Source organism: Myotis yumanensis, unplaced genomic scaffold (genome assembly GCF_028538775.1).
Source record: "Myotis yumanensis isolate MYYU_CA2020_CCGP unplaced genomic scaffold, mMyoYum1.0.hap1 SCAF_16, whole genome shotgun sequence".
Classification (NCBI taxonomy): domain Eukaryota; kingdom Metazoa; phylum Chordata; class Mammalia; order Chiroptera; family Vespertilionidae; genus Myotis; species Myotis yumanensis.
The window spans coordinates 51,806,687-51,873,899 of NW_027223767.1; the positions used below are offsets into that span (position 1 = coordinate 51,806,687).

General features: G+C 63.5%; 5 protein-coding genes across 9 annotated transcripts in view; all 5 read right to left on the minus strand.

The window, feature by feature from the left end:
• The window catches only part of USP36 (ubiquitin specific peptidase 36), a 24,683-nt gene extending 23,416 nt beyond the window's left edge, over positions 1 to 1,267 (minus strand). For both annotated transcript variants that reach the window (XM_070393085.1, XM_070393084.1), the window contains exon 1: positions 1,209 to 1,267. The gene's annotated coding sequence lies outside the window, so the exon portion shown is untranslated. The remainder of the gene's footprint in view (positions 1 to 1,208) is intronic.
• Positions 1,268 to 6,397: 5,130 nt separating this feature from the next.
• On the minus strand, positions 6,398 to 38,779 carry TIMP2 (TIMP metallopeptidase inhibitor 2). The gene is made up of 5 exons (XM_070395093.1): positions 38,357 to 38,779; positions 14,909 to 15,009; positions 14,537 to 14,645; positions 10,770 to 10,894; positions 6,398 to 9,107 (listed from the first exon to the last, which is right to left on the minus strand). The coding sequence occupies exons 1-5, from the start codon at positions 38,484 to 38,486 to the stop codon at positions 8,910 to 8,912; spliced, it is 663 nt and encodes a 220-aa protein (XP_070251194.1). The 5' UTR covers positions 38,487 to 38,779; the 3' UTR covers positions 6,398 to 8,909.
• Positions 22,492 to 24,230, minus strand: CEP295NL (CEP295 N-terminal like). The gene has a single exon (XM_070395092.1). The coding sequence runs from the start codon at positions 24,228 to 24,230 to the stop codon at positions 22,527 to 22,529; it is 1,704 nt and encodes a 567-aa protein (XP_070251193.1). The 3' UTR covers positions 22,492 to 22,526.
• A 15,643-nt stretch (positions 38,780 to 54,422) lies between the features above and the next one.
• Positions 54,423 to 61,442, minus strand: LGALS3BP (galectin 3 binding protein). Of its 2 annotated transcripts, none has more exons than XM_070394142.1 (6): positions 61,309 to 61,442; positions 60,498 to 60,569; positions 59,644 to 59,835; positions 59,000 to 59,131; positions 57,011 to 57,263; positions 54,423 to 55,834 (listed from the first exon to the last, which is right to left on the minus strand). In XM_070394142.1, exons 2-6 carry the CDS (start codon positions 60,547 to 60,549, stop codon positions 54,727 to 54,729), a joined length of 1,737 nt encoding a protein of 578 aa, XP_070250243.1. In that variant the 5' UTR covers positions 60,550 to 60,569; positions 61,309 to 61,442; the 3' UTR covers positions 54,423 to 54,726. The 2 variants fall into 2 exon arrangements, with proteins under 2 accessions (XP_070250243.1, XP_070250244.1); XM_070394143.1 differs by having other exon boundaries at positions 61,313 to 61,396.
• A 2,437-nt stretch (positions 61,443 to 63,879) lies between these two features.
• The window catches only part of CANT1 (calcium activated nucleotidase 1), an 8,378-nt gene continuing 5,044 nt past the window's right edge, over positions 63,880 to 67,213 (minus strand). For all 3 annotated transcript variants that reach the window (XM_070393833.1, XM_070393834.1, XM_070393832.1), the window contains 3 exons: positions 66,935 to 67,213; positions 66,462 to 66,665; positions 63,880 to 65,764 (listed from right to left, as the gene is read on the minus strand). The exon at positions 66,935 to 67,213 is cut by the window's right edge. In XM_070393833.1, coding sequence (XP_070249934.1) covers positions 65,394 to 65,764; positions 66,462 to 66,665; positions 66,935 to 67,213 — 854 coding nt within the window. In that variant the 3' untranslated portion in view covers positions 63,880 to 65,393. The remainder of the gene's footprint in view (positions 65,765 to 66,461; positions 66,666 to 66,934) is intronic.

A 67,213-nucleotide genomic window follows, 5' to 3' on the forward strand; every position in this document is an offset into this window, starting at 1 on the left:
ACTCACCCTGCACACGGACAGGTGGGCCTGGGGGCAGGTGGGCCTGGGGGCAGGTGAGCCTGGGGGCAGGTGGGCCTGGGGGCAGGTGGGCCTGGGGGCAGGTGGGCCTGCGGGCAGGTGAGGCCTGGTCTTGGGCCAGGGTGGGTCCAGCTTGGGAGAGTGAACCCAACTGAACGGGTGATGAGGACCCGACACAGCACCTGCCCGGAGCCCACTCCTCCACGTGGAGCTAAGTGCTGACAGCGAGGCCGGCCTCTCTGTCTCCGCCCCCCGCCCCCCCCCCCCCCCACCAGGAAGTGGCACCTCGAGATGACTTCCCTGGAGGTGCGGGCCCGCAGAGCACGCGCCTACGAGGCCGGCATCCCCGCCAGGCCACGGTTCCTGCCCAGGAGGGACCCTCCTCCCGGTGCCTCTACCTCGGAGAGCGCTCAGCGCCGCTCCGCCAACGGGCACCCCTCCGCTCCGACACCACCCCGACCCAGTCACCCGCGCGCGGGCGGGAGGAGCGGGGGGCAGCGCGGGGCCTCCGGGCTCCCTGCCCAGCCAGCACCGCCCCCGGGAGCTGAGCGCCTCTCCGAGAGCCCCCCCCCCCCCCCGCACCCGCACCCGCACAGGAAGTCCTGCTCAGGTGCCACGCTAGCTCCGCCGACCCGGGGGACCCGACAGCACCGGCCGAGGCCACGGCGCTTGACACCCACACCCAGGACCGCAAGGACCACCTGGGGGGCGGGGGGTTCCCAACGCGCTTGCCGCGAGGAAGCAAACACGACCCGCTCCTCCCGACCTGACCGAGCACCCAGGCCCGGCCAGGCCCGCGGGAAGGACGCTCCCTGCGCGACACGGGGCCCAGCGCGGGCACAGGCCGCGCCTCCCCGCCCGGCTCCTCGGGCTGCTCTCCGGCCGGGTTCGCGGGGACAGCAACGGGCCCCAGGGCCTCCCCGCGGGCCCCGAGCCCCTCTCCCACCACGCAGCCCGGGCCTCCCGGTGGACCCGGAGCCATCACGGACACGCGCCCCCCGTTTCCCCGCAGACCCCAGCCCGTCCCGTGGACCCTCGGACACGCGCCCCCTTTTCCCCGCAGGGTCCCCGGGTGCGCCGGTGTCGGGCCGCAGCTTCCCGCGCAGCAGGCCCGGCGGAGGCCTTCCCCGCCCCGGTCGGACAGCAGCCTTGCCCCGGCTCACGCGCCGACCAAACTCGGCCCAACTCACCCGGCCCGCGGCCCGCCCGCTGCAGCAGCCCTAGCGCAGGCGTCTGCTCGGCCCGGGCCCCCGCACGCTCACCATCCGGGCCCTCGGCGCTGCACACACGTGTCACCGCGACACTTAAAGGCGCCGCGGCCCGCGGCCAGTGCGGCGGAAGACGGAAATACCCGGGCGGCTTTAAGAGGCGGGGCTGGCCTCGGCCCCGCCCCCTGAGCCCGCCCACAGCCCCCTTACGCACCGGAAACGTCACCTCCCCATCCGCGGCCCCGCCAGCCTACGCAATGACGCAAGCACGCCGAGCGAAGGCGCCCCGCCCCCTTGGCTCGCGCTCGCCGAGTTCCCGCAGAGCACGTGAGGGGCCCACTTCCGGGTCCCCAGCGGGCGGCGAGCACACCTGGCGCTGCGTGCTGGCCGCGCCCCTTCCCACCTGCTGTTACGCAGCATGCGGAGGCCGGGTCTCACCCTCGGGGCCTCTAGTGACCCAGGCGGAGGCCCGCGGTTCCGGCAGCCGGCCCAGGAAAGTGGGGGGAGGCGGGGGGCGAGCCCTGCGCAACTCCCCGACCCTCCCTCCAAAAGCATCATCCCGTGAAGACTACGTCAAGGCTTTGGTGGAATGTTTGCAAATAGGCACTGCTTTTGCAATATTTTTTTAAATATATGCTTTACATTTTTAGAGAGGAAGGGAGAGGGATGAAGAGATAGAAACGGCGATGAGGGCGGCGCCCCCTACTGGGGATGGAGCCCAAAACCCGGGCATGTCAGGGAATTGAACCCGAGACCGCTGGGTTCATGGGTCAACCGCCGAGCCACACCACCAGGCTGCTTTATTTATTTATTTATTTATTGTTTATTTATTTATTATTTATTTATTTATTTATTTATCTATCATCCCTTTCCCTTGAAGCAGCTTCGTGGCCTCCGGCTGGTGGAGAAGCCGTTCCTAGCCTGACCTCTGGTGGTGTTCTCACATTCGGCAAAGGATGCGAATAAAAGGTTTTCCCAAAAGGCAAAACCTGCGCACGCAGCCCTATCTGCTGTGTCTTGTCTCAGGCCCCCCTGCCAGTTCCACGGCAGGGAAGTGGGGTGTAACTGGAACAAGTTCACCCCGTAGTTAACACGTGGGCTTGCTGAGTTGTTTGTTTGTTTTTTAAAGCGAATGAAAAACAAAACCTTAGGAGCCTATTCCTTACCTGAGAATCCTCTACCAAGCTGCAGATTGAGATTTGTCCCCGCGCGAGTCTGCTCTGTGCCCTGAGAATGATTCAAAAACAGTTCTCACTGTGCCAGGCCTGATACAGTATATGTGAGTGATTACAAGGGGGCCAGGTGCGGGCGGGGGCAGCTGGCAGGGGAATGAGGAGGCTTTATTCCAGCTCTGTCTCTAATTAGCAGGGGTTTGGGGACACTTCTCTTAACTAACTCTGAGCCTCAGTTTCCTTATCCTATATAATAAAAGGCTAATAGGCAAATTGTTCCCTATGGCAGGGGTTCGACTGTCCGGAGCTCGAGACCAACAGCTCGCTATGACATGTGGCCGGCAGCCTCTAGGGGCCCTACCTGTGCATGAATTTCGTGCACTGGGCCTCTAGTCTGAAATAAAGATGTTCGCCAGCTTCTCTTTAATCCTTCCAATAACAAAACGAACGACATTTACTTCCATTGCTGAGCTGGCCACTTGGCCAACATTGTCTGCTTTAATCCTCAGGGCAACCCACAAAAAGATATGGTCCCCGTCTTACAGACGGAAAAGCCTGCGTGTGTGCGGGCTCCCAGCAAGCAAGGGGGGAGGACCCGAGGGTCAAAACCCAGGTATTGGTTAGGCTCTCCAAGTTCACACCTTTGGGTAACCCAGAAATCCTTATGAGATGACAAAGAAATAGCCTGCGTCCTGCTCACTGCTTGGGAATGTAATCGGAGCCTGGGGCCACCCACACTCCAGCTCTGCTCCCCCTTCACCTTCCCTCCTGAGGCCTTCGGAGTGGAACCTTCTGGAGGTATGTTCACGGGACTCACATAAAGCCCCTTCCGAGGGTGCTCGACCTCAGAGGTCAGCTGAACAATGCAAGTGATGACCACGGGGAGGCACATTTCACGCCCCCCAGACGAGCTGGAGTAAAGACTAGATGCTGGAGGGAATGGGGAGCTTGTAGACATAACCCGAAGCAACCGATTTGGAAATGAATTTGAGTGTTTCTTGTAACAGGAGCACTGACCCTGGGAGCACATCCATTGCTCCCGCCTCTGCAGGGCTGCGGGCTGGCAGACTCCCGCTGTGCAGAGGCAGCCCTCTCTCCCCCTCTTTGGGATCGTGGGTCCAGACAGAGCCTCCTGGACAACTCCCCTGGAGGCCCCAGGGGCCCCTCACACTCACCATGCCCGGAAACCGCCCCCTCCCTCCCTCCCCTAGGCCGCCTCTCCGTTTCTGCCCTGTCGCCCACTTGGGCTGCTGTGTTGGCACTCCCACCAAATCCTCGCCCTTGCCCACTCTTCCCAGGCTGCCCTGGGAACTGTTTTTGGGGTGGGGGTGGGGGTGGGGGGGGAGCCTGGCCACTTGGTGACTCTTGCAAGACCAGAGGGTGCAGGGAAGGAGAGGCAGAGCCATCCCTCCTGCTCCGTTTTGAGTGGAGTTTCTGGCTGTGGCTCTGGCTCCATCCAGAGCCCCCGCCTCCCACGTGTGCACCCCGGGCTCCCACCGAGGCCCTGCCACCCAGAGGTGCTGACAGCTTCCTGTGGGCCATCGCTGGCTTCTCGGGGAATTGCTTCTGTTCAACAAAACTTTGAACTTCCAGGGTGAAACTCTTAAGAAAGGTTTTATTGAGCCAAAAATGCTAGCCCTAAAGAAGACTGGTCGCCCAGCTGGCGTGGCTCAGGGGTTGACCATCGACCTATGAACCAGGAGGTCAGGGTTCCATTTCCCGGTCAGGGCACATGCCTGGGTTGTGGGCTCGATTCCCCAGTGTGGGGCGTGCAGGAGGCAGCCGATCCATGATTCTTTCTCATCATTGATGTATCTCTCTCCCTCCCTCTTCCTTCCTCTCTGAAATCAATAAGAACATGAGGAAGATGAGAGTTGGCAAATGTTCGACGAGATAATGTACGTGGAGCCCTGAGCCTAAGTCCCGGCGTGGCCAGCGTCAGCTGGCTGAGCTGCTGGGTAGGTGGTTTCCTAAGCAGTCGTCCACGGGAGTTCTGGCGGGGAGTGTCCTGAGCTGGGGGACAGGCCATGAAAGGAAACAGACAGCGCTTGTACCTGCAAAAGGGTCACCCCAGCGGGCCCGGGCCTGCTCACAGGCTGGCGGTGTGTGGGAACCTGGATCACAGAAGGGCTCCCCCATTCGCTGCTCACAAGTCTGTTTGTTGAGCTGCACACCTGCTCCCTCTGGGAGCCCGGAGGGTGCCACGTGCTGGGCAGAGGGTGCCCCATGACCAGCGCCCCATCACAACCCCGGGGCGTCTCTAACCAGCTCCCCTGGTTGGAATGTTGCCCCTGCTCCTCCCCCCACCCCAGACCCCGCCTGAAGGGGCAAAGCTCCCACCACAAGTAAAAGGTCCAGCTTCCTTCTTCTCGGGGTGACACAAGCAGCCCTGCCTCTGCACCCCATCTTCGGTCCCTTCCTCAAATGCTCCTCACACGCGCCCTCTCCGTCAGGCTGGCGTCAGACCGTCCCATGGTCTCCTGGGAACGACTTCTCCCGGCCGCCACAGCACGAGCGTGTGCAGCATTAGCTCCTGGTTCTGAATGGCTCCCCCACCATCGGTTGGGTTCTTGGAGGGGAAATCTGCGATCACAGCTCAGTGATTGACCAGATCAAAGCACCGCCTCTCCCTCGCGCTGCAAGATGGGCGGGGCGCTGCGGGGACCAGGTGTTGCGGGGACCAGGTGCTGCGGGGACCAGGTGCAGGGGCACGGGGGGGGGGTGGGGGGGGGGGGGCGGCTCCGAGCCCGGACCCCAGGCTGGAGGTGGGCCTGCCCATGGACTTCAACTCTTAACGCAAAACCCACGGTGACAGCAAATTGCCCGGAATAAAAATGACCCCAGCAAAGCACGTGTCTGGGGGCCCACTGTTTCGGCTGGATTTTTTTAAAAAGTTAGGTCAGGTAAACATATCCATTAGGAGTTAGGAGGGAAAAGACAGGGCCACCCAACTTTTAAAGTACTTGGACCGTCCTGGCGGCTCTTGCCTCCCTTCCCCTCTCTCAGCCCCCCTGCTCCGCTGTGTCCCCTACCACCACCACCACCACCACCACCACCCCCACCCCCGTGTCTGCTGCGTGCTCTGACCCCAGAGCCAGGCTGTCCTCCGTTGGCCCAGCCACTGTTCTGTCGCAGAATGAGCAAAACTGAGGGGAAATAATGGTGTCTGGTCGGCTCCCTGACAATCTGGCCCCCCATCTGTGGGCCTGCAGACGGCTTTCAAATTGTTTGCAAAGATCAAGGAAACTTGGCTCATGGTCGGAAGCCGAGCATGGGGCCCCGGCGGAAAGCCCCGCTCTCACTCCTGTCTGTTCTGTGGAAGCTCCCACCACAAGAAGTGTTTCTAAGAAGCCACGTGTGTCCTGAACACAGGAGCGGAGGGGCGGCCAGCAGCGGTCGGCGCGCTGTTTGCCGAGCCCCCGGCCAGGCTGGGCGCCGACGCCAGGTCAGGGCACGGAGGACACAGAGGGTTTTGGCCTTATTTTTCCCGGATGCTGCCACACACCATTTCCCCCACCGATGTCACCGACAGAAAACACAACCTGAACTGTTTCTGCAGTCGGTGACACGAAATGGATGGCATTTAATGCTCCGTGACAGAGCTCTGCGAGAGTGTGTGTGTGTGTGTGTGTGTGAGTGTGTGTGTGTGTGTGTGTGTGAGTGTGTGTGAGTGAGTGTGTGAGTGTGAGAGTGTGAACAGAAAGGCCTGTGCTCAGTGAATGAAGGGGCCCCTTCCTCCGCTCCTATCATTTGCCAATTTAAGGAAATCCTGCCTGGGGTGTTTGCCTGGCTCCAGGGTGTCTGCCCGGCTCGGGGGTGTCTGCCCGATTCGGGGGTGTCTGCCCGGCTCGGGGGTGTCTGCCCGATTCGGGGGTGTCTGCCCGGCTCGGGGGTGTCTGCCCGATTCGGGGGTGTCTGCCCAGCTCGGGGGTGTCTGCCCGGCTTGGGGGTGTCTGCCCGGCTCTGAACATGAGACACACCACACGCAGGGACACGCTCTCTGTGATAATACTGTTTATTGTCCATTGGCCGAGCGCTCACTCAGGAATGATACAAAGCATCGGAGACATGCGCGGGCTGCCCGTCCACTCGCCACGGCTCTCGTGTGTTCCCAGCACAGGAAGGTCCTATCCCAGCAAACACACATTGCCCCCCAAAAGTTTTTTAAAAAAAACACACAAAGAAATCCAACAAAATCCACAAAGCTTTAAATTATGGCAGCAAGTCCGATATTATCATCAAGCAAAGGCTGGAGGAGAACTACCACGTAAACGTTATTTAAATAGTGTGAGTCGCTGCGTGAAGACGCGGAGGGAGGAGTATAACAAACGAACAACGCCGAGCGGGAGCCTCTGACCCCGTACACGCTGCGAAGATTGATGTGAGGCTACCTGAGCCGCGTTGTTGGTCGGCTGCCCCCCGGCCTTCCTTTCGTTTTTTTTGGTGTTTTCCTGCTGGGCACGGCTCACAGGCCAACGTGCATGGATTAAACAGGAAGGCCACCCTTTCGATCCTTTTCTTGGTAATAATTTGAACCAGAGAGAAGACGGGAGGCGGAAATAGCAACGATACTCAAAGAAGGCAGGCTGCGCGCCGAGGGAGCCACCGCCCTGCGAGGGCCACGCCCCGCTCACACTGGGCCAAATGCTTCCAATGCTTCCGAGATGCAGAGACTTGAAAAAAAAAAAAGTGCCCGCCTACCACCTACCGAGGGTCATAGACACACAGCACAGGAATGGTCACGGCCGATGTCAGAGACAAACCCAACACGGAGTCAGCAGGAACGGGAGTCAGGGTTACACATGGGGACACCGGGCGGGAAGCAAACGGGCGGGCGTTCTGGTCTACACTGCGATCACAGGGACGGGTCCACCCCGACATCTCACAGACGTCCCCCCTGCACGGCACCAACGCCCTGGGCGGGGCCGATGCCTGGACCTCCTAATCTGTGCCCAAAAGGGAAGTCATCCAAGTCTATGCCGACCAGGCCCCAGGCAGCCACGAGGCCGCGTGCCGCTGGGGAGACGGGGTCTGACAGGGGCACAGGGGCACCGCCGAGCAGAGCGGGCTCGGAAGACGGTGACGGCTCGCGGGCCAGCGGACCTGCCTCGTGGTGCGCGCGTGCGTGCCCCTGTGCTTCTGTGGGTGTATGTTTGCCTCACGTGCACGATAAACTCAGAAGAGGCTGTCTTTACAAAACAAGCAGGAGCAGAAGGATTCTCTTCATTCTGCTGAGCAGGGCCTGCCCGTGGCCACCCCCATGTGCCGGCATCGGAAAGCCATTCTCAGGGAGCACACAGGTCCCCCGGCTCCCTCTGAATGAGGTTCCTGAATGGAGGCATCTTGGGAATATAAGGACCATCAGCAGAGGGGGGTGCGCTGCACCTTGGTTCGCCTGCGATCTAAGAACTCATCTTAAGAAAAACGAGAGCCTCGCAAAGCCGCAACAGGCCCCGGGGGCCCAGAAAGACAGGAGTTTCCCGAAGCCGCCTGCGCCTCCCTAGGGACTTCATCAGACACTTAGCTGGCTTCCCCCGCAGAAATCCAGGCACAGCAGCGGCACTGTCAGTCTCGGGGGAGGGGGGGGGGGGGGCATACTAAACCTCCACAGGTGGGGGGCCCAGCGGGACCCAGCTTTCCGTCCCCAGGGAGTGACACAGACAGCACAGCTAGCTCTGGCCACTGGCCCCACGCAACGCCCCTCAAAGCCAATCTGTGCAACTCCCCCTAGACACGGATGCCAGGAGGAGGAGGAGGAGGCTGGAGGGACCTCAGAAGCTCAAGAATAAGCCAAGGGCAGCCAAGTGTCCCCTGACCTCTGTCCTCAGGGCAGAGCGTCTCACGCCCCCTAAGGGCTGGAGGAGGAGTGCAGGGAAGATGCCATGACCCACCTGTCACTCTCACATCGCCCCGGCCCGGGGAGGCCCCCTGGAATCTGTGGGTGCAGAAGAGTAATCAGGGCTCCTTCCAGACCAAGCTGCTCCCCACACAGGAGCCGCTGGTGTGGGAGCCCGAGGTCAGCTCGGGGAGCCTGGGGGCGGGGGGACTTGCAAGGGGTGGGGATGACACCCTAGGGCCAGAGGTGTGGAAGCTGCAAGAAACGAGGGACATGCCCCTGTCAGGAGGGAGGGACCTGGTAGACCTGCTACACGGTCTTGCTACGACCCTCAAGTTTCTGCAAAATGCACATATCCAGGCTCTGCCCTGACCAGGCCAGGGGGAGGGGGACCCCTAGGTGCTGCCCGCTCAGCGTCTGTGACAGCCCAGGCTGGGCCTGGGAGGGAAGCCGGGTCCCACCCCTGCCCGCACAGAGCCCAGGCTGGGGGCGCAGGGTGGGACCCGCCTCTCCCTCCGGGACCACAGCTGTACGTAAGGGGCTACACGGGGGAGAATGACACTATTTAGACCCACTTGGATGACGGTTTTATTCATGCTATTTCCAGGAAGGGATGTCGGAGCTGGACCAGTCTACGCTCTTGGAGGCTTCCCATTGGCCGAGGGGCCGCGGCCTCTAGGGGTCCTGGATGTCGAGAAACTCCTGCTTGGGGGGCGCCGCCCCGCGGTACCAGGCGCAGGAGCCGTCGTTCCTCTTGATGCAGGCGAAGAACTTGGCCTGGTGCCCGTTGATGCTCTTCTCGGTGACCCAGTCCATCCACAGGCACTCGTCCACGGAGGAGATGTAGCAGGGGATCATGGGGCAGCGCGTGATCTGGGGGGGCAGGGAGGAGGACTCAGTCGGGACCCGGGCCGCGGGGCGGCTCCAGGACCCAGCAAGGCGCCTGGCGAAGGCGGCCGAGGGCAGTTTGTTGAATGAGTGACCGGGGGAGGGCAGCAGGGGGCTGGGGCTGGAGGGGAGGCAGCTGTCAGCAGCCTTTCCTGAGTGCCAGGCGATCCCCACAGCGGCAGGCGGCTGCCCAGGGGGAGATGAAGCCGGTGAGGCGTGCACCCCCCCTGCAGCCCCAGCCACTGCAGGCCGCCTCCACGTTGGGCCGGCTGGTCTACCTTCTCTGAGCCCAGCAAAGCAGCTCTACCTCAGCCCCGCCCCCTGGGAGTAGGTGAGTAATGGCAACAACAAAGGGCCGGCAGGCGTGGCCCAGTGGTTGAGCGCTGACCTATGAACCAGGAGGTCACGGTTTGATTCCCCGTCAGGGCACATGCCTGGGTTGTGGCCTCAATACCCAGTACGGGGCGTGCAGGAGGCAGCCAATCAATGAATCTCTCTCATCACTGATGTTTCTCTCTTCCTCTCCCTCTCCCTTCCTCTCTGAGATCAATAAAAATATATTAAAAACAAAGGGGCGGTACCCCGCTCTCAAGCACAGGGGCTCCGAGGGGATCAGCACACAGCACGGGGGCTGAGGAAGCCGAGTCCAGAGGGTGAAACCTTCACGTGGAGGCACGTGGCTTTGGCTTTGTGTTGGGCTCAGAGTGCGCTCAGCACACGTGGACTGTGGGTCGGAACCCTCGCTCCAAAGGAGCTAAGGGCTGGGCAGGAGGCCAGCTACCAGGACGAGGATGGGCAGGAGGGCTACACGCAGCGCCAGCCCCACGGCCACTCCCAGCAGCCTCCGCGGGACGGGCTGGTGCTGGGCCCAGCCCCCCGGACTGAGGCTCACTCACTGGGGTGAGCCTGGTGCCAGGGGGCTTCCTGCGATGGGCTGCGGGGCGGGAGGCCTGACGATGGCTCACCATCTGCGACTGCAAGAGCATCAGTGACGCGCTCTGGCTGGTGTTGCTCAGTGGGTAGAGCGTCGGCCTACAGACTGAAGGGTCCCGGGTTTGATTCCAGTCAGGGGCACATGCCTGGGCTGCTTGCTCGATCCCCAGTAGGGGGCGTGCAGGAGGCAGCTGATCAATGATTCTCTCTCATCATCGATGTTTCTCTCTCTCCCTCTCCCTTCCTCTCTGAAACCAATAAAATCTATTTTTAAAAAATTTAAAAAGAGTCTTAGTGACGCTCTCGCTGTACAGCACAACCTCTGGCCACTTTGTAAGAAGGGGGGCTGGGGTGTCTGGTGCGAAGGACACACAGACCCCACGTTCACAAGGGCCCACGCGTGGAAATGGCTGCAACTCTGGCAAAACTGCAACCCCTGGAGCCTGTCACAGAGCAAGTATTGACACTTTTCTTTGTAGAAAATACTCATGGGACCATATTCTCCCCACAAAACTCCTCCTCCCAGGAGCTACGGTCACATGGCCAGGTTCCCACCGACAGCCTCACCCGTGGGGAGGCCACACCTCCCAGAGTCCTGCGCTAAGTCAGGGCCCTATGCATAGAGAGGCCCGGGAAAGCCAGGGGTGAAACCCTGGCATCCACCTGGAGGCGGTGGCAGTGATGAGGTGAAGCCCGGAGGAGGCGGCGGCTTACCTTGCACTCACAGCCCATCTGGTACCTGTGGTTCAGGCTCTTCTTCTGGGTGGTGCTCAGGGTGTCCCAGGGCACAATGAAGTCACAGAGGGTGATGTGCATCTTGCCGCTCCCATCGGCCTTTCCTGGGGAGAGAAGGGGCCACCGAGCTCAGCGCAGGGCACGCTGCCTGCTTCCTCCGCCCACGCCTGCATCCGGGGCGGCCCGGGCATGGGGGAGTGTCATTCTAACAGCACCACGTGTTAAGGGCAGACTTGTGCCCTAGCCAGTTTGGTTCAGAGTATAAAGAATTGGGCTTCAGACTTAAGGGTTCCGGGTTCGATTCCGGTCCAGGGCACGTACCTCAGGTGCAGGCTCCTCCCTGGCCCGGGCCCTGGTCAGGGCTGGTGCAGGAGGCAACCAATTGATGTGTTTCTCTCACATCGATATTTCTGTCTTTCCCTCTTCCACTCCCTCCAAAAATCAATGGGAAAAATATCCTCGGGTGAGGATTTAAAAAAAAAAAAAAAAAGCAGCAGCAGCAGCAGCAGCAGGGTGACTACTCCAGCACTTATTCTGAATCCTAATAACTAACAAGAGAAGGGTTCAGGCAGCCTTCGACACTTCAAAAAAAGAGGTATTTTTTCCGCCTGCACCCCCTCTCTGTGAGCTCAGTGCTTCAAGGAAGGGTCAGCACCGGCCGAGGGCACGTGCCTCAGCCCCATCCCTGGATTCTGTGGCCTTCACCCCGCACGCACTGGTGCACGCAGCGCCTCCCGCCCCGCCGCCCGCTCCTCCGTCACCGGCAGGCTGAGCTCTCCCTCCGGCTCGCCCCCCGTGCCCGGGCATGGCTCCTGCATCCTCGCTTGGCGTCGATGTCCCCTGTCCCTGTTCCTTGCCTTTCTTTTGCATCTTGCTCCCTCACCAGGTCATCAGCATATGCCGAAAGGCTGGGTCTTACACCTCTTAGTGTAGCCGCAGCGCCCTGCACGCAGCAACTGCTCAATAGGAGTCCCCTGGGGAAGCCGTGGGGGTCCCAGCAATCTGCCGCTTACCTGCTTTTGTGGCGGCTTTCCCCTTCGACCTTTCCACCACTAACTCAAGCCTTCGCGGCAGCGGGCAAAGGCCGGCGAGGGTACGAAACGCCAATGGAATCTTTTCAACAGCCCTCGTGGCTGGGCCAGCGGGCGCTTCGGAGGTCGTGGGTACATGGGGCAGCATCTCAGGACGTTAAAAGGAGACCCCTTTCGGAATAGATAATCCAGATCTGATTGGAACCGGCTGGTGTGGCCCAGTGGTTGCGCATCGGCCTATGACCCAGGAGGTCACAGTTGGATTCCTGGTCAGGGCACAGGCCCGGGTTGTGGGCTCCATCCCCAGTGTGGGGCGTGCAGGAGGCAACCGATCCATGATTCTCTCTCATCATTGATGTTTCTATCTCTCCCTCTCCCTTCCTCTCTGAAGTCAATAAAAATATATTTTAAAAAAATAAAAAAGACTCGCGTGGGCATGCCTGGCTCGAGCATCTGCTACAACAGTCTACGTGTGTCTGCCTCGGAGGAAAGCAGTCTTTCTTGGATACAGAAAAACAGGAATTAATTAAAATTTGTCGCTGAGGGTTGCATGTTTATTTTTCCTTGTGGGGCTCGAGAGGACTGTGGGAGGAAATTCCGGGGCAGAGTCTGAGAACCCCCAAACATGCGTGTCCAACTCGACACGTGAAGGTGAGTCACCGCCCCAAAGGGGGCGGGCTGCCCGGGCCATGCGGTCACTCCCAGGGCGGCAGCCAGTGCCAGCGGAGTGGCTCGCTGCGCCCATCCGGACTCCAGGAGAGAAAGATCTAGAATCCGTGGTTTCACCCGGAGCTGCCGCTGAGCCCGGGGAGGAGGTCGGGTTGCAAAAGGGCACACAGGTTCCTAGAACAGGGAGGGGTGGGGCCTGCAGAAGCCAGACCAAGGTCCCCACACCCCTGGGAGCCAAGGGGAAGGAGCCCAGCCCTGCCTCCTTCACAAGTGCCTGGCAGCCCTGCAGTTTGGACAGACAGCCCCTAGAGGGCGGTGTGTCCCTCGCGGGCTCTCATTCTATTTTTATTTTTGTTAATCCTCACCCAAGGATATTTTCCCATTATTTTTTTTAATGTTTTTATTGATGTTTCAGAGAGAGAGGAAGGGAGAAGGAGAGCGAGAAACATCGATGAGCTGCCTCCTGGGGATGGAGCCTGCAACCCGGGCATGTGCCCTGACCAGGAATTGAACTGGGGACGTCTCGTGCAGGGGACTGTGTTCAACCAACTGAGCCACTCTGGCCAGGGCTCCATCCGTTTCTAGAGACAGTGGAAGGCAGGGGGAGTGACAGAGAGGAACATCCACGTGAGAGGGTCACGCCGACGTTGCCTCCTGCCCACGCCCCGACCAGGGCCGGAGATCGAGCCCGCACCGAGGTCCGTGCCCCCCACTTCCTCCTGTGGGTCCTTAGGTGCAGCACAAAGAGAGGACACCGCAAACCAGCAGCTGCTGGTTTGCTACGGCAAGTTCCCTGCTCATGGGGGATTCTGTCTCCTTTCTCTTCTCTCCAGATCGCATTTTTCTGATCATAAAAATAATCGCTGTCATAATTTGCTAAATGGAGCCCATCCAGGGAAGTAGGAAAAGGAGACATAAGCGATGATGAGGCTGCCTCCCGCTGTTCCGGGCACAGGGGGCCGCTGGGGACGCGCGCACCTGTGCCGGGTGCGCTAGCAGCGTCGCCGCCTCCCTGCCTCTGGGGCAGCAGTCGGGTCTCCGATCTCTGCATCCTGATTCCGTCCCCACCCCCTCTCTCCGTTGGATGGCACTTTCCCTATAAAAATCGCAGGCGCGGGAAGGGAAGCCGGTGGGGCTGCCTTGGAGAGCCGTCTGGCGGTTCCTCGAATGATGAAACAGTCACCATATGTCTCGCGATTCCACTCCTGGTACCCACCCCAGAGCAATGAAAACACACGTCCACGCAAAAGCGCGTGCGCGGCTGTTCTAGCAGCACTTCCACAATAACCCCGAGGTGGGAGCCACCCCCGTGCCCATGGAATGATGAATGGGGAGGCGGGTGGGGTGTATCCATTCAGTGGAGCATGACTGGGCCACAGAAAGGCGTGGAGGGCTGACACCCGCTACAACCCGCGTGATGCTGAGAGACAGGAGCCAGACGCGAGGGACCACGGGGTACATGGTCCCATAACACAGAAGTCTGGAGCAGGGAAATCGCAAGTCAGAAGCGGCTCAGTGGTTGCTGAGAGCCGGGGGGGTGGGGGTGGAGAAGGGGGGTGGGGAGGTAAGAGCTGGGGTACACTTCTGGACTAGGGTGACGGCTGCACAGCCCTGTCAACACCAAAGCCACTGAGTCACACTCTGTCTGTGGGTGCACTGAACGGAGTGTGAATCATATCGCAACGAAACTGCCAGCAGAGAACGGATGCTCTTAAAGCAGCGAGAGGCTCAGAAGGGCCCAAAAGCGGGGGGAACCTCCCATCGTCCCCGAGGGCAGGAGCCAAAGTCTTGATGTAGCAGCAAAGAAACCAGGGGCAGGGGCTGGGCATAGGCTGGCGGGAGGGAGGGGCCCCCGGACAGACCACAGGCCTGCTTCTCCTCCCCCGGGGACCTGCGCTTAGGAAGGGCGACTACGGTTAGTTACGTTCTGTGGCTTTTACCACAAGGCACCACGGAGATGCTGGTGCACCATCACATCAACAGATTAAAACGAGGTTCCCTCTCCCTCGGGCTCCCGTCCCTCAGCGCAGCCTGCGGCGCACGCACCTGCGATGAGATACTCCTTCTTGCCTCCGACGTCCAGCGAGACCCCGCAGATGGCGGAGGACGGGGCCGTGTAGATGAACTCGATGTCCCTGTCAGGTCCCTTGAACATCTGGGAAGACGATGGGGGGCCCGGGTCAGCGGAGTGGCCGCAGCTGCAAACTCCGCGAACCCGGGGGCAGGGCCACAGCGCGTCCCATCAGCTTCCCGGGTCCAGGGGCAGACTGCGCTCCTGCTCCTGCACCGCTGGCCTGCGGCAGGGCCCAGCGCACCTCCAGACGGGCGGGGAGCTGGGGTGGATGCACTTCCGCGTGGTCTCCGGTCTCTGGCCTCACTCTGGCCGCCCCCCTCCCCTTCCCCCCTTCCCCCCCTCACCTTGATCTGCTTGATCTCGTACTGGATCCTCTTGATGGGGTTGCCGTAGATGTCATTGCCGGAGCCCACCTCCTTCTCGCTCACCACCTTGGCCCTGATCACTGCAAAGCACAGGACGCAGAGGTGAGCGGAGCCCCCGCACACGCACACGCACACGCACACGGGAAGGGGCAGCAGGGAGGCAACGAAGCCAGGACCCGCCGCACCCCGTCACCCGACAGCTCGGGGATCCGGGCGCCCGCAGCCGCTGGGCAGAGCTCTCCCTCTTTTCATTTCCAGGAGTGTCAGCCGGTGCCACCCACCGTCCTAATGGCTTTCAAAGCTTCCCCCAGCGACATGCGGCCGTGCAGGTCACTCGGGGTCAGTGTCGCGTTCAGGCAGATGGGAGGGAAAGAGGGAACAAGGAGCAGAGCACTGGGGCTCCACGGAGCGTGCCGCCCCCGCCCCCGGCCGAGGCGGACTCAGACCTCAGGACCTGCTGGCCAGGCCAGCTTTTCCCAGAACAGGGGGGCCAGGACCCCCGAGGGCTCTCTACATCTCCGCCTGGTGCCAGAGCCCCGCCCAGGCCCAAACCCCATTCTTATTTCTTCTGTTGGAGCTGAGCCATGACGGACCCAGCCCAGGCCACAGCTAGGAAACGCCGCCCGGGGCACCAGGACCGAGGGCTTGTTCCTGGATAGCAGGCCATCGGCCCAGCGGCTCCTCCCACCCCAGCACCCAGTGTCTTTTTAGTCACATCCCTTCCAGCTCACGCATCCACCTCGGCTGCCTGCTGCCCACTGCCCACTGCCCGCATCTAAAACAGGAAATGCTTTGCAATCCGGTGCCAGCGGCTACTTGCGCTGCCCGGGGGCGGGTGGGGGGGGAGCTGGGACGGATCCATTTCCAAAGCTTTGCGTGTGCTCTGCCCACCCCAAGTGCTGACCCCAGAGGTCGAACCCTGGCACCTTCAGGACAGGGGTGCCCGCCCTCCGTGTCTGGAGGTGTTTGCCGGTGCTTCGGGGGTGGTTTCCCTAGAACTAGCCGCCTCTGCCGCTCCCTTTACTTATTTTTATTGATTTCAGAGAAGCGGAGAGAGGGGGAGGGAGAGAGAAACATCAATGAGGAGTCCAGCCAGTGTGGCTCAGGGGTTGAGCGTCAACCTATGAACCAGGAGGTCACGGTTCAATTCCCGGTCAGGGCACAGGCCCGGGTTGCAGGCTCTATCCTGTTGGGGTGTGCAGGAGGCAGCCGGTTAATGATTCTCTCTCATCATTGATGCTTCTATCTCCTTCTTCCTTCCTCTCTGAAACCAATAAAAATATATTTTAAAAAAATGTAAACCCCAGGCCTGGACTCGTGTTTATTGAACACCTACTATGTGCTGGGCCTGGTACTGGCCCCGCAGTGGGCTGCTCTGCCCCACTGGCCTCCCAGCTACAGGAACCAGAGGGAGCAGGAGGAGGGAGAGTCTTTGTCAAGATTCATGTTCTGCTTTGCTCCCCAAAAAGACGGCCTCTCCCCGGGCTGCTCAGATTTTGCCTTTTCTTTCTTCTTTCCCGTCTGCTGTCCACCCAACATCTGGGCTTGGGATCCAGGGTGACACACTGGCTGATGAATTCACCGCCAGATGTCGGCTACTGGAATGCACAGCCTCCACTTAATTCAAAGCACACGCAACCGCAAAGCCCCGCCCCCACCCTGGGCCGCGGACACCGCATGATGTCACTTCCTCCTGCGAGGAGCCTGCAAAAACAACCCCGCGGCCGCCAGCCTTGGGGTGGAAAAGAACGGCGGGCGGAAAGTGAAGCTCACGGACGGCGATCCAGGGAGCACAGGCTCCGCTTGGACCGCAACCACCCCGGGGCAAGACCCACGCAGGCCAGGCTGTCCCGCCGCCACCCCGAGGGGCAGGGGACAGCGAGGGCTCCCCAGGCCCAGATTCATGTCCTCTCCCGCCCCTCCCAGCACCTCTGAGCCCTGCTGCATCCCCAACAAGCCGGGTGCACGCTCTCTGGGGGGCCCGGACCCAGAGAACTGCCTCTGAGAAGTTCACGGAGGTCACGCGTGTCCACTGAGCTCTATTATCTTGCCACAGGCCCAGCTGCTGGGAGGATCCCGTGTGCCTCCCGTGTGCGTCTGTCCTGTAGGGCCTCGCGGATGGGGCTGCTCTGCCGGCCCGGCTCCCAACCCCGAGGACAGGGAAACCTACGGGCGTTAACACGTGACTTGCAGCGGCCGTGGCCTGGGCCAGGCCCTCAGCGCTCCGAATGCCAGCCCCCCGGGCGCGGAGGCAGAGCCCTGGCCGAGGGAAAGTCACGGGTCTGCCCAGACGCGGCGAGAATCCCAGGATTCGGAAAAACATCCGTCCCCTGCGAGCTCAGAACCCGGGCCCTGACTCGGACGGACAGGGGTGGCTCAGGGCTGCAGAGGGCACGTCCAGGCCCCACCCACCCCCGGCCTCCAGGGGGACGGGGTGCCCTTGGGTTTTGCTCTCGGCCTCTGGGAAATGCCCAGCCATCCCCCCCATGAGGGGCCCTCGCTCCCGGTGCCACTGGCTGTGGGAGGGGGCCTGGGGGACTGGCCAGCACATTTGCCGAAGACCCTACTGGCCGCAATCGAGAGAGGGAGGGTGGGAGGACGGGCCGTCCTGCTGCAGCGACCGGAGTGACCGCTGGCCAGTGCGCTGGGGCCTTGGTTTGAGAGCGGGAGCCGCTGTGTGTGGTCACGGCCGGTGCCCTCGGAGGATGGACATTTCCTGGGGGCAGATGGTGTAACGCCCTGTCCCCGTCCGTCACTTGGTCCATTTCTGTGTTTCCGGGTAGAATTACATGCCAATCACTTCAGAGGCATTTAGAAACGATTTTCTCCCGGACGCTCGGAACCCAGCCCCCGTGCCCTCCAGGCCGGGCGGAGGGTCCGGGCTCCCCGCGATGGCCCCGCTCTGCTGGGGTCCTGGGGGGGCGGGAGGGTTCCATGCTTCTGCCTACGCTCCCCAGAGAAGGGCGCCGAGTTTAGACATCTCCACCCTCCAACCACAGCGCGCCATCCCCCCAGGTGCCTGCAACCAGCTCCCATGCTGCCCCCTGGGAGGAGGGTCCCTGCCCCTCGATGACAGAGGACCCCTAACTGCTGGCCTGTAACTGCGTCACCTCCGGGGGCCCAGCAAAGACAGTGGGCACCTTCCCAGGGGGCCTGCGTCTGCTTCGAGAGCAAGTGGGCTGCCCTCAGGCCGGAGGGGCCGGGGATCTGGAAAGGGGACCCACTCGCGCACCCGGCTGAGGCCACGCCCCTGAGCGGCACGAGGACGGGGTGCGGCTGGGCAGCCCGGAGATGTCACAAGGAATGCATGACTTCAGTGCTGGCTCGGTGCCCAGAGTCCGAGGGAGGGTCCAGCCCCACCGGCCCCACCTGCCCCACTTCCCACCCAGCCTCCGCCACCCCAGGTGCCCTCAGTGGGTGCGGGGTGGGGGGGACGGGGGACTTCCCCGAGCGCTCGCAGCCTCCCCTGGCCTCCACGCCGGGCCCCTCTCGGTCAGTGGGGGAGCAGGCCTCCAAGTCCACTCCTTTTAGGGAAATGAAGGAAAAGGGGCTGTCACTTAGTAATTAAAAACAGCCTGTGCTGGGGGGAGCTGAGGGTTTCTCGGGTCCCTGCTGCGGCTGTGAGAGGCCGCACACCCCCCTCAGGGCCCTCAACCTCCCGTCCCCAGGAACCGACCACTGTCCCCAGCTCTGGGGCAGGGCCGTGCCTGTCCAGGGCGAGGGCAAGACTTGGCCGGTGGGACCCAGGTCAGGGTCAGGAATGCCTGGGACGGGAACTGCTCAGAGCAGAGGTGGGTGGGGTGGAGGGTGGGGGTGGGGCAGGGAGGGCGACGGGGTGCAGCCCCAGCCCCGGGACACGCTGCCCGTGAGCCTGGTACTTAGGGGCCTGCCAGGCCTGCCCCGTGCTGTCAGGATTCCAGCACACACGTGAGCCGCTGTCCTCTGGATGCCTGTCTCCATGGAGACCAGCTCTCCCATCTCTGTTTCCTGTCCATGTGCTCCCCAACCCCGACCTTGGAGCTGGAGGGAACGGTCCACACCCCGTGCCCGCCCCATCCCCCCAGGACCCCGGCACGACCCCAACCCTGACCCCAGCCCGGCACCCTCCGCCCTCCGCCCTGTGGGCCCAGCGGGCCCTCATGCCACAGGCCTTGGTCACATGCCCGCAGCCTCGGGCTCGGCCCTTCCCGCTCACGTGCTGCTGAATCATGTGAAAAAAATGCACCGGCCCTGGGAGGGTTTGCTGAGAACAGAGCGGCTTTGTGGGGGCTGCTGCTCCCCCTCTCTCCGCCCAGCCCAGCCCAGCCCAGCTCAGCCCTGCAAACCCCAAGCCTGCAGCCGGGGCAGGGGGAGCCGCAGCAGGGAGGGGCCTGGACAGGCGCTAAGGGACGGCTCTCCCCTCCCTTCCCCTCCCCACCCACAGGCTAGGAAGGGGCCCAGAGAGGCAGGGCGGATGCTTGGAGGGAAGGGGCAGCAGGCCACGGCCTGCCCCGCGCCTGGCGGCCTCTCCCGCTCGCTGGAAGGACTCTCAGAGGTCGGAGAGGACCCCAGGCCCCCAGCTCTGACCATCTTATTTTCCCTTTATTTGCATTTCTGAGGCCGTTGTTATCACACACTCTATGGCTGTTCACTTGGCTGGTGGGGGGAGGGGACAGGGACCCGCAGGGCAGCACACGGGATCGGGGTCACATCCAAGCCCGATGCCGCCTCCTGGGGGGCGGGTGGGAGGGCAGGTGCCTCGTCCTTCCGCCAGGGACCGTGTGGGTGGGACTGCCGGGCAGAGATGAGTCAGCCTGCACCCTGTCTCACTGCTGCCCGCTCCCCGCACCTACTTTTAGCTCAGAAGGGGGGCTCTCTCACCTACAATGCAGGGACCACAAATACGACCTTTGAAATTGGAAACAAAAACAACCCACTCCCAGGCAGGCTCGTCCAGTCACCAGCCTGCGGCTTCCCGGCCGCGTCAGACCTCGCGACTCAATGTTTGGGTCCCTGTGGCCTCGGCTTTAAACCCGGTGACCCCACAGCACCCTGGGCCCGAGGCCATCCCCCGGGCAGACAGGAGCCGCAGGTGGGGACCCCACGGCAGCCTGGGCCCGAGGCCATCCCCCGGGCAGACAGGAGCCGCAGGTGGGGATCCCCCGGGCAGACAGGAGCCGCAGGTGGTCTTGTAACACAGGAGGCTGAGCATCAGCCCAAAGCCAGCACCCTGGCCCGCAGGCCACCCCCTAACAGCCCTCCTGGCCACAGGCTGGGCCACCCTGCAGCCTGCCCCGCGCCATCCCGGGAGCCCACACTTCCTCCACGACAAGTGGAAAGGCCACGGACGGACAGTGGCGTCCACAGGGTGGAACATGAGCTGGTGGGAGGGGCCTCACCCGAGCTACTGATGCACAAGGGGGCAAGTCTGGGGGCTCGGGTTCCTCAGGGACACCCCCTGGTCAGTCACCGGACCTGCCGGTGCCTCCCACCACGGCCACCGGTCACCGCACGTGTCCTCGCCACCCTGTCCCCTCCACCGGGACCCCCGTGCTGGGACTCCGGCGTGTGCACTCACTGTGCATCCCAGAGACGGGGCAGTGCCCGCCCCTCCGTTTAATAAGGAAAAACGGTAAGATCCAGGCAACGTTTTCCAGGGGAAATAGAAAAAAAAAAGGTGAAAATGGAAGAAAAGGAACACCGGGACCTTTCCCGCCCCTCTGACCCAGCGACCTCTGACCCAGCGTGGCGTTCAGACCTCCCCAAAGCGCTTCCGGACCCACATGCATGAGGGGTGCAGTTCTCTTTGGGGGAAAGACATACACAGAGGAGAGGCTAAGACCTGGGAAGCAGGCTCAGGGCGTCGCGTGGTGACAGGAGGCTGCAGCCAGTGGCTAAGGGACACCCACGTGCGACATGGATGACGTGACTGCCCCGAGTCCCAGGCACACACGACATCACACCCTTTTCATGAAGTTCAAACACAAGTAAAACTCAACCGCTCCACGCTCCGTGTGCGCGCGTCCACGCCCACATGGTGGGGTGAGGGCAGCCCCGCCGGGGGCAGAGGCCTACACCCAGGGGACAGCGGGGGAAGAGGAAGTCACAGGCAGAAGCCACTTTGCAGCCAACAGCCCAGGACTCGGTGTGCACGGGGGTGTGCACGGGGGCGTGCACGGGGGAGTGTGCACGGGTGTGTGCACGGGGGTGTGCACGGGGGCGTGCACGGGGGTATGCACAGGAGTGTGCACGGGGGTGTGCACGGGGGCCTGCACGGGAGCTCAGGGTTTTGTCTAGAGTCTACGGAAGAGGAGGAGGCCGCTCTAGACCAACGATGGGAGCGTGTCCTGGGTGAGGATGCACAATCCAGTGGGGTGTGTCTGAGGGCCTTGGAAGGGGGGTGGGGGGCGGGCACCATCTCCTGATAGGCTAGTCCAGGGTCAGCTGACTGTGGTTCCAGCCAAGTCCAGCCCCACTTATTTTTGTAAACAAGGTCTCACTGGAACTCAGCCAGGCCCACGCACTGGTCTATGCCGGGACTACGTGGGGGCCACGCGGGGGGTGCTGTCCACGCAGGGCTGTGGAGCCAGAGCGCCTGAACTAGCTTCCATCGGGCTCTTCGCAGGAAATGTTTGTGCCCCTCTGTCCCAGTCCCTAAGGATGCAACTGGTAGACGAAACCCTACCCAGTGTGGGGTTTCCATGCGGCTGAGTCAGAGGTGGGGGGGGGGGGGGAACTGACAGACACCCAGGTTCCCCACCAGAGGCAGCCGAGGGTCACCCACTAGGGTTAGTGGCTGGGACCCACTTCCCCCTCTCGGTCTCTCTCCTCCTCCGGTCTCTCCCCCTTCTCCTCCCGCTCTTCCCTTTCTCACTCCCTTCCTGTCTTCCTCCAACTTATTAATATTCGCTACTCGAATGTCACTAAGAGCCCTAGCAGGTGTGACTCAGTGGATAGAGCATCAGCCCACGGACCGAAGGGTCTTGGGGTTCCATTCCGGTCGTGAGCACACACCTCAGTTGCAGGCTCCAGCCCCAGCCCTGGTCGGGCGCATGCAGGAGGCAACCAACCGATGTGCCTCTCTCAGATCGATGTTTCCCTCTCTCCTTCTCCCCCCTCCCTCCCACTCTCTCTAAAAATCAGTAAAAAAATGCCCCCGAGCAGAACGTTACTAAGTGACATCCTAGCAGATGACGCTGGTCCTGTTGGTGTGAACGACGAGGGAGGTTCTGGTGAGATCTCCGTGCATGCCCCTCGGGGGGCTCGCGGCAGGCGATGCCTTTCTGACACTGTGCCTGCCTGACCTTGGGGGCCCCGCGAGTCCAGCGTTTATGGGTCTAAAAACCTCTGACGCGCTGACTTGACCTGAAGTCCTCTGAGCTCGTGGCTCGGGGACACGCCTCTGCGCGCTGGGCCGACCCGGACCCGGACCCAGACCCGCCCCCACCAGGCCCTGCTTCCTTGCTGAGGGGCCCTCCCGGGTGGGACTGGACTCGGCGTAAAGGCAGGACATGGGCTGAGTAACGGGCCGGCGACACAAACACAGGTCTGTCTCACCACTCGGTCCGTCTGGGCGTCACGCCCGGAGGTCGGTGCTGTATTGGCCGGGCGGGCGGCGCTAACAGGTGCTCTGAAACTCCTGCAGGCGCCTCCTGGCTTGCTCGAGGAACTGCTTGTGCGACTTGCTTTGCTCCAAAATTTGCTCTTCAAGGTCACGGATCATCTGACTAGGCGTGCTGTCATTGTCGTCCTCCACCTCGCTGCTGGGGGCCGGGGGGGACGCGGCCGGCGGGGCGGCGGTGCTGCGCTCACACCCCCGGGCCTCCTCCAGGTCCGGAGAGGGCGGCCCTGTGACGCGAGCCGGGCGAGCGCTCATCTGTGGCCCGGTCTCCGGCTCCGTCTCCGTCTCCGTCATCTCTCCTGGCTCCATCGGGGGCCGGCCCAGGGCTTCCCAGCTCAGCTGCGGGAGTTCGTGCACCTCCACCAGCTTCGGTCGCCACCTCTGCTCCCGGCTCTGCTTGGGCCAGGCCGGCTCCGAGCGGGCTCTGCCCACCTGTGTCGGTGGGCGAAGCTGCGACAGGAGCCTGTCGGGTCGGGGCGGCTCGTGCCTGGGCCTGAGGCCGCACCAGAGCGGGCTCTCCTCCTCGGGGTGCGATGCCAGGTACCCCTCGTCCGACAACAGGGGCTGGACCAGCCTCCGGTACTGCCGGTCCTTGAGCTGGCACAGGAGCTCCTTCAGGTTGGCGCTGGGTGCCACGGGGCAGGCGTCCGCCTGGGCTGGACCCGGGGCCAGCTCCATGAACAGGTCGCCCGCCCGCCTCCCCCAGCAGGGCTCCCCCTGGCACCCGCACGGCTCGGGGAAGCCCAGCTCCTCGCTGGGGCACATGTCCGTCCCCGGCCTGGACTCCAGGTACGTCTTCAGCTTCCGGTTGGTACTGAACAGCTCCCGGAACACGGACTCCAGCTCCCTCTTCCACTTGCTCCCCTCCCGGCGCGGCGGTGGGGACGCCGGGGGCGAGGCTCCCCTTCCGGAGGGCACGTCGGCCGGCCATGGCGGTTCCTCCGGATCGTCCTCCTGGCCCTGGGGACACGGGCCCGGACAGTCGTTCTTTGGGCCCGGAGCCAGGCGAGCCGTCCTCGCCGGCGACCTCCTCCTGCCCGGGGCGCCGTCCCTCTCCCGGTCGCCCAGGAGCACGACCCCGCCCGCAGAAGCCCAGAGCGACCCCACGTCCAGGTCTCCTCCCACCCGACGGTGGCCACCGCCCGTCTTCCTCGAAGACCTCCGCTTCCTCTTATTCTTCACCGGGGGGCCCGGGGCAGGATGGGGCAGGCCCACGGCCTTGCCGGCCCCCTTCTTCTCCGCGCCCGCCGCGGTCCTCCGGGACTTCAGCGGGCAGGGCCGCAGCCGGACCAGGTCTTCCTGCCGACGCTTCTCTCCTCTGACGGACGCTCTCTGCTTCTCCCGGGCCCTCGGCCGCCCGGTGGCTCCCCGCCGGGCCGGGCCCTGCAGGTCAGGCCGAGGCTCTATGGACCATCCGCCCCCCGCACCGAGCAGATGCCCGATGTGCAGCCGGTCCAGGTCGCGGGCGCGCTGCTGGGGGGCCTCCTGCCAGCCCGACCTCAGCTCCTCGGCCCAGTGCTGAGGCTGCGGGCTCCTCCACTGCCCCAGGTCCTGCCTCCTCTGCCCGGCCAGGTGGCCTCTCTCTTGGACCTGCAGCAGCTTGAGTTTCTGCTTCAGAAGCAAGGCCTGGTCGCCGGGATAGGGAGTCTGGTGAGCGGCTCTCTCTGGCCCCTGCTTCGCGTGGCAGATCTTGGAGGCCATGGTGTCGGAGGGACGCTGGTGGGAGCCGGGGGCCGAGGAGCCACAGATGCCACGGCTGTTCCACGTAAGGCCCGCGAGGGCAGGAGGGTGCTCGCCACTGCCTGGAGAGCGAGCACGGCCCTGGGGACAAGGCACACAGGCTCGGAATGAGGGGACAGGCTCCGACGAGTCCCTGCCACTCTCTCCCTCCACACACCCGCCCCCGGGCCTGCTCTCAGTCTCCCCCTTGCTGTCCTGCGCACCTGAAGGGCACTTCTCCATGGGGAACACGGGCAGGGTCTGGAGACATCTTTGGTGCAGCGGAGGCAGCTGCCGGGCAGCTCGTGGGCGAGGCCAGGGCGGCCCCAGGCACTGGGCTCACGACCAAGAGTGATCCGAGCGTCACAGCGCCAAGGGCGAGCGCCCTGTCCCACACTGACCTGTGAGGACTTCGGGGACATCGCGGGGGGGAGGGGGGGGCAGCGGGGAGCAGAGGGAGGGGGCGGTGCAAAGGGCGGGCCCTCGGGAGGGAGAGCTACTCATAAATGGAGGGAGGGCCCTGACCGCGTGGCTCAGTGGTTGAGCGTTGACCTATGAACCAGGAAGTCGTGGTTCAATTCCTGGTCAGGGGCGCATGTCCGGGTTGTGGGCTCCATCCCCAATTGGGGTCATGCAGGAGGCAGCTGATTCAAGACTCTCTCTCATCATTGATGTTTCTCTCTCTCTCCTTTCCTCTCTGAAATCAATAAAGATTCTTTTAAAAAAATAAAGGAGAATGGAGTGGAGGAGGAGGAGCTTGCTACTCAGGGTGTACGTGTGTGCAGGGAGTTGGAGAGACCTGTGCAGGTGTGGGGGGGGGGCGTGTGTGCGGGGGGAGGCATGTGTGTGCACGTGTGCGTGCAAGTGAGTCTGCGTGTGTGCACGTTGGGCCTAGAATCCGATGCAAACCAATCAGAGAGGAGACTAGACGGGAGTTACTTCCGTTGTCATGACTCCCAACTTTTTCCTCGAGGAGGACTCTCGGGCAGCAAGAAGGGACATGGGCTCAGGCCCGCCCAGGGGAGAGGGTGCGTTCACCGAGAGCATGGCATCACGTGTGTCGGCCCCTGCCGCTGAGGTCAGCCAGCCTGCGGGCTAAGGAGGGGCTCCCTGGACGGCTGCCGTCTGCAGGGGGCGCCCCTCAGCTGCCCTGCCGGCCCTCACTTGGTCTGTGTGGAGCGGGCTGAGCCGTGGAGCAGAACCGGGGAGGCCCTCAGGGGCCCCGGGGACCCCGGCTCAACCACGGAGCCGCCGTGGTGACTGTGCAGCCGCCCCGGGCACTCTTTTGGGGTAACCTCTGAGGTGAGGCACTGCTATCACCCTGGGTTCACAGGTGGGGAAACTGAGGCAGGGAGTGAGGAAGAACCTGGACCTGGATCACACAGCTGGCAGGTGGCACAGCCAGGCCCTCTGCCGCTCGGTCAGCCCGGGACTGCGACCCGGCTCGGCTGGTCTCCTGCCGCCAGCTTTCGGGAAATCTGACCATTTGGAATGGTGGGTCGTGTCCGACTCTACCAGGCTTCCCGCCACCATGACGAGAGCGGGGGAGGGACAGGAAGCAGGTTCACCGAACACAGCGACTCAGGTTTCGACAAAGGTGCCAAGGCAACCGAATGGGGGGCTGCGGGGGATCATAGCTCCCCCCCAAAATGCTGCTGGGACCGCTGGCCATCCACGTGTGAAAACGACGATTCCAGACGCTTACGTCACCAGGGGCAGAATCTCACCCCTTACACAACAGTAAACCCAAAGTGGATCAGAGACCTTCCACGAGGTCTAAGACCGCAGACGCTCAGAAGGGAACGGCAGCGCCCTTCACGGCCCGTCAGGCCCAGACTTCTCAGGTACAGCACCAACGGCGCCGGGGACACGGGAAATAGAGCAACTGGGCACCCACTGACTTTACAAACCTTCGCGTTTCAAAAGACACCCCTGACCAGCGAACACACAAGGCACAGGCTGGGAGGAAGCAGCACAAATCACACGTCCAACAGACCTGCCTCCGGGAAACACACACCACTACCCTCCATCAGAACCCCGCCAGCCCGTTCGGAACCGGCCAGACATCGAAACAGACCTTCGGCAGAGAAGACATGTGCGAGGCTGACAAGCCAGGCAAGAGTGTTCAAGGTCAACAGGCACGAGGGAAGGGCTACCTGGAGCTACAATGAGACGTGACTGCAGGCCGCCGGCATGGCTTCTATGAAAACCACAGCTGAGCCTGGCCGGCGTGGCTCAGTGGTTGAGCATCCACCTAAGAACCAGAAGGTCATAGTTCGATTCCCAGTTAAGGGCACGTGCCTGATTTTTGGGCTTGATCCCCTGTAGGGGGCGTGCAGGAGGCAGCCGATCAGTGATTCTCTCTCATCATTGATGCTTCTACCTCCCTCTCCCTTCCTCTCTGAAATCAATAAAAATACATTATTAAAAAAACACACACAAAACAAACAGCCCATAAGTGCTGGTGCGGATGAAGGTTGCCGGAAGCCGGTCCATCCTTGCTGCTTAACACAGTCGCTGCAGGGAGGAAACATCTGCACAGCATATGTTCCAAGGGACCTGGCATATATGGCATACTGTTCTTAATATGTTTGCTCCCCTTCTTAGCGCTATGTGTTCTAACCAGGCCCACCTCCCGGAGAAAGGTTGTTTCCCCAGGTGGGGGTGTTTCCCTGGAGTTAGGGATTATCAGGACTAGGGAAGGGAATAAATCTGTAAAACCCCCTAGTGTTACAGAAATACCGTGTACTACTTATGAGAAACTTAGACTAACACTGTTAGCAATAAATTTAGGACTTGCTAGGCCCACATCCCCAGGGGTCTCTACCCACCAGAGAAAGTACCAAAGCCTATGCCCCTAAAAACCCGCCGATGCAGGGGAGTCCCAAGGAAGACCACCAGCAAGGCTAAAAGGACATACATAACCTTTACTTAGGCCACAGAATAGGATAATCTCCTTCAGTTATTTCCTTATAGCTTAACAGCAGAGCAGTAGAATAGTGACCTTGGAATAGAAATAGCAAACTAGCCCTTATAATGGAACATAGAGACTAACCTTTAGAATAGAATGTAGAAACATAGATAATAGATAAGATTAAAATCAACAGAGCTAGATAGAGATAAGATTTTTAGCAAAGGTCAGACAAGAAACTATAAACATAAAACAAGGAACCGTAGAAGGTCAAAGGAGGACCCAAAACATACCATGATGTAACTGTAGAGGCATGCTTATAGAATCGAGTAGTATAAGTACAGCTGTAACAGGACAATAGAAAAGAACCCAACTATGCTGATGATCTGAACGCTGTCTCCGTGTCCTTCATTCTTCGCCGACGCCTCCACACCTTTGGGAACCCCTGGACCGCTGGGGCTGGACCCTGGCAGAAGGTCAGAGCTGGGAGCCAGGATTTGTCCTCCCCTGACCTCTGACCTCCCATGACTGACAGGCGCTATGAGAGGGGCCCTGGTGCATGTACCTGTGTGCGTGCAACAGACCACCCTCCCCTTCGAGTGTTTTGCCTGCACCTGGAAGGCAAGATCCTTCCCGAACCTCCCGGAGAGCCGGCTCTGGCTCTGGCGCGGCAGGCCTGGGCGCGGCGAGATTCGATGTCCTGGGTGAAGCCGCTGGTCCCAGGACCACACTTAGAGCGAAGCCATGGACATGGTCTCTACTCTGCACCCATGTCTGGATCTGTCCTTCCTCACCGGCTCCTCTCCCAGCCGCTGAGTCCCTCCAAGAACCTCCCAATCGGGCCCCCCACACCCACGCCTGACCCCGCCACAGCCACGGCCCCCGTTCAGCTATGTGACGTCAGCACCGACACCATCAAGTCTCCAACAGCATCCGCAGGCCACCTGCACCAGAACCACCTGAGCTGCCAGTTGAAATGCAGATCCCGGGGCCCACCCCAGGCCGACCCTATCCCAGCCTCCGCGGGAGGCGCCCAGGAACGCGCTCAGTTAACGGTCTCCTGGCTCAGTTAACCGTCTCCCGCACGCGTGGGCCATCCCTGCCCGCGGGCTTGGGGACGTCCAGCAGGTCACGGTTCCACACCCCTTCCCAGCGGGGCTCGCTGCCAGGCGCCTGGCCGTTCACATGCCCACACTCAGGAACTGCACTCACCCAGTTCCTCTTCCTCAAACGGACACCCCTCCCCCCATACCCACATGCCCAGCCCAGGTCCTGCTCCTCCTCCCACCACCCGTCCCCCGGCCTCACCAGCAACAGGGAAGCTGCTCTGGCCGGCGGCCCACACGCTCAGCTCCGGGGTGACGCGGGTCAGCGTCTTTTTCCTTTGAAACACATAAAAATAGCTCGACAAAGGCTCCCAGCAGCCCGGGCGGCCAGAGAGAGCACACTTGGTGTAATTAAAGCTGCGTCCCTCTGCCTCTGGGAGCACAGAGAGCACAGCGGAGGGGAACTTTTGGGGAACTCCGGGCTATCTTTAGGATTGTAACATGGGGAACAGCTAAAGGCTTTCACAATGTATTGGTCGGGGAGGCAGGTCCATATGGAATAGTCTCTCTCAGCCACATGACCCCAGGATATAATTTGGGTTTTTAAAGTCGACTTCTGACAGCTTCCCGTGTCCTCCCTGGGGTGGCTTTCCATCGGCCTGACGGCTCCCACACGAAGCAGCTTGTTAAAACCATGAGTGAGGGCCCGGTCGGTGTGGCTCCGTGGTTGAGCGTCAACACATGAACCAGGAGGTCATGGTTCAATTCCTGGTCTGGGCACATGCCCGGGTGGCGGGCTCCATGCCCAGTCGAGGGCGTGCAGGAGGCAGCCGATCAGTGATTCTCTCTCATCATTGATGTTCCTCTCCTTCTCTCCCTTCCTCTCTCTGAAATTAATTTCTTTTTTTAAAGCTTTAAAAACAACAACTGTAAGAGTGGACAGCCTGGGGCCCCGATGGCTCTTCCAGCCAAGCCCGTGGGCGTGGAGTCGGATCTCATCAATCCCGGAGGCGGCGCCCACAGCACACATTTCCCGGGAGCCGGGAACCTGCCCACGTGGTGCTGGGAAGCGAGCCTCCGGCTCAGGTTGCTAACAGGCCGCACACCTGCCGGGTCGCACGAGACAAAGGCAGTGGGACACACCTACACTCACAGGGGGGCCCAGAGCCATCGGGCCGTGCCGGTGAAAGGGGATGGAGGTCTGGAAGCAAGGAGGTCGAGGGCTGGAGCTGCTGAGCCGGGAGTCGGCGGTGACCACCAAGAGGCAGTGTGGTCTCTACCTGCGCTGCCAGAAATGCCTAGAACAGGTCGGGTAATGGTAGTGCCGCCCAGTCTGCACTGTTCAGACTTCACCGGACAGTCCAGGCCCCAGGGGGAGAGGGGCCCGTGGAGGAGGTGTGCCAACCCCCGAGGATCCCCCCGCCCCCAGCATCCCACCCCCCAGGAGATAGCACGGCCCGGGAAGCCCTTAGCACAATGCCTGGCCCACCAGGCGGCTCCGTCAATGTCAAGCACCACGGAGACGTGAAGGAAAAGGACAGACCCGTCCGCCAGGGGCTGTTAGCCGGGCGCGCGCCTAGCGAACTCTAAACAGGTAAGAGGTGCCGGCAGCTGGCACCACCCAACCATACAACGTCACGGGGGGAAGTTTTCAAGATCAGAATATACCTCCTGGGATGCTTAGGAATTGACCTGATTAGAAATATACACGAGAACTTCGACGTTACTACAGGAGGAAAAAAACCCGATAACGGAGAGCTGTGTCTTCCCAGACAGGAGTCAGAAAAGGCAGAGGTGAGGCCGGGAGGAGGGGCCGCAGCCTCGGCGTTCAGGACGAGAATGAAAAAGCAACCAAAAAAGCTGTCGTAGGAAGATAAGCCCTAGGAACCAAGAATGTTTTAGGAGGGGCTGGCGGGGGATAGAAAAGTCTAGAATGGAGCACCGGGATGGTGAAGAGTATCAACTAACTGTGTGACCCAGGGAAGTTTCTTAACTCTGGGTGCCTCAGTTTGCTCATCTGTAAATTGGGAATAATAGTAGCAACATCCGTCTATACAGATGCCAGCACTCGTACCCCACATGCCTGGCGTGCTAAGGAGGAGCGGGTACTTACTGTGCGTGCCTCCAGATGACCGAGTGAGACCACCGAGAGCGCATCAGCGAGGCAGGAACTGCTGGATGGAAAGAAGAGCTTTCTCTGGGGCTGTGCTGAAATCATTGGGCTGCGATGGTAGGTAGTGAGACACCCATCACTGGAGGCATCCAAGCCAAGCCCAGATAAAACAAACATCAGAAACATTTAAAACCGTTTCTCGGAATTCTAGCCTCTAAAAAGACGCTCTGTGACACCCAGCGTGCGCCCAGAGCCTCAGCTTTCGGCCACTTCCCGGCTCTCAGCTAAGTTCTGGGGAGGCGGGCGGTCCCTCTAGCCGGCTGGGTGCTGACGGGCTGCATCTGAGTCACCTGGGCGGGGGGCGGTCACGGCAGAACAGGGTCACCTCGCCAGGCCCTCAGCAGGGTCCCCACCGCATCCCGGGTGGGGCTTGGGGCTAACCGTCTCCTGACCACAGACAGGGCTCCGGGACAGTCCTCGGGGGCCAAGGTGGCCGGGCAGCCAGCCTCGGGGGACAAGCCCGGGTCACCAAGGCTCCTTATCCCCGGACCAGCTTCACAGAGACACACACGAGGCACAGGGTCCCCACGCAACGGGAGACACCGGGCTACAGGGCGGGCCGCTGACGGCCGAGCCCACTGGCAGCTTCCTGTCTCCTCCTGTCAATCATCAGGGTCCCTCGGACCTTACAGACCCCAGGCCTCCCGCCTGGGTCAGGGGTCCCCACTAGCGACAGCTGCCGTGCCTCAGCCTCCACTCTTCCACTCAGCCACACGCATCCCCAACCCCGCCCCTCCATCCTTCCCGGGCCAGGTGCGTGCGGAGAGCCCCCGGGTGCGGGGACTTGCAAGTCCGCCGCCGCTGAACGGGAGGCCCGGAGGCCCCGACCGGCCACATCCCAAGGGCCTGTCAGGAGCCTCACCGAACAGCTGGGCACAGAGAGAACCCGTCCCCGCAGCAGCTCGGGGCTGGACACCACGGGAACCTCACCCTGGGCTGTTCTGCCTGGGGTCCCGGGCCACGGACCCAGGCTGCTGGAATGGCAGCTCCCACCTCCCCTGCAGCCCTCGGCCGCCCAGCTGGTGAACTGGGGCGGGCCGCTGCCATGGCAACGGCAGAGCTGCTGTGCTGTGACATCAGAGCAGGGGTGAAGTCAGGGACAGGGAGGGAGCCAGCCAGAGGGCCAGCCCCCTCAGGACACCTGTTGCGGGTCCACCAGTCCTAAGGATTTGGCTCAAACAGCTGAGCAGCGGGACGGCCAGCGCCGGGCCACCGTGGAGGTCACGGTAGGGCTCCTGGTGTGTGCGGAGGGCCTGGCAGCCAGACAGCCCGCCCGCCCCGAGCCGGGCAGCAGGGGACGGCGCTCTCTGAGCTGTCGCATTTCAAGGTCACAGCTTGCCACTCCTTTTCCCGCAGGGGGAGCATCTGTTCCCACTCGGGTCGGGGACAGGTGAGCCAGCAGGAGGCAGAGGACAGGGGAACCTGGCCCAGGCCCCCGTGTTGCGCCCCCCCGCCACACACACACACACAAGAAGGACCACACCTGACCTTGTGTCTCGGGCGAGGGGCACCCTCCATCAAGCTGACCATTCAGGAGGAATGGCGATGGGGAGCAGCCTGTGGCCCCCAAGAAGGCAGAGCAAACCCATCTCAAGGCCTGCTTCCTGGGGAGTCCACGCAGGAACTGGGCCGCAGTGTGGGCATGGGGGGGCGTGGCGTCTCCGGGGAGCTGACCCTGGGACAGAGCCTTCGTCTGGGGCCGGAAGGGGCCGTGGCCAGGTCACGTGGCCCCTGACCCCTCATAGAGCAGAAGGCATCCCCCTCAACCTGTCCACCCCCCACCAGTGTCTGGGTCCCTCTTCTTGGCCTGAGACACCGAGTCTGTGCCTGCTTCTTGCCCGGAGAACGCCCGGCCCCTCTGCTCCCAGCACGGTCTGGTGTGGCCACCCTCCAGCAAGGGTCACGTGCTGGGGAAGGACACTGTGGCAGTCACAACCTAGAGCCCCCTGGGGCCCCGACGGCCTCTGGGCCCTCCCTCCTCTCCAGGTGGCTCCTGGTGGATGGCAGTGTCCAGCCACTTCCGCCTTCTGCCCTCAGTTAATTCTCAGCTGAAAGAGGGCTTTCTCCCAGGGCCTCCGACAGGCTCAGCCGAGTCTGGGAAGGTGGCCGGGCCTGGCGGGGCTGCCAGGAGAGCTCTCAGCCATGGTGCCCTCAGGCTCTGGAGCCCAGAAAATGTGGGCAGAGTCGCTGCACCTTTGGGGTTCCTGCGGAGAAGGGATCATTTCCCCCCAGGCCCCCCCTGCTCTGGAAAGCGGGGAGCGGGTAAGCAGGGCGAGGCGAGCTGCCCAGGAAGCTGATGCTTGGGGGGGTCGTCCTTGGGACTCAGCCCAGGGCAAGTTTTCCTAAAGGACCAGAGAGCAATGATTCGTCTCGGGGGGCCCTGGGGGTCCGTGCTGTGTCTGAACTCTGCGGCGGGAGCTGAGCGGCAGCTGTGACTGCGCCCGAGTGAGCTCGCCTCCCAGCAGGACCTTGTTTACAACTGGCGGCGAGGCGGGCGGTCCGCCAAGCCCTGAGGGCCGGCCAAGGTCAGGAGGCCGAGGGCCATCACGTGCCTGTGCTGGTGAGGAACTGGGAAGGACACGCGGGCCGCCGAGGCCCAGGCAGAAACCCACCTCCTGAGCCTCATCTCAGACATGACCGAGGCCCGTCCTCTGCGTGTTGCAATATCAGCAGCGGTGCCGGCTGCGCCGAAGTGACCGCACCCAGAACCACGGAACTGGACACGGAAACGGGGGCCCGCATGGCGGGTGCGATACCCCCAACGGAGCTGGTTAAAGCCTGGCGGGTCTCTCATCCCGAACAAAGCCCCCACCGCTCTCCTTCCCACCCGAGGCCTTAACTCACTCACCGCTCACGGCATCACAGAGGGTTCGGCAAGAGCAGAGCAGCAGCAGGAAACCACCCCCGGTCCTCCCCACCGCCTGGACCGTCGAGGGACACGCTCCCCGCCTCCCTCTGTCCACACTGAAATGCACGCACAAAGCAGCCCAGGGAATCGTCGCCGACAAACCAGGAAAAGGGTCATCTCTAAGGGGGTGGGGGAGGGCTGCTGGGACCAGGAGAGACAGGTCCGGGGAGTGGGCGGTGAGCTGTTTCCCGGCCTGGCTGCGCGCTGCCGACTTCCGCCTGACAGCGTGCACTCACGGTGGTGCCCGTGACTCAGTCCGGGGGCGGGGGGGGGAGAGATGACGCCGAACGCATGAAACCCTCAGCCTGAGCCGATACCTCGACATGCTCCTGGGTCACAAGCACAGGCCGACCACGCTGTGCGAGACGACGGCTCGTGTTCTGCTGTCAGGATAGAGCTCCGCTTACTTAGCTCATCGCCAAGGGACGGACACCTCACACACCAGGCCAGCCCGCAGGAACTTCCCTGCCTCGGACTCTGCACCCTTCACCCACCCGCTCCCCAGCCCCCCCCCCCACCCCCCGCCCACCCCCCAGCCACAACGTGGGCCAGGCTCCTCTGTTAACCCCCTCGCGCTTTAAAACAGTCCTCTTACTCTATCTGCTCACAGTGTGACCCCGAGCAAGTTACTCACTACCTGGGCCTCAGTCTGATCGTCTGTAAAATGGGGGTAAGAACGGAGAATTAACCGAGTTAACACCAGGAATGTGCGGGATGCGGTTCCAAGCACTTGGCACTGAACCATGACAGCTGTGGTCACTGTCCTTATTGCCACTGTCATTTTCCCTTCACAGAACATCACAACATCTCTCCTCCCCTCCCCTCCCCACCCCCCCCTCACCCCGGCTGCTTCTCGGCCTCTCTCTTGGAGGCACCAGGACTCGGTTTGTGGCTCCCCCAGCTCCCCTACTGTGTGCTAACCATGCCGGCCCCCGGGCCTGGGTGATGAGCACACGCCCACCCACCCCCTCGGTACAGATCAGTGGGTCTGCCTCAGGACTGGGGTGGCTGTGGGCCCCTCCCCCGTAAGCCTGGGCGTCGCCGACACCCCTGTTCTCCATGTGCTCAAACCTCACCCAAAATCCACACCAGTGTTATCTGCCTGACAAAGCCCGCCGGACGGTGGAGCGGAGACAGGTGACCGAGCCCTCCTACAGCTCACGGATCCCTGGCCAGGACTGGACGCCAACTCCAGGGGGCAGAGCGGGTCCCAGGCAGGGCTCCGTGTCCTCAGATCACAGATAGGAGGGAGCTGTGGCGCTCCCCCCCCCCCGCCCCGCCCCCCCCCCCCCCCCCCCCCGCAGCTCTTCCCTCTCCTGGTCTCCCAGTAGCTCACTCCCTGTCCCTCCCCAGAGAACACAGCATCACAGGCACACAGGCACGCTGTCCAAAACCAGCCTAGGGCTCCTGTCCCCCTGCCCGGCCCCTCCCACCCTCTCCGCACCTCCCAGCCAAACCCTGTGCCTGCAGATCCCGGGAACGCGTGTCACCGTGGCTCACAGTGACTCTGCTCAGTATTTCCGAAGCACACGGAATCTGACGCACTTTGTACCGGGCCCTGGCCGGGGGGGGGGCCCTGCGGGGCTCCTGCCCACCCTGACGCACACGGTTTTAAACCCACGTCCTCACTGGCATGGGTGTCCGGCGCTCCCCTCCTGAGGGCGGGGACAGTGCCTGCTGCTTCCGCACATCCCCCGCCCGAGATCAAACCCAGGATGCACAAAACCCAGATCGATTCTGCACTTTGCAGGAGTCGCCACCTCACGTGGCCCCGTGCCCTCAAGGCCTGACTCAACTCAAAGGAATCCCATCTGCCTCTGCCTCGCTCTTCCCGGCCGTGTGTCGTGTAGGGGGAACCACAGAGCCACTTGTGAGTGGTGTGTGGGGTGGCCACTGGCCCCATCCGTGCATGCGTGAGGCTGGCTGGCTCGGGCAGCCAGCGTGTGGCCTTGGGCATCGCTACTCAGGCCGAGGGGAGACTTTATTCTCTGGATCCAGAGACTGGCCCGGGCACCAGGGCGCCCTTGGAGGGCGGAGTCACTGCGGGCCGCCTGCACTGCGGTCCTCCGGGTCCCGGGGTTTGCCGTGGAGGGTGAGGGACTCCATTAGAGGGAGGGAAGCGGGCCAGCCACACAGCCACGCAGGGAGCAGGGGCTCCTGGGAGCCCCGAGCGCCTCTCACCACCTCCTTCACCCTGCATCTCACGACCTCATAATGAGCTCTTTGCAGATCAGAGTACCCAGCCTGCCAGCGGCCCCTTCCGGAGCGCCTCCGGCTGACAAGCCTGTGACTTACGCCATGGCCTCTTCGGACACCAAGCCATGCAACAAAGCTGCGTCCGCCCTACGATGGGGCCAGCACCTGCACTCGGGTCTGCCTTCAGCACCCCAGGTGCACAGGCCGCAGCTCTGGTGGCACAGTATCTCCTGTGCCGCCTTTAAAACTACAAAAGCTGAGGTCTGGGGACCCAGGCCTGAGTGACCTTTATTTATTTTTAATGTTTTATTGACTTCAGAGAGGAAGAGAGAGAGGAACATCCATCATGAGAGAGAATCATGGATCGGCTGCCTCCTGCACGCCCCCCACTGGGGATCAAGCCCACAACCCGGACCGAGAATCGAACCGTGACCTCCTGGTTCATAGGTCGAGCGAGAGTGACCCCAGGCAGTTCTGCTCCCAACCAGAGTGGGGGATCGGAGGACGTGAAGAACCTGTGCCCCTCCAAGGAGAAGTGACATGGAAAGGCCACTGGCTGCCTTCCCTGGGAGGTTACCCCGGGCCGCCCAGGACCCACGTGGGGGTGCCCCGGCTCTGTACCCCGAGTTGCCCGAGCACAGAAGGGCCGAGTGTGGAACACGCCGGGCAGCCAGGCTCAGATTGCACCCTGCACAGCTCATGTGCGACCAGACCTGGGACGGAGGCCTTATTTGGAAACAGGGTCTTTGCAGATGTGATCTAGTTAAGATGAGGTCATGCTGGATGTGGGTGGGCCCTCGTGCAGTGACTGGTGCCCTTAAAGGAAGGGGGAAACGTGGACACACACGCGCACACACACACACACGCACGCACACGCGGGGAGGCCCGTGGAGACGAAGCAGGGAGGGCAGTAATGCACCTACAGGCCCAGGATCGCCAGGAGGCGGCGCCCCCGGGAGCGGAGAAGGCCTGTAACCAGTCCTCCCCCAGAGCCTCTGAGGAACCAGCCCTGCCCATCCTTATTTCAGACCTAAACTTCGAGAATCCGTTCCTGCTGGTTTCAGCGTGTCGTCCCCCACCCCCTCCCGCCACAGGAACCTAACGCACGGGGCTCGGCCGTTCAGCTCCGGCATCTGCAGGCCCCAGGCCTGGGCGCTGGGATGGGTTAAGAGTTTTAGTTGCAGGAGGATTTTGATGCGATGATTTGGACACTAACCCCAGGAGGTCCGCCGAAGGAGAGTCATACACAAAGCGAGGAGGAGGGCCCGCACACCCTGCAGCTCCCAGGCCCGGCCCCTGGTTGCCCTTGGTCCACACCCCAAGCAGAAACAGCCCCAGCCCCACTGGGCAAGCACCAAGGCTGGTCACCCTGAGTGGTCCCACTCCGCTGCCACGAGCTGAGCCCAGGAGCCATGATGCCTCCTGGCCTCAGCCTGACTCTGCCCCACAACCCTCAGCTCAGAAACGTGGCTTCTCTCCTAGCCAAGGGGCCTAGGGGACACCCTTGGGAAGGCTGATCCTGGCTCCCCCTCGAATCATGCTGAGCTCCAAACAGACCTACTTCTCCCAAATCGGACTTTTTGAGCAAACGACTCCTCAAACACACACCCCACGCCCAGGTGGCCTGAGCCACGGGAGGCCCACAGGTGGGAGCGCCTGAAGAACTCCCGGGCTAGGCAGCAGAGGCAGCTTAAAGAGCCAACTGGGGAGCTGCAGGGAGCCATGGCGGTGCGGGGAGTCCAGGGGGGCCCGGCTAACAACAGAAGAAACCCAGAAAAGCCAGCATGGGGTCTGAGCAGCTGAGGGCAGCCCAGCGCCGCCACCTCTGGCCTGGAACAGGGTGCTGGGCGGCCGAGAGGAGGAGCGGGACCTACACCTGTTGAGAAGTCGGAGGGAGCCGCAGGGCCACCTGTGGTGCAGGGTCCTCCTGACCGTGCCCCAGGACAGCCTGGCTGACCTCCACCTGGGCTGTGAGGCCTGCAGACCCGGATGGAAGCCTCAGGGTCCCTCGGGGTCCCCGCTGGCTCCCCGAAATGCCGCTGCCCCTCTCTGGCCAGAACAAATGACTGGGCTCCTCCTCCCTTGCTAGCGCCCACCTCTGAAGGGCAAGGAGTCCTGAGGGTATAACCCCTCCCCCCAGCTGCCCTGCCTCCCAAGCTACCAAGTCTGTAGCTTTTGTGGATGTCAGATAAAGTGGTCCCCAGGATAAAGTGGTCCCCAGCGGCCAGCCACTTAAGGACCCTCCTTCCTGTCCAGCCCTGGGTGCAACACCGCCTGGCAGGGCCGTCCTGAGCAGCCCCCCTGAGCCCCGGAGCCTGCCCAGGGAAGGGACGCATCCATCTGCCCCCGCCTCCCTCCACATAATCCAGGGACCCCCAAATGGGGCTGGTGGAAGAGGCCTAGACAGAAAGCCATTCCCCACCCGGCCCCAAGCCCAGAGGAGCCCAACTGCCATCTCAGATGTGCAAGTTTCTTCCTGGATCCCCAGCCCTCCAGCCACCGAGGCCAGGGCTCCCCTCCACTCGCACACGCTGTGTCTCGCACACGCTGTGTCCCCCACTCTCCCCGCCCCCGCGCTGGCATCCCGGGCCGCTCCGCCTGCCAAAACCCAACCCGGGCCCTGGCTCCCCGTTCCGGGGCTGGAGCTGCAGCGGAATTTCGGTGGAATTTTGAGGTTGGGAAGCATTAGGCGGAGGGAGAGGGAGGGCGTGGAGGCAGGGGAAGAAAGTGCGATTCTGGCGTCAACTTGCAGGATTGGAGCCGGCGCTCAGGGCCGGGAGGCGGGCGGCGGGCAGGCGGGGTGCCCGCGAGCCCACGGGGGGTCCCGCGCGCCCCGCGGGGGGCCCACGGGGCCGGGGCGGTCGCCGTCCTTACCGACATCTGCATTGCAAAACGCCTGTTGCGGGTGCACCGGGGAGCAGCTGCAGGCGTCGGCCCGGCGGAGCAGCGTCCCCACCAGCAGGAGGCCGAGCGCGAGCGGCAGGCTGCGGGCCGCGGCGCCCATGGCGGGCGGGGGCGCGGGCCGGGGGCTCGGGCGAGAGGCTCGGCCGCCGCCGCCGGGGTTCGGGGCGCTCCCTCCTGGGCGGTCTGGGGCGCGCGGTCTCGCTGCGCTCCTGGGCGCGCCGTGCACACCCGGCCCGCGCTCGCCCGCACAAACTTTCTCGGGTCTGTGTCACGGGGGAGGCGCGGGGACGGCGGGGGCGCGGCTGGCGAGCGGAGAAGAAAGGATGGGGGGCGGCGAGGCGAGCGGCGCACCCGAATTCCGGCTCCTCGTCTGCCTCCGGGGCCGTGTGCGCTGCGGGCTCGGCCGGGCCGGCTTTATAGCGCTCCGCGCGCGCCGCCGCCCAATGGGGTTCGAGGAACCCCGAGGCCCCGCCCCCGCCTCCGCGCCTCGCCGCCCTCCCCCAGCCCCGCTTTTGTTGTGCCCAGCGCGGGGGGCTCGCCGCTGCGCACCTGGCTCCCCCCCACCCCGCCCCGCCCCGGGCCGCGCCCCGCAGCCTCCCCATCGCCAGAGGTTGGGGCGGGGGGTGATGGGTGCGAACAGCGCCCAGTGGGCCCTGACTCAGCACATGGGGCCGGCAGCCCACTCCGCAGGGCATCAGGGGGCCCCCCACCCCTTCCCCTTCCACTCCAGCTCGGTACGGAGGTGCATGCACCCTGCCACCCCGGGGCCCTCAGGTTCTAGCCAGGGATTGAGCAGAAAGGGTGTGTGCGTAGGGCAGAGGTCATTTCCTGCGGCCCCGCCCCATGCGGGGGGGGGGGTCCTGAAACTTATTGGGGACTCTTTCTCAAATGGAGGCCTTGGAATTGTGAGCGCGCTGGGCCAGTGGAGTTGGAAAGGCTGGGGGAGTGGTTACTACGAACAAAACAGGATTTTATATAAACTGGCCATATTTTTGACCAGCCAACAAGAGCCAGGGGGTGGGCCCCGGCGCGCAGGAGGCAGTGGGATTGGACAGGGCATTGCTGGGCTGCGCTCACCCTTCCCTCCCTGATCCCACAAATGTGGGAGCTGGAGCACTTTTCCCAAAACAGTTCAGGGTTCCAGAAAGGGCGGGGATCCTGGGGTGTGGACGGCATGTGAAGGATGAAGTGTGACCCCGCGACCCTGTCTGCCTGTCCCTGAGCCCCTGGGCGGGCGGGGCAGCTGCACCGGGACCTCCCGCTTGCTGGGGGTGGGGGGTGGGGTGGGGGTGGGGGTGGACAGGGCGAGGGGGTGTGTGTGAGGAAAAGGCGCAGCTAGAGGAGCCGGCCGCTGACTGAGCGGTGCAGGCTGGAGGGAGAAACTGGGCAGCACTGGGTGGAAGGCCCTTCCTTCGTTTCTGGTCGCAGCAACTGGGAGGAGGGAGAGCTGGGCAGAGCAACAGTGTTAGCGGCCTGACGGGCCCAGGGTCACTTTTCCGGCTTTTGTTCATATAAAATAGTGTCACCTGCTCGCTGCTCGGGCGCCAAGAGGGCGCAACACGGCAGGAGGAATCCAGGGAAGGGCTGCAGCTCTGACCTGGGCCCCGCGGAGGGAGGCCCCGCGGAGGGAGGACGTGGTCAGGCCGCCTCCCATCCGGGCAAGAGAGGGAAGGAGGCCGGGGACGGGAGCTGGGAGCAGGGAGCTGGGAGCTGGGAGCTGGGAGCTGGTCGTCACCGTGTCTCCTAACCGGCCTCCTCTGCCTTAATATTGCCGTGCCAGCAGGAGAGCCGTGCCAGACCCACCCGCGCATCCTGACCACGGCCCCTGGACCTGTGGCTCCCCGCGGGTTAGAAAGGAGGGGGCAGTGCCTGTCAGGCCTGCTGGGGGGAGGTGGGGGAGCTTCTAGGACCCTCAGACCACACTCCCGGGGTCACCACTTCCTACCAGGAGCACCCACCTTGCCCCGGCCCCCCCAAGAGACTTTCCCAGCAGAGGCCAGCAGGCCGCCGCCGTCCCACCCTGTCTACCATCCTGGGCTGGGCTTGGCAGAGCCAACACTGCCCAGGGCCAGGAGGAAGCGGCACGCCCTCCTGCCCTCCTCAGGTAAACAGAGTCAGGATGGCTCTGGGCCTGTGCAGGAAGCCCTGCCGGCCAGGCTGTGCCAGGAGCTGGGGAAGGGGGGGCCCTGGGAGCGCCTCTTCCCGGGGATTCACTCTCCCCGTGTCTGGAAGCTGCTGAGCCTGGAGTGTCCTCTCCCTAGAGACAGAGGGGCGCCAAGGCCCCCCCCCCACTCCTTCGGGCAGGTTCCCGAGAACCCGGTGCTCTATGGTGCATGGGCATGAAAACTGGCCCCATGGCCCAGCTGGTGTGGCTCAGTGGTTGAGCCTCATGGACCTATGAACCAGGAGGTCACAGTTTGATTCCTGGTCAAGGCACATGCCCTGGTTGCGGGCTGGATCCCCAGTGTGGGGAGTGCAGGAGGCAGCCGATCCATGATTCTCTCTCCATCTCTCTCTCTCTCTCCCTCTCCCTTCCTCTCTGAAATCAATACAAATATATATTTTTTAAAACTGGCCCCATGTACCCAGGAAGCTGGACCCGAGAGAGCGGGAACGTGTTGGAAGGTGTGAGTGTGGCCGTGAGAGGGTGGCCGGGGGCAGCGGTGTCCCGGTGCCTGGCTGACCCCAGGTGTCTGTGGTTTGTGACACGTGGTCCTCAGAGAGGAACTGGCGGCGGCTTCGGGCGGACATGGGCTCCCGCAACGCTGGGCCTCAGCCTCTCGGCCACGCAGGCAGGCGGTGCCACCCAGCAGACACCTGTCCCAGCGCCCCCAGCAGGGCTGCTTCCACAGGACACCCTGAAGGCGGCAGGAGGAAGTCAGGAGTGCCCGAGCCACCTGGAGCACGAAGGCAGGCCACGCCCCTGCACGGCCCACCGAGCGGCTTCGTGCCCGGCGGTGACACTGTGAAGCGCATTTCGATTTTCGTCTCATTTCATTAATTTTGTGATGAATCCTCTCCAGCCAGGCCTGGCTTCTCAGCCCCGGCCGGCACTGCTAACCGCCCCCCCCCCCCCAGCTCGTTCTCTGGTGGGGGACATCCTGGGCTCGGCAGGGTGTTGAGCAACATCCTGGGCCTCCCCCCTCCAGATGCCGATAGCACCCCGCCCCGGCATCTGTCCAGATGTTGCTCAATGTCTCTGGGGAGGGGGGAGGGGGAGGGGGAGGCAAAGTCATTCTCGTTGACAAGCCCCGAGCGATAAAGATCTTGGGTGGTGAGAAAAGCAAAATGCAGGGACATAAACAAGGCTCGCAGCAGACCAGTGTGTGTCCCGCCACACCCGGGCACACTCCTCCGTCCCGTCCCCCCCGCACCCCCCGGCTCTGGGGGACGGAAGGCAGGCAAGGAATGCTAAAAAGATTGTTTTCATTTAAAGTGTCCCTGAGTAAACAGCATGCATCTGATTCCATTTATGGGGAAATTAAACGTATGCATGGGTCATACGTGTGGCTCAGTGGATAGAGCGGCAGCCTGCGGACTGAAGGGGCCCAGGTTTGATTCCGGTCAAGGGCACATGCCCGGGGTTGCAGGCTCAGTCCCCAGTAGGGGGCGTTCAGGAGGCAGCCGATTGAGGATTCTCTCTCATCATTGATGTTTCTCTCTCTCTCAGGCCTTCTCCATCCCCGAGCAGCCCGAGCTGGCGTTCTGCGGACCAGGGCTGGTTGGGGCAGAGGGGGCACCTGGGGAGCCGCTGCCCAGCTCACAGGGTGATTAAGCTGAGTGTCTGTGGTTTTTAATTTTTTTACATTTTAAAAAATATATTTTTATTGATTTCAGAGAGGAAGGGAGAGGAAGAGAGAGACAGAAACATCAGTGATGAGAGGGAATCAATGATCGGCTGCCTCCTGCACGCCCCACACTGGGGATCAAGCCTGCAACCCCCCATGTGCCCTTGGCTGGAATCGAACCTGGGACCCTTCAGTCCTCAGGCTGAGGCTCTATCCACTGAGCCAAACCAGGTAGGGCAAAAAAACATATTTAAAATAAAAAAATAAGAGCTCTCTAAAAGGCATTCACCAAAGAGTCAGAGGAGTGGCTCCAGGTGGTGGGAAGGGAGGTGACAGGACAGAGGTCAGAGGTCGCATCCTGCTCCTTAGACAGGAGTAAAACGGACAGCACTTCCGGCCAGCACTGCCCACGCCGGCCTGGGCACTGGCCTTCCAAGGAGCCCCACCTGCGTGCTCTCCGGGGCTGTGTTTCAGGCTGTCTCCAGGGCATTGCTCAGGAGGTGGGGCTTGGCCTGTCTCCCTCCTCGGCCTGAGCACCTGTCACCTCCCTGCCCCTCCTGCCAGGCAGGCTCTCCCTGGGCAAAGGTGGCCTTGAGCCAGGGCCCCCACCTGCAAGCCTGTCTGGAGAGTCACCCCTCTCCCCGAGCTGCGGAGCAGGTCCCGGCACCACCCCAACACCACCGTGCTGTCCTGACCCAGACTAGAGCGAATCTGCGAGAAGGGGGGACACGGGCCGTCCTGGGGGTCAACAGGGAGCCCGGGAAGTCCTTGGCCTGAAGAGATGGCCACACCTGAGTCAACAGCCTGGCTGAGAGCAGCGAACACCTCCTCCAGGCAGGCGGCTGTGAGCGGGGAAGCCTGCGCTCCCCTCCCCGTGACACGGAGGGTCCATCCTGCACGCCGGCCACCTGCCTTCCGTGAGTGCGGGAGGGCCCAGGGGGCACACACCTGAGCTCTGCCCTCCTCTCCCCCTCCCTCGCCCACCTGTCTGTCCCGACATCCCACGCTCTCCCTGGATCCTCCCTGAAACTCGTTCCTGTGAAAACAAAGGACTCGCAGAGGCAGGGCTCCGAGGCAGCTGTGCGTGCTTTCGTGCCCAGCTATTTCCTCTTGGCGCCGGGCACATGGTCATGTGCTTCCTCCCAGGCGGGTCAGGGAGCGGGCCCGGGGAGCGAGCTGGGAACCCAGGCCTCCTCCATCCCAGCGGCCTGAGCTGGCGTTCTGGGGACCAGGGACCAGGGCTGGCTGGGGCAGGGGGGGCACCTGGGGAGCCGCTGCCCAGCTCACAGGGTGATTGAGCTGTGTCTGTGGTTTCGGTTTCCTGTCCCTGGGAGCCAGAGGCAGGAGGCCCGGTCCCGCCTGCCTGCCCGCCACCCTCCTCTTCCTTTGGTGCCGTGAGTGACAGGCCCATGGCCATGATGTCATTGCCTAATCCAAACAGAAGGGGCTGGTGTGGCGGGTCCCATGCTGAGCGCAGCAGTAAACTTCACTGCAAGGCTGTGATTAGGGCTGTGCCGAGAACTGCCTCTCTCCTACCCTCTCCCCAGTCCTCGTTTTCTTGCTCTGTTTCGACCTGGTCTCCTTGCCCCCCACCCCTGGTTCCCTCTCCCCTGGGTGCTCGGTGAGGTCCGCCCTCGGTCAGCAGCCCCAGTCCCGGTTCCTGCCCGCTCAGATGCCAACCCGCCTCGCCCCCAGCCCAGCGCTGTGGCCAGCGTGGGAGCATAGGGCACAGGTCCCAGTCCCTCCACGGCCCCGTGCAGTGGGGGGAGCGGGCCCGGGGACAGGAGCCTAAAGGCCCGCGTTCCTCCTTGAGCGGAGATGCCAGGCGACAGAAAGAGCAAGTCTGGGGGGGGCTCTGGTCCCAACAAAGAGACCAGCAGGCAGGCGAGCCGTGAGAAAGGCAAGGACGGGCCGGCTGCTGGGAAAGTGAGTCATCGGGCCCTGACCGCCGTTTCCAGCTGGTTCTGGAGTTTGGGGTCTGGCTCATGGACTCTCTGGCACTCCAGCCTCCCCTCCGAGGATACAGCCGCCCAGCCCTCAGGCAAGAGGGGCGACTGCAGTGCCAGGGCCGGCTCTCTGGCCCCCGCGATTCACAGGCCCGCCCAGCCCCTGGGCGGAGAGGGGTGCTGTGAGCAGTCAGTCCTGCCCCATTTTGCTGCCTGTCTCCTCTCCCTTGGGGTCCCTGGTCCCACCCTGACGCTCCTCGGCCCCGGGAGCAAGGCTGGCCGGCCGCTGTCTCCGCTTTCCCCTGCCCGGCTTCCCCTCACAGGTGTCCCCCAGATGCCTGCAGGGAGGGCACGGGTCTGGGCGGCCCGGTCTCCAGCTGCGAGCCACGCTGGGCTTCCTACAGTCATTCAGGGGCTGTGGGCCCCCCAGGGCTCCCCGTGGGGTCCGACTGGGGGAAGCTAGGGGGTTCCCCATGAGTCCTCAAGTATGACAGGCATTCCCTGCCCCCCAGGCCCGGCAGCACACAGATCTCTCCAGCCCTTCTCCCCCACGGAGCCTGGCTGTGGCTGAAATCCCTCCTCACTGGCCCAGGCCTCCAGCCAAGGTGGGTCATGGCGGCTTCCGTCCCAGGAGGTGCCCCGCTGGGCTGTGTGGAGAGCAGGTCACCAGAGGAGGGGAGAGATGGGAACCCCCTCAGTAGCCCCCGCCTGGACTTCCTCTCTCAGGGGTTACTATTTTCCTGCCTGTCTTCCCCATGGCTCTCTGCTTCCTAAGGTTACAGCTCATTCACTCACTCATTCATTCATCCATTCATTCATTCAACAGGTAGGTATTGGGCAGGTGCCTGGGGGTGCGAGTGCTGGGGAAGTGGACCGCCCTTCCTCCCACGGCACCGGCCCCTTTAGTGGAAACCAGAGTCCATTGCAATGCGGTTCCGGGGGGGCCTGTGCGGGGCGCCTGGGGGGCGGCCTGGGGTACAGGAGGCCTGGAGGCAAGAATACCCGGCAACAGGGGCCGCTGTTCTGGACACGGCCCCGCTGCGTGAGGCGGGAGGCCTGGCGCTGGCAGGGGCAGCCACTCAGAGAGGGTCGGAGGCAGCGGGGGCTGAGCGCAGCCTTTGTGGGGGGGGGGGGGCGGTCTGAAGGTGAGTGTCGGGGACGGAGACAGGCGGCAGCTGCTGGTGGTGACTCAGCGCCGGGCAGAGTGATTGGAAACACGTGTCCCCGAGAGGCGCACTGTTACGCGGAGCCGAGGGTTCTCGGGCCTCCTGGGAGTCACGGGGAGGGGGCTCGGTCAGAGGCCAGCGGCCAGCGGCCAGCGGCGGGCCCACAGGGACCCCGTCGCTCACTGTCTGCACCTTGATGTGCTGCCGATTGCCTCTCGACTCTGGTCGTGTTCCCACTTGGGACATTAAAAGCAACTTAAAAAAAGTTTGTTTTTAAAGTGATTTCAGAGGAAGGGAGAGGGAGAGGGAGAGGGAGAAGGAGAGGGAGAGGGAGAGAGAAACATCAATGATGAGAGAGAATCAGGGACCGGCTGCCTCCTGCAGGCCTCACACTGGGAACTGAGCCGGAAACCCGGGCCTGTGCCCTGACAGGGAATCGAGCTGTGACCTCCTAGTTCATAGGTGGATGCTCACCCCCTGAGCCACGCCGACAGCCGGGTAAAAAGCAACTTTTTATTATGAAAATGCCAAACAGTCACAGGGGAGAAGGGGGTGGGCGGGCGGGCCCTGCGTCCCCACAGCCTCGGGAATGAGAGACGCCCGGCTCTGTCTCAGCAGCACCCGCCCCTCGAGGGTTACGGGAAGCGGATAGGGCTCCTAAGTAAAGTGGAAATATCATCTCGGAAGGTTGACCTTCTCGTCTTCCGGCGCATTTGGTTTGACGGGGTTGAATGAGCCTCAGACTTGTTTCTTCTCTTCAGGCGCAACCGGCTGAGTGAGGCCTTCCCTCCCACCGCCCGCAGCGCAGGGGCGTGATTGCCGCGCCGCGCCCGCCTCTGTGTCCCGTCTGGAAAACGGGTCCCTCTCGTAGCGCTGTCCAGAGGACCCGGTGGGAGGGCGCGTCACACACGCAGGCCCGGGGTGCAATTGGCTCCCGAGCCAGGATTCAAACCCGAATCTGCCAGCTCCCCACCTCTACCTTTCCCACCAGCACACGCCACGCCGCACGTCCCGGTGCCGGAGCCACGGCTGCCCGGAGCCACGGCCACCTGGAGCCACGGCCGCCCGGAGCCACGGCCACCCGGAGCCACGGCCGCCAGGGACCTTTGCTTGGGATCTCCAAGGCCCCTCTGCCCTGACCACAGCCGTGGACACCAGGGCTGGGGAGATGGCCCGTCCAGGGAAGCACTTTCTTCGTAAGTCAAGGCCCCTGAGAAGGAGCAGCAAAGGGGGCCTCCCAGCCAGCGGGAAGTGGGAAGGGGGTGAGCAGAGGCAGGTGAAGGCGGACCTTGCGCCTGGGAACAGGTCGGTGCCCTTGGTGACCCCCGTCTTGGTCGTGGGGTTGGGGAATGGACGTCCAGATGAGTTGTTATTCAAAGGATTCAGGGAATGTGGGTCACTTACGCACAAAAGGTCCCGCTGGACACCAGGAATGTGGGAGGCCCTCGACCATTCCTCCTGCTCCTCTCCCTCCCCGCGTCCCAGCTCAGCACCTCCTCTCCCTTTCCGACTCCCTCGCCCGGCTTTCTCTGCATTCCCGGGCGCAGCCCTGCTCCACCCTGCCCGCCCTTCAGCTCCAGCCCTCACCCAGGTCCTCCTTCTCAGGGTCACGGCCTGTGGGTGCAGGGATCAGGTGACCACCCTCACTCGGCTCGAAGGCTGTGTGTAGTCAGGGCCTGGGGTTGGGGGGCAGGCCTGCTCAGAGGGCCTGGGCATGGACACCCCTCTGGAGGGAGTGTCCCCCACCAGGCGGCATGTGGAGTGGGGGTGCGGTAGGCCCTCTACTGCCAGCTTGCTAGACCCTTCAGCCATGGGAGGAGGGAGCCGGGTCTGGGCGACTGGAGGGCCTGTCACGCCCCCTGGCACGGTGGCCACATGCCAGGGGCTTCCGAGAGGTTTGGTCCGCCAGGAGGGTCCCCCATGGGACCCCACGCCCCAGGCCTGTGATCTCTCCAACCCCAAAGGGAGAAAGAACCCTATTCAAGACGATGTGGTCCGAACCCTCGCCTTGTCCACGACCGCGTCTCCTGGCAGCGGCGGCCGGCGGTGGCCACTGCAGGCTCGGACGTCGCCTGGAAGGCATGTCTGGGGCTGCGAGTCTCTCATCGGCTGCCAGAGAAAATATTTTTTGCAGGTTTCTTGTGAGCTGAGCAGGAAAACACGAGGCCGAGCAGGATGCGTGGGGGAGGGAGGCCCGGCCTTCTCCCGGCGTCTGGAAGGCAGTCGGGATGACATCACCAGGCTCATGGGGACTGCAGGTCCCGGCGGCCGAGCGGGGACCCAGTGAGCAGGGCAGTCAAGGCTGGACTGGCCTGAGACTGGGGCAGGTCATGGGGTCGTTGGAAAAGCCATGCCCTGGAAAGGCAAACGAGAGGCCCCGGGCGCGAAGGCTACTCCCCGGGAGGAATGTGCTGGAAATGACTTCTCCAGGGGCCTGCATGAGCTCAGCTAAAACACACAGACAAGAGAACAGCCAGAACCGGGAAGACGTCTGAAACCCAGGTGGGGTTTTGAAAGTTCAGATAAACAAAAAAGGAGAAAATGTAACCAATACTCATACAGAGAGAACCGTGTTACTATATGGGCACCTGTCATCTGTCATCCATCTCTTCAAACACATAAACACACACACACACACACACACGTACACACACACGCACACACACACGTGCACACACGCACACACGCGCATGCACACATGTACACACATGTACACGCACACACGTGTACACATGCATGCACATGTGCACGTACACATGTACACACATGTGCACGCACACATATACACACGCACACACGTGCACACATGTACACACGCACGCACACATGTACACACAGGCACACACACATGTACACGCGCACACATGCACACACACATGTACACACGTGCACGCACACACACACACACACACACACACAGCAAGAAATACTATGTGCACTGTTGCGTAGCTGGCTTCTGTTTTTTAAGCCAAGAAGGTATCATGAACATCTTTCCGTGTCATTAACTCTCTTCTGCGACGCGGCCTGAGCATCTGCAGGGCATTCTGACGCGGGCTGCCCCCAGGAGGCAGGACCAACTTGCCAATGGCAGCTCCAGGCTTGATGGTCCTTATAGCTCCCAGCCCCACAGAGGAAGCAGGTGTCCTCAGCCGTTACTATGGCAAAACACTCGTGAAAGGCTCTGATTGGCCAGGCTTGGATCCTAAGCCCATCCTTGAGCCAGTCACTGCAGGCAGAAGGATTGAGGGCTTTGATTGGCCAGGCCTGAGCCCCATGCCCATCCTGTAGCCAGGAGGAGGCTGAGGGGAGGGATGCGGCTGGGGTGGGGGGATGAGTGCCTACCTCCACCCGCCCCTTCAAAGGAACACCATGGGCCCGGCCAGTGTGGCTCAGTGGTTGGGCGCTGACCCATGAACCAGGAGGTTGAGGTTAGGTTCCCGGGTTACAGGCTTGATCCCCAGTAGGGGGTGTGCAGGAGGCAGCTGATGGATGATTCTCTCTCATCACTGATGTTTCTATCGCTCCCTCTCCCTTCCTCTCTAAAATCAATAAAATTATCTTCTTTTTCTTAAAAAGGAGCATCATGGGTCCCCTGCTAGGCAGATACTGAAAGACATTTTTTTAAAATTCAAGCACAACATGTACACAGAGGAGGACACAGATCTCAAGGGTCCAGCTTGATACACCCCTGCACAGGGGACACACCCTCCAGACGAGAAATGAACATCACCAGCACCCAGTGTCCTTCCCAGTCCTCCCCCCCACCCTCCCCGGCCACTGGATCCCGTCCTGCACTTCGTCTGGCTTCTACTTTAGATCAGACCAGCCCAAGCACACCCCAGCCTTTACAAAACCTGTCTGGTCACTTTTGCAAAGATAATTATATTTGTACTAGGGACCCGGTGCACGGATTCATGCACATTGAAAGGAAATTCATTAGAAGGTGGCCAGCGGGGCGGGACTGGGTGAGACAGGCCAGACACGCCCTGGAGACAACCTCCCGCGGTCCCTCCCCGGCGTCTGCGGCGTGAGCGGGGTCCCTCCGGCAGGTGGGGTCCCCTGGCCTGGCCTGCGGGATCGGGCAGAAACCGGCTCTCGGACATCCCCCGAGAGGGCACTCTGCAAAGTTGCTATCGTACAGGGTGTGGAACGCAAACACAAGTGTGCAGTAAACCAGATTCGGGGCCGACAGAGCCCCAGCAACAACATAACCCACGGCCGAAGGTGGAATCGAGCGGCCCCCGCGAGGAATCGGGCTCCCTCCTCTCTGGTTTCGGGGTGCGTCACCCGAGAACCGCCGCTGCCAAGTCACTGCAGCTCGGCAGCTCCTGCGTTGAGCGTCTGCCCCCTGGTCACAGCGACTTTCCTCGTCATGGGGACCGGTCGGACGGCGGGAGGGACACTTAGCAGATTAGCCTTTTATACACATAGACGGACATCGCAGTCACTGCTCAGTGGGATGGCGCTGCTAATCTCTTGCCGACAGTTTGTCTGCATTTACCTGCAGTGGGTGACCATCTTGGAGAAAGGTGATGAGGCGGCAGGAGTCTTATCTGTTGAAATCGCTCAACATCTGAGAATTGGGACCAACCATCCCCTTTGCTTCCTGAGCAGGCGACCCAGAGCAGAACCCGGAGCAGAACCTGGAGCAGAACTGAAGGACAGGCAAAATCAAAGGAAGGTTGTACTGCCATTAGGATGGGACACACGTTCCAAACACCGCGCTTGTCAACGTCAGCGCATAGCGAAACCAAAGTCCATGCTGATGCCGCACAAATGCTCTGGGAGCAGTGGTTCTCAACCTTCTGACACAACCATAAAATTATTTCCGTTGCTACTTCATAACTGTAATGCTGCTGTTATTAATTGTAATGTACATATCTGATATGCAGGATGGTCTTAGGCGACCCCTGTGAAAGGGTCGTTCGACCGCCAAAGGTGTCGTGACCCACAGGTTGAGAACCGCTGCTCTGGGGGCTCTGGTCCTGGGGTCCCTGGGTGAGATGTTTAAGCCATTCTTCTTGAGTTGGTGGTTTCTTTTGTTTGTTTGAGTGTTGTTGTTTATTGATTTCAGAGAGGAAGGGAGAGGGAGCAGGAGAGAGAAACATCAATGATGAGAGAGCATCACGGATCGGCTGCCTCCTGCACGCCCCCAACTGAGGATCGAGCCCACAACCCAGGCCTGTGCCCTGATAGGGAATCGGACCATGACCTCCTGGTTCACAGGTGGATGTTCAACCACCGAACCGCCCGGGCCCAGCGGGAGGGGCTGGTGTTTTATTTGTAGTGAAAAGCAAACCCAGCAGAGGCCGAAGCCAGAACACGAGCCCGTTTTCAGGAGAGACGGCGACCTTTTCTTCACGCCCCGTTTCTCAGGAGGGGTGAGGCGTGACCCCCGCCCTGGGCCCGGCCTTGGACAGCACTCCTGCCTCCTGGCACTGAGGGACCGGCCAGGGGCCCACCCTGCGTGAGGGGGGCTCAGGGCGAGAGGCTGGGCACACACTATTTTTCTGAGGCTTCCTTTCCTCGTGCTCAGCAAAGCTGTGAGTGCCAAACCTCAGGGGGGCGGGGGGGGGGGTGTGGACTTTGAGAAGTTGACCTTGAACAAAGGCAGCAGGAGAGGCCGCGAGGCCGGGGAAGCTTTCACGGGAGGGGCCTGGGTTACTGCACGGAACACGCTGGTGGCGTGCAAACACCCAGGCCCCTCCATCAGCGCCCCCCCCCCGCCCAGCTGCCCACGACAGCCCCACGGAGCCCTCCTGCTGGCGTTCCTGCCAAGGGCTCCCCGTGCCCGGGCCTCCGGGAAGAGGGACTTCCTTGCCTCTCTCCCCGTCTTCCTTTCACCAAAGCCACACCTGGGGCAGCGTGTGATGCGGGTTGTGGTTGGGCTTTGAAAACAGGCCCTGGCCGTGGGCTCAGCGTTAGAGCATCGGCCCGCAGACCGAAGGTCCCGAGCCTGCCGCCGAGGCATGCGCCCTTGACCGGAATCGGACCCGGGACCCTTGCGTCCCCACACTGAGCTCTAGCCACTGGGCTCGTCGGGTATGTTATGAGGATGAGTATGCGGCTCCGTGGGCCCGGCCTGGAGAGGGCTGGGAGGCGGACAGGCCCACGGGGGCTGCAGCGGGACTTCCGGGCGGGAGAAGGTGAGGGTCCGGGTGGCGGGTCTGAGGAGGGCCCTCTGGGGACGGTGCCCGGTGCTGTGCTTGGCACGACCCGTGACAGAAAGAGCTGCCGGACTGCAGCCCAGCTGGACGGAGCGGGCGAGCCAGCCGGCTATTGGGAGTGACTTTCGCTCCCTCCCCGCTGCCCCCCAGCCCCCCCCCAGGGGATGGATAGGAGGAACCTCCCCGCCTCGTCCTCACTGTCGGGCTGTGATGGGCTGTGACAGGGGCTGACAGTCCCCGGATTCAGAAAAGGCCCCGGGAAGTGGGGCTTCCCTCCCTCGCGCTGGCTCCGCGGCTGCACGGCGGGCCCACCGCCCTCGAACCCAGGGCTCTCCCTGTTTCTGCCTGCTGTTCCGGGCTGGTCCCCGCCAGGCCCACGCTCCAGCCTCCAGCTCCGTGCCCCCCCCCCCCCCCACGCCCGCCCACAGCTGGTAGCTGTTACGCTGCCCTCAGAGGTTTACAAAGGCTGCTCTGCGTTCTCCCTCCTCTGCCAGCGCCCAGCCTTAAAGGGGCCCAGCCAGCTTCCCCCGCCCGGGCCTCAGGGACCCTCTCCCTCGGGATTCCTCCCGGGATGGGACAGCCAGCGTCTGGACCACCCAGACTGTCGGGAGGGGGGCTGGCCTCCTCGTCCCCCTCAGATGGGGCGTTCACCCCTCCCCGGGCAAGCTCAGGGCAAGACCTACTTCTGGGGGGACACCATGCCAAGGAGTCACTGGCACCCGCTGTGCAGAGGCCACGCTGAGGCTCAGAGAGGTGCAGCCTTCTGCCTGAGGGCACACAGCAGAGACGGTCGAGCCCGGAGACGGCTCCCAGGCCGTCTGTCCCCACCTCTTGCATCGACCCACCTGGAACTTGGAGGTCCCTGGTGTGTCTCAGGCCTGGCGGGGGCCGCTCCAGGCAAGCGGGGAGCAGGGGATAAGGTGGGTGAGAGGGTGGGAGGGCGGGCCACCCAGGGCTTCCGCTGGGAGATGAGGAAGCACCGCCCGGCGGTGCGGCCAAGGCCTGCGGCAGCCCCGGTGGCCACCACCCCTCGCCTTTGCGTTGCCGAGACAGCGCCGCCCGTGCTGCCCGTCCCGCACGGGGTCTGCATGCCTGAAGCGGGGCCTCCTGCACTGGCTTCCCGGGAAGGCGTGAGGCTGCTCTAATGGGCGCAGCGGCTCCCCGCACACACGCGGGATGGTGCGGGGCTGTCCGGCTCAACCCCCCCCTCCCCCGGCCCAGGCTCCCGCCCTCCCCCCGCCCAGGCTCCCTGCCCACAGGCCAGGTTCTGGGCGAGAGGCCGTCCCTCCTCATCTCCACGCCCGGGACAACCTCCCCCACTTGGGGCGCAGTCCTGCCCAGCCCCTCCCTCACCCCGGACGCAGTCGCAGCCGGGAGGCCAGCACAGCGCTGGCCCACCAGGATGAGAGGTGGGGCGGATACCGCCATATACCAGCAATAAGAAATGGCCCGGCCGGCGTGGCTCCGTGGTTGAGCGTCGACCTGTGAACCAGGAGGTCACGGTTCGATTCCTGGTCAGGGCACAGGCCCGGGCTGCGGGCTCATCCCCAGGACCCTCTGGCTGCGCTCTGCCCACAGCTGGAGTTTGCCAGGTTGAGGGTCACTCTACCTTTAACTGCCCCAGAGAGTCCGGGGGCTCCCCTCACTGGTAAAACCGGGGTGTTGTTTTGCTAAACTCCCCGGGGCAGGCTTCCCCACGGAGCCTGGCCCGAGCCCGAGCTGCGACGGTGCCCAGGGGGCCCGTGGACGGTGGTGGCCGGGCGGGCAGTGGTACCTCGAGTTCTGACTGCCGGCCCTGGAGAGGATCAGTCCGTGCTGTGTCCAGCCCCTGTCTGTGGCCATTTGTGACGGCAGCCCCAGGACAGCAGCCCTGGCTGGTGTGGCTCAGTGGTAGAGTGTCACCCCATGCACTGAAGGGTCTCGGGTGCGATTCCCGGTCAAGGGCACATGCCTGGGTTGCAGGTTCGAACCCTGGCCTGGTCAGGCTGGGTGTGGGAGGCAACCAATCGTTGTGCCTCTCTCACATCAATGTTTCTCCCCCCCACACCCCCCCTTTCTCGTTCCCTCGCTAAAAAAATCAATGGAAAAAATATCCTGGGGTGCGGATTAGCAACCACCAAAATATAAGCCAAGGAATGGCCAGCAAGCGGCTAAGGTGCCGGAGCTGGGGGTGGGGGTGGAGTGGGGGGGGGGGGGGTGCGGACCTCGGCTCTGCTGTTTCTGCAGGGCTGTGGGGAAGAGTGCGGACGGGGCGGGGGGGGGCCATGGTTGCCATCCTGGCTGCCAGCGCCTGAACCTCCCTCCCACTGGGCGAGCCTTGAGCCGCCTCCCTTCCCGAGGCCAAAACAGTCCAGATGCTTGTTCTCTGAGGCCCTGGCCTGGCTCGGCCAGCCAGATGCTCCCGCCTGGACCCTGTGCCCGGACTGTATCATGAACGGGGGGATTAGAGCACCTGCCCCTGCTCTCGGACCCAGTGCCGCCATCCTCACTGGACACCCAGGCCTGGCCCTCCTGCCTTTGCCCGGATTCTGGGCCCGGCCGCCCAGTACCTTCTTGCTCCCCCTTCCCCCAGGACTGCCCCCACCGCGGGTCTTTTGTGGCCCAGCCCCCCGTCCACGGGTAGCTGCCTTGTTCCCGAGTTTTCGCTCTTACCAACGATGCTGGTGTGAGTCTGTCCCTCATCCCTGTGCACACGGTTAACGGGGGACAGGTTCCTGGACCTGCTGTCCCTCCCACCAGGGACACGCCCTGCTCCCCGGAACAGTCAGGTGGCCCCCACCAGAGCCCCCAGCGCGGCCCCACGGTGCCCATGACCCCAGTGTTAATACCCAGTCAGTGTGTGTTCACATGCGATCGCCCGTGTCGCCCACTAGCCCGGGGCTTGGGGAGGACAGAGACCGGGTCTGCTTGTGCACTGCACCCCGGGGCCGTCACCCCCAGCATCTGAGGCAGAACGGACGCCACACCCCTTCTGCGTGAACGAGCCGGCAGCACCGTGCAACTTTAATCATCCGAGACAGGACTGAGCGGGAAGGCAGCGAGGAAGGCCCAGCGGCCATGAGGCCCAGTCTCCTGGCTTCCGGCCAGCGGGCAGCCTGGAGTGAGCCTCGCTGGAACCTCCCGGTGCTTTCTTTCAGCTCAGAGAGATCAGTGGGAGCAGGGGGACATCTGGAGGCCGGTGTGGGAGGCGGCTGTTGCGGAGGGGAAGGAGCTGGGCTCAGTGCCCGCCCTGGGGGGGGGGGGGGTGTGCCCCTGGGGGAGGGCAGCCCCCGGCTAGTCCACCCCCGAGGAGTTGGTCAGGTAGAAGGGGCGGATGACCCCCCGGAAGCTGCTGAAGGAGCCTGCGGGGCAGGGGAAGAAGGAGGCCCTCCGGGAGCTGTTGGCGTTCAGGGCGCTGGGGATCTCGGCCTTCCCGCCCTCGAAGGCCGTGACGTCGGCCACAAAGCGGCCCCCGCAGAGCATCAGCGCTTTGTTCTCGTAGCCGATGGTGGGGTCGGAGGAGCCGGACTTGGAGAGGCCCAGGATGGGCATCTCGTCCGAGGAGCACGAGAACCCGTAGTTCCAGCAGCTCTGGACCGTGGGGAGGTAGACGAGGGTCCAGGAGACGCGGCTGTTTCGGAAGAGGAAGCTGGGGTGCTGCGGAGTCTGGAAGTACTTTGTACCGTAGCGGTCATAGCTTTTGGAGTACGAGCCATAATGGTAGGGGTACGAGTCGTAGTCGTAAGAGCGGCGGGAGGAGTCTCGGGAGCTCCTGGCCACGGCCCCGCTCCAGGTGGGCGAGGTGTAGAGCCGGGGCTGGTAGGCGTCCTGGCTGAGGTTCAGGCCGCGGAGCTGGGCCAGCAGCGGCAGGGGCACCGTGTGGAACTCCAGGGCCTGCAGGGTCTGCTCCTGGAACAGGGCCCGGTGGCTGCGGTACAGGCTCAGGTTGCTCTGCAGCTGGAAGAGGTCCTCGGGCGGGATCATGGGGAAGCGGACCTCCCGCACCAGGCCCTCCACGTCCCCGGGGGCGGCCCCCTTCTCCCGGCTCCAGGCGTCCAGGGCCGTCAGCAGGGCCAGCTCGCTGGGCACGGCCAGCTCGCTCCGGGAGAGCAGGGCGCGGAGCAGGGCCGTGGGGACTCGCGGCCAGGCCTCGGCCCCCGTCAGGGCCTCGAAGTTCCAGGCCAGGAACTGCACGCACAGCTCCTCCAGCGTGGGGTCCCGCGTGGCCAGGGCGTAGGCGTGGAGGTCCAGGGCCGTCTGGAAGGACAGGTCCTCGGGCAGCAGGAAGGCGAAGAGGCTCGCGCAGTAGGCCTGCAGCTGCTGGGCCCCGAAGACAGAGGCCAGCTTGTGGAGGCACTTCACGGTGGGCAGGGCCACGTCGATCCGCCGGGAATAGAAGTACCTGGAGGGGGCGGGGGCTCAGCACCAGGGGCCGCCCCTTGCCCCGCAGGACGACAGGTGTGCCCGGGCGGCTGCCACCTCTCTTCCGGGTTTGCCACTGACCCACTGACCCCTGCGTGCGGCCATTGCAAGAGGCATCAGCCCCCATCCTCCCCCCGGTTTATCTCCGGTCAACCCACATTCCAACCTCGAGTTTGCTCAGAGCCCTGGGCACTGACAACGGGGCGGACCCCGGGCCCTGTCGGCTGCGAGAGGCCCCACCACGTCCTGGTCTCCCTCTTCCATCGACATCCCCGGGGCCACGATCCCCGCCGGGGGGCCGAGCTCGGCCTCGGCAGGGCCTCAGTGCCAGGACCTGCTGGCCACCCTGGGCACTGCCCCTTCTACTGCAACGAGCCCCCTGCCCCCCACCCGGGGCCCAGCCAGTGGCGGTGACAGAGGGCAGGCCCGGCAGGATGATTTTGTCACCGCCTCTTGCTACTCATTTCAGCTGCGCAGTCCCCACCCAGCCCCGGGCTCCGCCTGCCCCTGAGTGGTGGGAGCAGTCACCATCGTCCCCAGCCCTGCCAACACCCTGAAAGGAGTGGGGTGTCAATGACCCGAGAAATCACGGGCACTGGCGAGGGGCCGGGTAACTGGCAGAGGCCTCAGCAGCGGAAGGGGGTGTCTGCGGGCTGGCCCCAGGGGGAGGGGTCTCCTGAGGCCTCCTGGGGCCGGACACGCAGCCTCTGCCTTGGGGGCAGGAAAGAGACAGACAGAAGACAGACAGACAAGCAGGCAGAGAGCCCCGAGCATTGCCCGAGGCTGCGGCACCGGCCTCCTCCTCAGACCGGCCTAGAAGCAAACCCGCCGGACGGGCAGGCTGGGAGCAGGCCTCCGCCTGTTAAATGCCACCTGGTGCGAGTCCCTCTCGCCTGGGAGCGCAAGTCATAAGGGAGACGGCGGCTTTCCTAGGGTTCTTCCAGCCCCGTTCCCACAGCCCCGCGGGGCCCCCTGGTGGTGGCGAGTGAGCACTCCCACAGGGCCCTGCCTGTGTGCGCGTGTGTGTGAGTGTGTGAGTGTGTGCATGTGGTGTGTGTGTGTGCATGTGTGTGCGTGTGTGTGTGATGTGTGTGCGTGTGTGTGTGATGTGTGTGCGTGTGTGTGTGCATGTGCCCAGCCGCCCCGGGACACCCACCTGATGAAGTCTGTGACCACAGGCAGGCACTCGGCGTCCACCTCCATGGTGACCGTGCTGCCCGGCTCTGTCCACAGGGCCTGGGCCTCGGGGTTGCTGGTCAGGATCAGGCTGTGGGCGCACAGGCTCAGCGGCTCGGCGCCGTCCGCCTTCACGGCCACGGTCAGGTCGCAGCCGCGCTGGCTGTCGAAGATCTGCGCGAGGGCCGCGGGCAGCGCCCCGGACAGGTCCAGCGTGTGGGCGCCGCCGGTTTCTAGGAGGGGCAGGGAGGCACCGCTCGCTGGGGAGGCTGGCTCGCCCGGCACAGCCAGCTCTGTGACCCGGAAGTACTTCTCCTCCCCGAGTCAGGTTCGCCCTTGAACTGCAGCCTCTGACCTGCCCTACTACTCAGTAAGGCTCCTGGGGCATGGACGACTGCGCAGAAGACGGGGTGCTCTGCCCCAGTGGCCCCCATTCTCCCAGCCCATACCCCGGCTCAACTCACTGCTCCCAAACCCCGAGGACCCGTCTTTTAAAATTCCAAACCATCGATCAATTGATCACCCAGATATTACCTTCTGACCCCAAGCTCCTCCCACGACGGCCCCAAGCAGAGGGTCTCGGGTGACCCGCGAGGCCTCGGGGTCCTGGGCAGCCTCCTTCAGGGCCCGGGGCGGTTGCGGGATGCGCCCCTCCCCCTCCCCCAGGCATCACTGGGAACTAACTCCACCTGCTCTTCCTTTGCCACAAACAGGTTTAGATCAATCCCCTCACTCAAACCAGGTGGCTCAGCGCCCCACCCCTCCCCACCCCAGACTCTCGGAGCCTCCTGTGCGCGCCACTCAGCAAGGGGGTCCCACCACCGGTGCTTCCTGCCCCGCCCCCCCGCCCAGCCTGCTGCTCCCCTGCACCCACCCAGCCAGGGTGCTCCCCTGCACCCCGTCCCAGCCAGGTGTCCTGCACCCCCACTCCAGCCTGGGTGTTCCCCTGCACCCCGCCCGGCTGGCGTGGCTCAGTGGTTGAGTGTCAACCTATGAACCGGGAAGTCAAGGTTTGATTCCTGGTCAGGGCACATGCTTGGGTTGCAGCCTCAATCCCCAGTAGGGGGCGTGTAGGAGGCAGCCGATCCGTGATTCTGTCTCATCCTGATGTTTCTCTCTCTCTCCCTCTCCCTTCCTAAAATTAAAAAAAAAAAAAAAAAAGATGCCCCAGCCATGGCCGGTGTTGCTCAGTGGTTGGAGCGGCCTCCTATGTACGGAAAGGTGGAGGGTTTGATCCCCGATCAGGTTGGGGGGGTACGGGAGGCAACCGATGTTTCTCTCTCTCTCTCCCCCTTCCTTTCTCTCTCAAAAAGAAAGAAAAGAAACCCCCAGGCCTCTCAGCCCCAGGATGGACCCTCAGCCCCAGGAGGGACCCTCAGCCCCAGGAGGGACCCTCAGCCCCAAGCCCTCAACCCCAGGCCCCTCAGCCCAAGAGAGTCAGCCCCAGGCCCCTCAGCTCCAGGCCCCTCAGCCCCAGGATGGACCCTCAGCCCCAGGCCCTCAACCCCAGGCCCCTCAGCCCCAGGACAGTGAGCCCCAGGCCCCTCAGCCCAGTACGGTCAGCCCCAGGCCCCTCAGCTCCAGGCCCCTCAGCCCCAGGAGGGATCCTCAGCCCCAGGCCCCTCAGCCCAGGACGGTCAGCATGCGCCGGGCACCCGGGGCCTGTGTGACAGGCTGCACTGGGACCCGCAGGAATGAAAGGCTGGCGCTTAGAGAGAAGCCGCACTCTGCAGACCCCTGGGCGTGGGGCCGTGCGGCTCTGCAGGCTGTCCCGCCTCCGGGAGGGTGGGTGTCACCTTGAACCCGCCCACGGGTGTGTGATGGGCTTGGAGGGCCTGCGTGCTGGGCGGGGCAGGGAGCCGCATGACCAGGCCCAGGGGGGGATGCTCGGGGGCCCAGACTTTGGGGGGTCGGGTGGGGCAGCCCCAGGGACCCAGATTTTGGGGGGTTGGGTGGGGCAGCCGCGCACCGTTGCTGCAGATGACGCCGGCGTCCTGGTTGTGCCTGCACTTGCTCCTCAGCCAGCCCAGGGATGAGCAGTTGGCCAGCGAGGTCTCTGTCCCCGAGCACTGCACTTCGTCCAGCATGATGGGGCCCGTTCCTGGGGGACAGCGAGGACAGACACTGGAGGGGCTGGGGCTCCCCGGGACGCCTGACAAAGAGCTGTCACCTCGCTGGCTCGGGGCAGGGGCGGGAGGGCATCCCAGCCCTGAGCGCGGTTACGTCGCGCCCACGTGGGTCTTTACAGGGCTCGCCGTGGCTACTCGACTGCGGGCTCCCGCTTCTCTCTGTGCCACCCGCTAGCCTTCCTCCCCGGTCCGCCCGCCCCGTGGACAGGGAGTTACTGGATCTCGGTTATCCCCTCTTAGGAGTCACAGCCCTGTGCGGGGAGGTCTTCCTGCTCAGCTTTCCTTCGGGTGAAGCGTTTCAGGAAGGTCAGTCCCCGGGAGAGGGGCTGTGGCCGAGGCACGGCCCTGGCTGAGCCCAAGAATGACGTGCCACAGGCAGGGGAGTGAGCACAGGCGGAGGGAGTGGGAGGCCCTCCGTGTCCCAGGTGACGCCCCCCACCCCGTCCCGGGGCCAGGCTGCTAGGGAGCAGGGGACGCGGCCTACCTGGCCCAAAGGCGGCCCTGCCCAGGGCCTCGGTGGCGTTCTCAAACCCCAGGGCGCGGCAGACGACGCTGGCGTCCACCAGGTCCCACAGGTTGTCACACACGGTGCCCCACTGGCCTCCATAGAAGATCTCCACTCGGCCCTCGTTGGGGGCGTCCCCGTTGGCCAGCCGCATGTCACCATCTCTCACGCCTGCGGGGCTCCCGAGGGGCACAGGTCAGCGGGGCAGCGGGCACCGGGCAGGGCTTTGGGTGGTGCGGGGGGGGGGGGGGGGGGGACAGGCTGGAGAGCCAGTGCAGAGAGCGGGTCCGGCCCCGGGGCCCAGGTGCTGTCGGCCAGGCTCAGCCCGGCTGCAGCTGAGCGTCACAGGGCAGTTCTCAGTTGGGGTACCGCAGGCTTCTGCGGGGCCACCAGGGTGAGGAAGGCCCCCAGGGTCTCGGGGTAAAGAGCCTGAGGCAGGCGCCTGGACTCTGCAAGTCCCCGCCCTTGTCCCCCTGCATCTGGCCAGTCTGACGGCCCCTTCTGCACACCCAACCTTCCCCGCCCCCATCTGTCCCCTGGGAGCTGGAGGGAGTGGAGAATTCCTTGGTTTCCCCCAGGTGAAGCCACACGACTTGGGACACCTGGACCTCAGTGAGAGAGGTGTCCTGAGATGACCCATGACCTGAGCTGACCCCATGACCTGAGCTGACCCGTGACCTGAGCTGACCTGTGACCTGAGCTGACCCGTGACCTGAGCTGATCTTAGCTGACCCAGTGACCAGCACCGGTGGAGTGCTGCCTGGCCTCCCGCAGGGCACTAAGCCTGCCCAGCCAGGGAGACACAGCTGCGGGGCCACTGGGGCCCAGCTCACCTTGAGTCCCTGCGACCAGCAGCCACACCCAGAGGAGCCGGGGGAGGGCCATGGCGGCCTGAGAACCTCGTCCTGCAGCGGAAGGAGGCAGAGTGAGACAGCGAGTGAGCCCTGCGGGAGCAGGCGCAGCCTCCAGCCTTCCCTGAGTGGAGGGCAGAGGGCCCCACGGGGGTCCCGCTCCTGCAGAGCTGGTCTCTTCCGAAAGACATGCTCCAAGGATCTGCAGGGCTTGCCCGGATGAAGGGGGGCTGGGTGTCTCTGGGCAGCAAGGACGGAGGAAGAGCTCATCTCAGAAACCAGGCCCCGGGGGCTGTGGGCTGGGACAGGCGGGGAGGGCGGTGCGGTGCGCAGGCCCAGGCAGGGAGAGGCCCAGGGCCTTGCTAGGGACGGGCTCCACCTCAGGAAACAGCCCTGCAGGAGTGGCCAGAGGTTGTGCAGACAGAACATTCCGTGCGCCCTGAGGGGAGGGGAGCCAGAGCAGGCTGAGGGGTGCATGGGGGGCGCAGACATCCCTGCCAGGGCGACAGAGGCCCTGGGCAGCCAGGGAGGCGGACAGGCTGCCCTGCCTCTGTGCAAGTTGGCAAGAGGGCTTGGTCCTCTGGGCAGGTGCAGGCCTGGGCTCGTGCGCAGGTCAGGGACAGGCGGGGCTGCGTCCGAGCAGGCGGTGTCCACGGGGAGCGACCCGCCCGCCCCTGCACGGGACGCCCCGGGGACCGGGGAGCAGGTGATGACCCTGGGCTCGGGGGTGGGAGCGCCAGGGCCCCCACTGGGCGCCAACGGGAAGACGCGGCCCCTCAGGTGCCACCCTTACCTGCCTGAGCGCCGCTGGTGGTCCTGGGCCCGCCTTCCTGCTGCAGGGCCTCTGCAGACTGCCCTTCACCTGGGACCCCGAGGAGCAATGCTTCTGAACACCCCGCCAGTTTCGATTCCCAGAAACCACGTGACATGGTTTTTTTCTGGGGTTGGCTGCTCTCCGGCTCAGGGGGCCCTCTCCCTCCCTCCCTCCCTCTGCCTGTGGGTGGTGAAGGCAGCCGCCCAGGGCAGTATCTGGGTGACCTGATAACCACAGAGGGTGAAAGGGAACAATCTGCACCCCGCCGCTGGGGGGGGGGGGGGCGGGGAATGGCGGGGAGCGTGGGGTGGGGGTGGGGCGGGTCTGCATCAGAGCAGCACGGCTCCTGCTCGCAGCTGACACCTGGTGCTGGTGGAGACGCTCACAATCTCAAGTTGCTCCATCTTCAGCCCCAGGGTCCCAGGAAAACCCTGCCGTCACCAAAGCGGACGGGTCTGCTCCCGGGCCTCACGCCTCCGCCCCCTCCCATCAAGGGAACGTGGGACACAGCGTGCGACACTCTGCAGGTGGCTCAGCTGTGATGGGAGACGCGCAGGCCCCAGACTCCATCCTCGGCCCGGGTGTGACAGTGTGGACGGCGCTGCTGGGACAGGAAGCCACTGCTGACACGTGGGGAGCGCGCTGGGGGCTCTTGGGGGCGGGACCCTGGCTGGCCTGGAAGATACCCTACGTGCCGCACCCCAGCTCCCACAGAGGCAGGAAGGGGTTCGATAACCTGTAGCGAGGCGCTGCCGTAAACCTCGGACATGAACTGTTCTTTGTTAATCCTCATCCGAGGATATTTTCCCATTGGTTTTTAGGGCGCGTGGAAGAGAGAGGGAAAGACAGAAACATGGACATGAGAGGGACACATCAGTTGGTTGCCTCCTGCATGAGGGCCTGGGGCCGGGGAGAAGCTTGCGGCCAAGGTACGTGCCCTCGACTGGGAATTGAACCTGTGGCCCTTCAGTCTATAGCTGATGCTCTATCCACTGAACCCACTGGGCAGGGCCCGAGGCGACTTCTAGCTTACTTTTTGCACGCTGGCCACGGCAGCAGGCCACGCAGCCACAAGTCCCTACTGTGTGAGCCCGTGTATGAGGGCTGCCTCTGGTGCCTGGGACTCCATGTACAGTCCCCGCTCCAGGCCCCGCCTCTGCCCCCGGGAGCCCCCACTCTCCTGGAACCGCCCAGGTCACTGTGTCCCCCTGCTCAGTCCTCGGACCCTCTCCAGGCCTTTTCATTGACCTCCCACAGCACTGGACGTCGACCGACCCCTGGCTGTCCATCCGCTCAGGCTGCAGCAGGAAACAGCGGGCTCTAGCCTCAGATCCTTCGGGGGCTTTCAGAAAGGGGTACAGGCGCTCCCCTCTTGGGAGCAGAGCCCCGCCTCCGCCTCCACACACACCTGCCTTTCTCTCTCCTGGGTGCCACGGGCCTCCTTTGCTGTCTGACTTGTGTCCTGAGCCTACGCAGCCCAGCTGGCTCACTCTACTACCTCTGTGACTTTCTACATAAACGTTCTTTAAACAAACAAAAAAATTATTGATTTCAGAAAGAAACGAAGAGGGAGAGAGAGACATCAATGATGAGAGAGAATCATGGATCGGCTGCCTCCTGCACGCCCCACACTGGGATGGAGCCTGCAACCTGGGCCTGTGCTCTGACCAGGAATCGAATCCTGACCTCCTGGTTCATAGGTTGATGCTCAACCCCTGAGCCACACCGGCCGGGCTAAATGTTCTTTTATAATTTGAAAATAAGGGAGTGGGCTGTTTACAAAGTGTGGTACCTGGAGCTGCGACCCCTCGCAGGCCAGAAGGGACAGGGCTGGAGAGAGTGCAGAGGGCGCTGACCCGACACGGTCAGGGGCTCCCAGATGGCCCACTCCCTCTGCCTCCCAGAGGCCCGAGGAGGAGGCTCCCTCAGGTCAGCCTCTGGGGACCCGGGCAGGGAGGGACAGGAGTGGTGTGAGGGACAAAAGGAAGAGAGGACCGGACCCTGCCTGCGGCCCCCCTGCCCCCCGACCCCGCCTGCGGGTCTCCCCGACCCAGGTGAGGCCTCTCCTTCCCCCTCCTGCTGCCCGAGGCGTCACCCTTAGGGCCCTGCATGTCCTTTGAGCTCTGTGGCTCCTGCAGGTTCCAGACCCTGGGACCTCTGCCGGGCGCCACTCCCAGGGCTCCCAGGCTCCCTGGGGAACTTCCCACACCTCCAGCCACAAACAGGCACCCAGGAGCTGGCGGCTGTGAATGGCTCTATTGTTACCTCCCCTCCTAGGCGGACAAGGAAATCAAAGCACCTGGCCAGGGTCCCACAGCGAGAAGGGCCAAGGCCGGGCGGGTGGAGCCTACGGTTAGCTCTGAACTCGACCAGGGAAGCACCTGGGAAAGGCCGCTCTGTGACTCGGCTTCCAGAGGCCCGTCCGCGAAGGTGGCTGCGCATGAGCAGCGACTGGGCCCGCCCGCCCCCCTTGGAGAGCGGGAGGCGTCAGGGTCTCTCCTGTGCCCCTCGCGGAGCCCTGGCCGCCACACGGAGCAGGAGACGCAGACCTCCGGCCCCTGCACTTTATTGTTCACAGAACCACGGCTCCCGCGGGGAGGCAACCGTCACAAACACGGGGTGGGGGGGGGGGGGGCAGCTTTAAAACACTCCCAACCCCTGAGGGGCGAGTGCTGCAGCCGGGCCCCGCCGGGCACGTGGGACAGGCGTGCCCAGTGGGAGCCACGCACCAGGGAGACGGGCCACCGCCAACAGCTCGCCTTCGTTCTCGCTTTCACGTCTCAGGAGAAGAAACGGACGCCCAGCCGCTCGAGGAACAGGGGCCTCTCGGGCTCCCTCCTGGCGGCTGTCAGTTCCACGCTGAGAAGTCTGGGACAGGTCCACGCGGTCCTTCTCACGGTCCCGGCCCCGTGTTCTCCTGGGGGTGAGGCAGCTTCCGGGCCAGGGCCTCCTCTGCTCGGTCCCAGCTGACCCGTTCCAGCCCTCCAGCTGCTCCCTGCGGCATCGGGGACAGGCCCCGGGACCAGGACCCACGGAGACAAGCGAAGCGGGTGTGAAGTTTCCCTGGAGACGAGCTGCTAGCTCCCGGGAGGAGGAGGAAGGAAGGGCAGGAGGGGACAGGAAGTGTGGGAGAGCCTGGCGCCTCGTCCAGGAAATCAAATCCAAGTCCTTCCTGGGAGTCCCGGAGGGCACGGCGCCTCCATCACCGCGTCCCTCGGCCCAGGGCTCACAGTGTGTAAAAACCTGCCTTGACCACTGTAGCTCTAACTACGATTTCCTCCGCTGCGGGGAGGGGGTTTAATGCGGGACTTTGCTCTGTGTCATAAGATTTGGCGATTCCTTTTTATAAGAAAGGAGATGGCTTTAATTAGAGTAAGTTAATAATTAAAGCTTTAAAGAGCTACGGAGCCACAGAATTTTCCTGAAGGGAGGACATGGAACCGGCCGAGGAAACAGATTGTCCATGTGAGGCTGGGGACCGCGGGTGGGCTGGCGGCCCGGGCTGCCCCGCTCACAGCCCTGCCGCGTCTGTCCGTCTGTCCGCGGTGTCAACAGGTCCTCTCCAAGCAGGAGGGACGGCCTTCGCGCCCGAGGTTCGGGACGGAGGGGGCTTGAGTGCCTGGTGGGCAGGGGCACTTAGGATCCCCGGTCACTGCTGTGTCCCAGACGGGCTCCGCACTTGAGGATGGCAGGAGCCAAGATACATTCATTGAACAAAAGAAGAGAAGGGAGGCCAGATGGAAGGCAGGGCAGGGCCGCCCGGAGCCGGGCCCACCGCGCAGCTTCCACCGCCAGAGGGCAGCACACAGGCCCAGGGCCCGGCAGCCCGGAGCCTGCCCTCGGGGTGGCCCTTCCGGCTCTGAGAGGTCCCTCAGCTGCTCCAGGGGCCTGAACCCCCTACGCTGGAGCCTCTAAACCCCAGACCCACCCCGGAGTCCCGGGAAGAAAAAGAGCAAAACAAACACCACAAAAGTGCAGGCCTCGGCTTTTTATGGAAGCGGAGCCCTGATGCCGCTTAAAACCGTCCAGCCCGCGGTCCCGCCTGACGCCTGAACCTTTGAAATTTAAATAAACTCTATCCCCTCGTACTTCACGTTCCCGACCTTGGTCTCGGGCAGCAGGAAGCGCCCGTCCAGCGTGAAGGCCATGATGTAGGTGGCGACCTTGCCGCCGTCCTCCTCGGACTTGAGGGCCACGATGACCTGGTCGTCGGTGTTGGGCACGAACTTAAAGGAGGAGAAGCCATGCGTGGGCACCGCCTCCCCGACGCGGCGCACGGCGATGGCCCCGAAGTCCGCGCTGGCGCTCAGCAGCAGGTTGGTGCCCTTGCGCTCGTCGTCGCGCTCGCTGTAGCGCTCGTGGCTGGCCCGGCGTGGCAGGAAGAACCAGCGCCGCAGCGCGTCGCTCCAGCAGGCGGACTCGTGGATGAGGTAGCCTGGGACACGGCAGACGGGCCTCAGTGTGGGGTGGCGCCCCGGCTGCCTGCACAGGGGCCTGGTGCCCAGCATGCACTTGGAAGCTGCAGCCCCGGGGCAGGCGGGGGGGGGGGGGCTCGCTCACAGCCCCGCCCTCCCTTCAATCCCCGTGTTTCCCAGAGGCAGCCTCACGCTCGGTCCTCGTCGCCCAGAGGAACGAGGATGGACAGGCCAGAGCCCGCAAAGGCCGTCCGTCCGGGCCCGTCTTCCCTGCCCAGCTTCCCCGGGAACGCCGTGCGGCCACCCCGTGCGGTCTGTCCTCCTGCTTCCCTGTGCTGGTCAGAGCGCAGGCGCAGGGGAGGGGACCAGCAGGCTGCTCTGCGGGGCGGGCTCTCCCACTGCGGGGGCACGGGGCCTAGCTGGGGTCCTCGGCCGCGTCCCCCCAAGTCCAGAGCTGGCCAGGCCTCTCCGAGCATCACGGCACCCACTACAACACTGGCGTCTCTGGGGGGTGAGGGGAGAACCAGAGCTGCCCCCTCCCGCCTCCGCCCGGCGACAGCCATCCGGGCTCCGTCTGGGGGCCGTGACTCGGGGTGACACAGAAAACGCCTCACCTGCCCCCAGAATCCACTGGCCGAGAGACGCACCCCATCAGACGGCCGAAGTCATCAGATTGAGCAAGAAACGAAACCCCTGCCGCCCTGGCCCGGCTCCTACCTGGCGGGTGGATCCCGGCGGCGGCCCGGAGGGCGTTGTAGCTGGCCACCCAGTTCTCGTGGTGCACGCTGCCCCGGAAGCCCACCACCTTCACCCACTCGGGGTTCTCGTTGACCACCTCGCCCGTGGTGGTGGTCCACTCCTTGCCCAGGCCGCCCACGTACAGACGCTCATCCTTCACCGCCAGCCACTCCGCCTTGAAGCCTGCGGACAGGAGACGAGAGGGACTGAGACCCGGCCGGCCCTCTGCCCACGGCGCCTGGCTCCCGGGGGGCTGGCCACCCTGGGCGTCAGCGGTCACCGTGTTAAACTTCACTTGAGTGGACAGGACAGCCTGGCTCGAGCCCCATCCTGGAGGGTCAGCAGCGGGCACACTCCTCAGCGGACCCCACCACAGGACGTACTCTCCCCTACGCCCCTCCCTCTGGGCACGAGTGCTCCCCACGCCAGCGGCAGGCGGAGCCGGCGCTCACCTTTCCCCACGGTGCCGTCGCCGTCCGACAGGATGACCCAGGGCACGGGCGTGTTGCCCTCGATCCGGTAGACCACCCCCGTGCGGTCGTCCACGGAGTAGAGCTTCCCGTTGAAGACGACCAGGTCCGACAGCTCCATGCCCCGCCCCTTTTCCGCCAGGTGGGACTCCAGGACCTTGTGGCCCGGGTCCCACTCCACGGTCACCTGGTCCCCGCTGTGGGACAGGGTCAGGTAGCCCTTCTGCAGGTAGCTGAACCAGGTGTTCTCCTCCCGGGCCT

Bases quoted from the DNA above. Each gene is read 5' to 3' on its own strand.
- LGALS3BP (XM_070394142.1), bottom strand. From the start codon at position 60,549: ATGGCCCTCCCCCGGCTCCTCTGGGTGTGGCTGCTGGTCGCAGGGACT. The intron at 59,132-59,643 runs GTAGGCCGCGTC...GCTGTCCCCCAG, and splicing joins CAGGGCCGCCTTTGGGCCAG to GAACGGGCCCCATCATGCTG. The intron at 57,264-58,999 runs GTGCGCGGCTGC...TGCCCCTCCTAG, and splicing joins CGGCGTCATCTGCAGCAACG to AAACCGGCGGCGCCCACACG.
- TIMP2 (XM_070395093.1), bottom strand. From the start codon at position 38,486: ATGGGCGCCGCGGCCCGCAGCCTGCCGCTCGCGCTCGGCCTCCTGCTG. The intron at 14,646-14,908 runs GTGAGGGGGGGA...TCGTCTTCCCAG, and splicing joins ACGAGATCAAGCAGATCAAG to ATGTTCAAGGGACCTGACAG. The intron at 9,108-10,769 runs GTAAGCCGCCGC...CTGCCCCCCCAG, and splicing joins AGATGGGCTGTGAGTGCAAG to ATCACGCGCTGCCCCATGAT.
- CEP295NL (XM_070395092.1), bottom strand. From the start codon at position 24,230: ATGGCCTCCAAGATCTGCCACGCGAAGCAGGGGCCAGAGAGAGCCGCT.